The sequence below is a fragment of the Coptis chinensis genome, chromosome 8, assembly GCF_015680905.1.
Source record: "Coptis chinensis isolate HL-2020 chromosome 8, ASM1568090v1, whole genome shotgun sequence".
Lineage (NCBI taxonomy): Eukaryota > Viridiplantae > Streptophyta > Magnoliopsida > Ranunculales > Ranunculaceae > Coptis > Coptis chinensis.
The window spans coordinates 23,559,552-23,611,849 of record NC_141463.1 but is presented as its reverse complement, the minus strand read 5'-3'; the positions used below and the strand labels follow the sequence as shown (position 1 = coordinate 23,611,849).

At 36.8% G+C, this 52,298-nt stretch overlaps 3 protein-coding genes, 1 long non-coding RNA gene and 1 pseudogene across 5 annotated transcripts; all 5 read right to left on the bottom strand.

The window, feature by feature from the left end:
• Positions 1–15,940: 15,940 nt before the first annotated feature.
• Positions 15,941–19,023, bottom strand: LOC147480664 (aspartyl protease family protein At5g10770-like; annotated as a pseudogene). The gene is made up of 2 exons (XR_015204284.1): positions 18,506–19,023; positions 15,941–17,770 (listed from the first exon to the last, which is right to left on the bottom strand). The product of XR_015204284.1 is annotated as an aspartyl protease family protein At5g10770-like (transcript).
• A 1,838-nt stretch (positions 19,024–20,861) lies between these two features.
• LOC147480663 (uncharacterized) lies at positions 20,862–23,656 on the bottom strand. Its single transcript, XR_015204285.1, has 3 exons — positions 23,516–23,656; positions 21,963–22,023; positions 20,862–21,277 (listed from the first exon to the last, which is right to left on the bottom strand). It is a non-coding gene; the product is annotated as an uncharacterized LOC147480663 (long non-coding RNA).
• Positions 23,657–24,954: 1,298 nt separating this feature from the next.
• On the bottom strand, positions 24,955–27,667 carry LOC147480662 (glucose-1-phosphate adenylyltransferase small subunit, chloroplastic/amyloplastic-like). The gene is made up of 7 exons (XM_086576975.1): positions 27,569–27,667; positions 27,216–27,267; positions 26,833–27,129; positions 26,310–26,579; positions 25,777–26,165; positions 25,560–25,667; positions 24,955–25,113 (listed from the first exon to the last, which is right to left on the bottom strand). Exons 3-5 carry the CDS (start codon positions 26,908–26,910, stop codon positions 25,953–25,955), a joined length of 561 nt encoding a protein of 186 aa, XP_086433101.1. The 5' UTR covers positions 26,911–27,129; positions 27,216–27,267; positions 27,569–27,667; the 3' UTR covers positions 24,955–25,113; positions 25,560–25,667; positions 25,777–25,952.
• A 2,135-nt stretch (positions 27,668–29,802) lies between these two features.
• LOC147480661 (uncharacterized) lies at positions 29,803–32,526 on the bottom strand. The gene is made up of 6 exons (XM_086578710.1): positions 32,440–32,526; positions 31,074–31,358; positions 30,675–31,019; positions 30,501–30,602; positions 30,013–30,297; positions 29,803–29,937 (listed from the first exon to the last, which is right to left on the bottom strand). Exons 1-6 carry the CDS (start codon positions 32,524–32,526, stop codon positions 29,803–29,805), a joined length of 1,239 nt encoding a protein of 412 aa, XP_086434836.1.
• A 1,119-nt stretch (positions 32,527–33,645) lies between these two features.
• LOC147480660 (uncharacterized) lies at positions 33,646–34,929 on the bottom strand. Its single transcript, XM_086578709.1, has one exon. It carries the CDS (start codon positions 34,927–34,929, stop codon positions 33,646–33,648), a length of 1,284 nt encoding a protein of 427 aa, XP_086434835.1.
• Positions 34,930–52,298: the final 17,369 nt, after the last annotated feature.

Below are 52,298 nucleotides of genomic sequence, written 5' to 3'. Positions count from 1 at the left end.
CTCAGAAAATGACTTCTTCTTGGGACACGTTGGTAGAGAAAGCAATATCTAAACTAGATACACTGAATCTACTTCGTTCACTCTGACCCATTTCAGTCTCAACAACAACTACACATGAAAAAGATTTCAAGACTTTCGATGGGTTATAATCATGGGACCGTTCTTCAGTTGAAATTCAACTCTCATAATTCACTTTCCAGGAATGGGTTCATAATGTTCCTAGCTCTGGTAAATAACCATTCATTCTTTTTTTAGATAGTTAAAGTAAATTTTGGGTTGAAAGACAGTGGCTCTTGTGATTTTTATAGGAGGTAATAGAAATATGAAACCACCCGGAATTAGATTAAAGCTTATTCTCTTTTCGGGGAAATGATTATCTAGGCTTGAGTTCTCATCCAATGATGCGTAGAAGGCTGCGCAGAGGTATGCTTTTCTTTGTAAATAATTTTTATGTCATTTGTTTAGACATTGTTAACCTTTGTATTCAAGCAAAAGCACTACAACATGGGATGGGTCCAAAAGGTTCTGCATTGATATGTGGATATGCAGACTACCATAGACTGCTAGAATCTTGCTTAGCTGATTTAAAGAAAAAGGAGGTACTTCTTTGTTAATAAGTTTATTGACATTATCTTTTAAGTGGTTTAGTCATTGATAAACAAGAGGTAGAATACTTCAATTTAAGGGACATTCTTTAAGGGTGTTTTTTTTGTCTTAAACTTTCTATCCTTAGCAAAAATCATACATACAAATGCATTTTTCTCTCTTATTAAGTTTGTGAACGAATAGACAAGTTTTGTGGTCTTAAAGATCTATAAGGCCATCTCTGTGGAGACTATTTTCTCCCTAAGCCTTTTAGTCCCATGCGGATGCTCATTTGGAGCTTTGTAGCTATGTTTTATTGTCTTTCAATCACATATGAGATCAATGCATGTCATTCCTACGATTTAGAAATCTATGAATGTATCCCTCTGTTTGTATTACCTTTTTTAAAATCCTCAATTTGTTATTTACTTCTTTACTTCATTGTCTATGTACTCAACAATCTCACATGCCGCTACTAACATGAAAACATGCATGTCATTGAACTTCTTCATATTTGATTTAGGTATTATTTGAATTCTAAATATCTACTTATGACAAACAGGTGCCTCTGATCCAAAGTTCATATTGTAATAATGTGCTTCTATTGAATTAAATATTTGTATGACAACCAGCCTTATGACAGAGTTGTTGATGTAGTTTTGGGTTTGAGGTCATAGCACTACACTCAACATTACGCTTTTAAACCCTCAAGAAAAAAGAAAAAAAAAAAAACTTATAACAAGTTTTATTAGTCTAGAATCACGTCCTGAGGGAATGACGGATGCAATGGCCTTTAGCCTTAGTTTATCATTGGTGTGTTGATTGAAGTTGCTTTTCGCCTTTAATTCACATCACATATGTTTATGTAGGATATAGAATCAAGAAGTATATTCAAAGACCGCGGATCAACAAAGTTCTTCCTCCTCTGTGGACATATATTTGCAGCAATGGAAATTTATGTAAAAATGACTCATGACATACTAATGATATCAAATCGGAAGTATATTAGAGTACAAGACACAAAGACACAAAGTTGTTCACCTGTTAGTATGTTTAAATGCTCCTAAGTTGCCTAAGATGGGAGAGAACATTTTCAATGCATGAATTTGGAACTTTTTAAGTCTCGCAACACGATCTTACCTTACTTTTCTTTGGCTGCATAGCGACCTCATTTACATGAAAGCTTTTAGTACAATTGCTACACTGGCATACATGCTTCCCTTTTTAGTGCATCAACACTGTAATTTGGCAGTCTATAGGTTATTTGTATCTTTCACCATTTGATCGATGACTTTAATTTGCTTTCTTACAAATATGAATGATATTTGTGTAAGGCGTATTGCATTAGATCATGTATGGCTTTCTATAAGGGTCACTGCCTTATTATTCACATTACTCAGACTTTGCAATTATATTCTCCCTCTTTGTTTTCTCCTTAAACAAGCAAGTCGCCAAACCGTGAATTTGGGACTGTATGGATCGTATTTGCAACACCCTATAGGTGACCTCGACTATTACTTTTTCTAGCTAGGGGCATACATTGGAGATTGAGTCATGGGAAGAGCCTGCAAAATTGGAATATGTATGTTCTTCACCTTCTCTCGGTTGCTTTGGCAAAGATATAAATATCATTATGTCGTGAGAGAGGATAGTTTTGGTTCTTTTCATCGCAAAGCAAAGATGGAATATTTGTTTCTTATGCCATCGTGATGCTTGGAACCTTGATGTCTCTCGACGATGTTTTACCTTTCTTTTCAAACTCTCAAGTTGCATAACTGGAACATAGCCTTTTACGTAAGCACATGGGGAGCATCATTTGAAAACTTGCTAAGCCTTGGATTACAATGATCAATCCGCACAATGTCCATTCCGGTGATTTCCCCCTCGGGCAGTCTCAAAGATTAGGTGGTCGATGGGGTGGATTTGAGACATTAGATAAATGTGTAACCGGGCTTTTTGGCCGGGTCACCACCTAGTACTGCTTAAAAGGATGATACGGGAAATCTCGGGTTGGTGAATCGGGGACATGAAAATGAGAAGGTATGTTAATAGCATCTTGTGGGATGCTCATCCTTAGAATTCCTCGTAATTAGAAGAGTTAGGATTGTAAAATTATCTACTCCTTAGTGATTTCGTCTTTGCATAGTTGCATTAAGATGATACTTCTATAACGAGGCTATTTGAGATTTTTACTTTCAAAATGAAAAAGAAAAAAACGATTTTCTATATGTTTTCACTAAACTTTTTTTTATATCCTTATGATTTTTTTGTCTTTAATGTATAGAAGCATATAAAATCATTATAAGTAGAAGTGTGCTTTGGTTATTTGATTGAGGGACGAGGAGATCATAGTGGTAATTCCGTGGGAGGAGGGTGGGAACTAGCATTGAAGGATAACTCCCAATCCCGCAGTAGCATTGCTCCCCGTTACACCTCGACTTTGCGTGCAAAGTTTAACGCCACCTGCAGCATGGGCTTATGCTTTCGAGCATGACGGAAAACCTTATGGCTACCATAACATGATTGTTGGATTGATACTATAAGCGATAAATCGCCCACCTCCTCGGACTCTCACTTGGTAAGTTGCTATACAGTCTTAGATGTGTCAAGTTTCTCTAGAGGATTTTTGTGTTTTATATATGATTCATGAGCTACTATATGGATTTTATACCCTTTTCGTGTTTTTCAGTTCTTCACCCTGTTTAACATATTTTATATTGTGGAGAACATGTATATCAATGACTTAAGGGAAGTTTTAATCTCCATCTATTCAAGCCGGTGTTCCTTTCCTTGTGGAACATGGGAACCTGATTATGTTGTACTATATGCGATTGATATGTCATACAACAACCCCTGATTTTTAAATCCTATAAGGCCATCTTTATGGAGACTATTTTCTCCCTAAGCCTTTCAGTCCCATCCCGGATGCTCATTTGGAGTTTTGTAGCTATGTTTTATTGTCTTTCAATCACATATGAGATCAATGCATGTCATTCCTAATGATTTAGAAATCTATGAATGTATCCCCTCTGTTTGTATTACCTTTTTTAAAATCCTCAATTTGTTATTTACTTCTTTACTTCATTGTCTATGTACTCAACAATCTCACATGCCGCTACTAACATGAAAACATGCATGTCATTGAACTTCTTCATATTTGATTTAGGTATTATTTGAATTCTAAATATCTACTTATGACAACAGTGCCTACGATCCAAAGTTCATATTGTAATAATGTGCTTCTATTGAATTAAATATTTCGTAGATGACAACCAAAACCTTACGACAGAGCCTGGTTGATGTAGTTTGGGTTTGAGGTCATAGCACTACACTCAACATTCGTTTTTAAACCCTCAAGCAAAGAAAAAGAAAAAAAAAAAAGCTTATAACAAGTTTTATTAGTCTAGAATCACGTCGGAGGGATGACCGGATGCAATGGCCTCTCAAGAAAAAACCTACATGTCATTTGCACATTTAGTTGTTCACATTATTTACATGGTAGTCTAACTAGCACATATACTTGCAGGGTGGTGAATAAGAACAACCAAACAAAGGACCAACAAAGAGAAGAGAATGCACCAATAGGTTATGGAGTGACGTTGGTGGCGACACATATGTATGTTTTTTATAGTGTGAAGCTCCCCAATTAGGAAAGAAGAAGGTGGAAATCGAGCAATACATCTCTGAGTGTGTACACTACTGTTCCATTTGGGACTGCAGGTTCATCTAATGGACTTAGCACAAGTGTTATTTTATTAGACCACCAAATGTTCCTGCAACTTCATCACATGACAATTGACAAAGGAAGGACTTCATCTGTTTACTTTTTGAGCATGCTCTTTGTTTTGTATTCGTTGTTGTAAAATGATTGGAGAAAACATGGACGAACAAATATTTTGCTTTAAAATGGTGATTGTTTTTGTTCTATTTTACCATGTTTGGTTATAAAATTGGCAAAAAAAAATATATGCGTAGTGTTTATGCTTTTGATCTTTCTCAATGGCTCCCAATTGGCTTACAAACAATCAAGTTTCTTAAAGACTCATTCTATTTGCACCCAAAGGGCGCATATACATAATATATTATATACATATAAATGTTAAAAACTCGAAATGCTTATCAAAAAGTATCCACGTAATAACTAAACCAGTTTTGTCAATTTGAAATTATTATTAATCTTCCCGTCAAATAAAAGCACAATAAAAATTTTCTAACACATAAAAAATTCAAACTTTAAATTTTTACAGAAATGCCAATGTCAATGGTTATTGAGGGTTTTTTTAAAGGGTTTCATTTGTTCTAATCCGTGTCTTCACGCACAATATCATATATACTTAAGTTTATGTACCTGAAGGTCTATTACTCTGTTATACTATTTAGTTGAGGTTTCCACCCGTTTTTTGCTTTTCTATTTTTCGATTGTTACGTACTTTGATTCGAATGATATTTTATTTGATTTTTTAGATAATACAACTAAGGTCAGCCTAGGTTTACTGATGAAGTCCTGTTAATGTTAATAAGTAGCAAAGATGCAGGATGGTTGGCCATAAGCATATTAGGATATGTGTCAACGTCATAACTGAAGAACATCCCAACTCCTCTGTTGTAATTATAGATGTTAAAATGTAACATGAAAAAATTGATTGGGTATTTGGGCCACTGAAAGAATACCCCGAGTCCTACTGCAAGCAGACATTGGTTTCTGTTTAGCTACTCTTACCATCTCATATAATATGATTTTACACTCAAATTTTGAGTAGATAGTAAACTTAATTGTTTTTAAATTGTAATGAAGTAGTCAGTCATACCTCATGAAACCTTTCCACCAACAAGGGCATAGAACTAAAATAAGCCTACACTTCCCCCTTTTGTGTGTGCCAAGTAGGACTATCTAATGCAGGACTGATGATCCTTCAGAAATTGTATGGGATCCAAAGTACACTAGCTTTGTACAGTAACTGCACATAGATATTGAAAGATGTAATATACTGATTTAGGATGTAACAGTGTGTTCAAACTATATTCAAGATGTCATACTAATTGTAAGATGTATGCCAATGATGGTGTTTTGTTAACACTTTTTTTTATACTTTCTGGTTGTTGCATTGAAATGAATTGGATCTTGGAAAATGTTGCACAGATATACAAGTATACACATTTTTAATCTTAGATAATGTGCTTACACACATCAATGTGTTATTTATTTATTGTTTTGGTTAAGATATATTACATCAAAGTGTTCTCATTTATAAGAGCTGCAACAAAATAAGCAAATCTATAATGTGAGTTTCCAAGTACGTATCTACTATCTACCTAAAACTATTATATTTGTTGTGCTTCTTATTTACTTTTCAATATTAACCAAGTGCTAGCACGTGCATTTTGCTAGTAAATATAAAGTCTTGTTATAGGGTGATCTTGGACATACCCAACAAAGCACTCCCATACCCCATAACTAACATAAATTTTTGTCATACCCCAATAACTACCTAAATCCAATAATATCTCCCATATATTTTTGGGGTATTTCCCATAAGGGTAGAAGGATTAAAAAAAAAAAAGAAAAACACCAAAACAAAATAACTACACTTCTATTTTATACCATTTTTTTTAGTGAAAGTTTCTTTTCACATTCTTCTTCATCCTCACTGTAACTTCTATCCAAAGTGGAAAAAAACCCCTTTCGAGCCTTGCAAAAAGGAATTGGGTTCTTTTTATGAATTGGGCGTAGTCATTTTGGTGAATGGTGAATGGTTGTTTGAAGTAGGCGCTAGTTATATGAATTTGATTGGTATTGATTTTTTCTTAGTGATTGGAAATGAGGGCGCCTGGGTATGTTAAGATTTTTCAAGTAGAAATAGTTCTCATCTAATGCTCTTTGACAATGTATTACCTGATTGGTTTTGATTTGTAGAATGTCAAAGCTGTTTTTGATAATGCGATCAAGGTTGTGCTTCAACCTCCTAAGAGGAAGGAAATTGCGATGAAGAAACGTCATAGAAGGTCCAGTCATTCTGCTTGTAAGTGCTCAATACCTTTAGCTTTTGTAGGTAAACTCAACTGTATTTTCAGTAATTCATTTAATCAAATGAATACACTTTTGTTGTGGTGCATTGGTCCACTGTAGGCTGGTATAAGAGATCTTAGTCCTTCGATATCAATGGGTATGTCAACTAACTTCCTAAGTCACAAATTATACAAGACAAATAATGCATGGAGAGTTGTTCTGTTGATAATAACTGCATAAAACTTTCTCTTGCAAATATCAAATAGGCAAATGTATGCGTGGTTGCAGCAGATGAGTATATCGTGGATATGATGTTCTAACAGGATATGGAACACAAATAGGATTATTTCTACAAAAATAACATGAAAAGAAGTAAGGAGATAGAAGGCTTATCGAGAGCGGTAACACAAAAAGTAACGTCAATCACATCCGTTCAAGGCCAAGTGCTATTCAAGTGTTCAACTAGGCTAGGACCAAACCACGCAATTCTAACCTCAGGTCTTAACAAATCCAATTTGAGGGAGATAGGTCCTCTTAAGTTCCATTTTTTTTTCTTCACATACTTTTGAGCCCGATCTTTAGATACTCTAGGGTTACCTGTCACTCTTTGCTATCGTTTAAGTTTTTCTTTAACAACCTAACTGAAGGAATTACTGCTTAAATAACAAGTCCTTAGCCTTGATAGTTCTTTGGGTCCTTGGATTGAGATGTCAAAATTGGAGACAGGGACTAATAGATATTCAATTTGACATCAATTTGCATACAACTTCATTTATGATTTTACAGCTTTACTTACATTGTATCATATATTTTGAGAGGGTATCTCGCACTCCACAACACATTTAACACGCGTGGAATGCAACCAGAGCAGCTAGAGTATCAATGTTTTACAGCTAGAGCAACTGGTCGATATATTTCTTGTAGTTTGTAAATTGTAAATTTTTTGTATTTTTCTTTGTTGGTAATTATTCCTTTTCTTTATGCAAGAGGATCATGTGTGGAGGTTGTGTTTATTATTAAGATTTCAGACGCAAGCACCAGTTCAGCAAAGCCTTTGGGCATGAAACCACTAATTTTCTAATGCTTTGGATATCCATATGTAATATGTCTTTTGTATTTGTCTGTGCATCCGCAAGGCAAATCTCTTTGTACACAGTTAAACTGAATTTATGGCCGGGGAAATTTTTCGTTCTCTCATGCTGTGAATACAAATAGATAAGTTTTGTTGGTCTATTCTTGCCGCTGGAAGTAAAACTTTCCTTAGATTAAATATACCACCAGTCGGATTCATAATTCAACCTCGTTTCAGTTTTGCACCGTGCTTTGTACATTGAGATTTATAGTCCCACAGACCATACATTGGGCATCTATTCCAACTCACTAATCCAGGCTTCTATTGGTCTCACTACTCGACGACAATGTTTTGCATTGAGACTCACTAATCGTATCTCAATAGTAATGGATGATCGGTTAGTGGATTTACGCACGTAGTGTTTTTGTTGAATTTCTCCTCTCATTTTTCTGCTCGAACAAAACACAATAATATTGAACAAACGTGTTGAAAAATCCCAAGTTGGGTTCAAGCGTATACACATTGAGTATATTGACAACTAATTCAAGGAAAGCTAAAATCAGAAACCATTACATAGTCAAGTATATACCGTTAAGCAATGAAGCACACAGTCTCTTGGTTGGAGAGAAAATTATTGCTAAATTTGTGGAGACTCTAAGCAGAGACTGAAGCTCCATATGAAATTTGTTCAATTCCTTAGCATCTTTAGCATTTGTGGACGAGGATGCGTTCACATAGATGCTCTCTAGTACCACTGCAGTCTCCAATAAATATTCAAAAATTTTGAGTTCAATTTTGCCGCTTCCATAGAAACATTCAAGCTTGATAGATTTGAGATGATATAGCATGTGTTGAGATAAAAACACATCTTTTTCCTCTCGTATTGTACACGAGTGCTCCTAATCATAAGAATAACAATAGAGTTAACCACCGATTTGTTTTGCTACAATTATTAGAATTTAATAAATTATCTCATCTTAAATGATAACAATAATGTAAGTGTTTGTCCAATACCTAGAGATGCACTACTAATAAGATGAGGCTGTTTAAAGTAAAATTTTAAAAAAAAAAATGGTTTAGGTTTCTTATACTCAGTATGCACCCAAAAAAAATAGCACTTTATTTAATATTGCAAACAAACTCACATTTTTGTTTGGTGTTTGTATCTGTTCATTGTAGTAATCCAAAGTATAATAATCTTCTGCTTTCTCCCATTCATCAAAATTTGATTTTTTATTTTTTTCTTCATCTTCATTCCGTTGGTATTCATCCTCATTACTTTGGTATGATTGATTTAAATTAAAAGTGGGTGTTTGCATGTTTATTGATGAGATAAAAGAATAAGAGGTTATTGGAGAAGAAGAAGGAAAAAAAAAAAAAAACCGAGATCTTTTTTTTTTTTTTTTTTTTCTGAATGCATTAGAGTAAATGACTTGTTTTAGTCAATAAATATCTTGGGTACATCTAATAAAAAAGAAGGGTAATTTAGGAAGCTAAATGTGATTTAAATTTTTATTTTTTTTTTTTTTTAAATTGGGGTACGGGAGTGTTTTGTTGGGTATGTCCAAGATCACCCTTATTACATCTTACAATATCCTACCAATATTTGCAATTCAAAAAATAAAATATGAAAATAAATGAATAGAAAGTTATCTGTCATAAAAAAAATCGGAAAAGATCGCTAAAAATTGGTAAACAACGAGAATTATAAGACTTTTACCCTTTTTATTGTTTATTCATTTAGAAATTCGGTAACTAGTCAATTCGGAAACTTTTTACGTTTTTTTTTGAAAAAATCAGAGATTTTTGTGACTGTATTGGTATTGGGGAGGTCGGGATTTCCCCAAATATATAAAGCCCTCTAGTGTTTTCCTTAATAAAAGTTAGTTTTTTATAAATAAAAATCCCAACCAAAATGTTAACTGCAGCCCATGTAAACACAATTGATTGGAATCCAATTCAAGTAATACTCTAAATTAGAACATGAGCACTTTCTTATAATCGCTTAAACTTCTAGTTTCTGTGTGTACGTAAAAAGTATTAGCTTGAAGTGTCTTTCAATTCCATTGGTTTTGAGGTATTAGGGACGAGTGGTCATTTCACTACGAGTTAATCAATGACAACCTCTTTTCTGCACAACATGGCAATGAAGTTTTGTGAATTTCCCGTGCAAAATTGATGTTGTACTGAAATTTCTCGTGCTAAATTTTTTAGAAATGTATTTTGTACCAATAATCTAGCTGAAAAGACGAACTTAGTAATATAAATATACTGATTCTTAATCCATAATGTAGCATTATAGTGAAAACAGAAAATCAGTAAGAAACTTGTAGTGCAACAAGAAACATACTTCAAACTGTGGAAAAGCATGATTCTTGTGCAGCAAAAATGTTGTATAAAAATAAAATCATAGTGAAAGATTCATTTTGCAATGAAAATTCTCAAGAAATCACATACATATGCTACACAAATATATATAATTAATAAAAAAAAATCAAAATCTGCGTAAATAATTATTTCTCAAATTAATTTTCAATTCGGAATGATGCATTTGCCTATTGTAACTATTATAATTTCTCTCAAATACTTCAAATTCAACAATTTAACTAGAAAACGGGTTTTATTAAAAAGATGAGAATGATAAAAAAGTAGTGTGCACAAAAAATAAAACACTTTAAACAGATAAAAGTGTTGAATTAATGCAACCCACGAGATTATTTGTAGGTGGTTATTATCGTTGTGATTATTTATTTATTATTTTTTTCCCAGTAAACTCCAAGTGTTTTCTGATGTTGGATCGGAGTCATTATTCTCTTAAATTGCATGGCATAAATATTGTGTCCACAAATAGAACCTGATCAATGAAAGAGAGAGAGCGCCGGGATAGATGAGTATTACTATATATATATATATATATATATATTATTTTTATTTTATTTTTATTTTTTTTTGGTAAGTCTGTTTTAAATGAGATCAGTAACTCTTTAATGCTGGTGGGGTTCGACTCCCAGGCCTATGGTATCATCACCCGAAAGTTTTACTGACTTTGCTAGTTAGCACCTGCTTAAAAACAGATAGCCCACACATTTACCATGCATATTCAGTAATGAAAAAGTTAAATTACAACATCAAAATTTTACTCCGAGGATTGTGAAAGCAAAGGGGAGCCAAGTGGCGCAAAATTGTTGTTGTTGTTCACCAGATCGACACATTGATACCAAAAATTATGTGCCCACTTAATATTTTCTTCATTTTTAATACATTCCAGATACTTAACAAGGTAGCCCCAACATTTCTCTGGATTTGAAACTACAATCTCCCGGCAGCAACTGAGACTACCATTCAAACTCCTCTTAGCCAAATGTGTGTCTAATTCATCTCCACATTAGTCAGTAACCCAACAATCTTTATCTATAGCAGATGTGATTGTCAACCCCACCATAACAAATAGTAATCCAAGAATTACTTTTGTACACTGGAAGTTTTCCATGATGTATCACTTTGTTTTTGTCTTTTCTTTTGTTGGTTACGCTGATTACTACGATGGTACAATGAGTAGAGATTGTGAACAATATATAGAAGATAAATATATGCAATGAGACACACGAATGGTTTCGTAATTATATGTCAAGTTAAAAATTTGGTAGGATAATAATTAATTTTCTTATATATTGCAATCAATATCCATCCCTAAAATTACTCAAGTTATTCGTGTTAGCTTAATTGGTAGTTTCTAAAAAGAATTAATTGTTGCAGCTTTTGTCTTCAATTCAATGATTTCTAGAAAAATGTTTGGCCGTTAAATTTTTTTATTTTTATTTTTTAATTAATTGATTTTTTTTTAATAATGATAACGAGTTTTACAAATAATTAGGATAGACATGTAACAAGTTGCGCCGCAAGTCCTTTCTGAATAGCAAATCCTATTCTTAAAAAAACAAACTTGTTAGAACCAGCTGTTATAACGTTAATGTCTATAACTTTCTGAAGTCTCTTGAGGAGCTCAACAGACTATTGTTCCAAGACACTTACACTTACACCGGTGTATCGGTTTGTTTAAGATAATTTGTAAGTAAGAAAATTGGGATTATATGATCAGGAAGTTTAATCGGAAACACAAATTAATGTTAAATCAGGAAACACATTTTTTGAATTTTAGACGATAGACTTATGTATTGTTATTTTGCTATCTACAAATTTACTTGCTATGTTAAAAAGTTTGTGCTGCGATAGTTTCCTTAGATTTTATAAGCTTGACATTGGATGGAGTTTTTCGGCATTTTAATTCTCAAACTTTTGCTGCAACTTTCCATTTTACTTGTAGATAATTAAAAATATGTTGATATTCAAAAGTAACTATTCTAAATGGGTTTGAAATTTTCAACTTTGTTGAGTGAAATTTACCCAGAAGGATGACATTTCCCGATAGCAAAGTCGAACTAAATGCCCAATCATGCATGTAGACTTTCAAAAAGTCATCTAAATTTCTATTAAATCATGCATGACACCATTGAGAATTTGAGATGAACTTCCTTGACGACTAGCTACTTCCGTTAAGGTCATTTGCTAGTGCAATTTTATTCCTTCGTCATTTCTTTGGAGCCAACTTGGTTACTAAATTTAAAAACTAAAATCCACCGCGGATAAATTTACGGTTTTGAAAAATAGTGTTATTGTACTTGTTAGTGACACAATTAGTACTTAAATCTCCTAAAACTTGCATAAATTAATGTGAAGGCACACCAAAATATTTTAAATATACATTGTCCAACACTTACATAAAATTCTAGGGTACTAATTACTAAATAACCCCCTCGAGATATGTTCGAGAGTAATATCCATGTTTTCTTCGATCTTCTTTTTCTATGTCGTGAAAAAATAATTTCTCATATATATTAGAAACTTGAGTCTATTCGATGATTTTTTATAACTAACATTATATTTGCAAAATTAGTTTTTGAAGTTAATTACCCCAAAAAAATTATACCAGTGGGTCACGCAAAATTTCACTAGCTAATAAATAAATTCAAACTCTGTGTGTAAATAAATTTTTATAAAAAATTTTAGAATGATAAATTTGCCTCCTGTATGTCTGTAACTATTAAAATTTCTCACGTAACTACTTCAAATTCAATAATTTATGTGGAAAACGGGTTTTATTAAAAAGATGAGAATGATCAGATAGTGTGATCGAGTAACAAATAAAAAAAAAAAAAAAAAACACTTTAAATAGACAAAAATATTGAATTAATGTAGCCAATGAGATTGTTTGTTGGTTGTTATTATTGTAGTGATTATTTTTATTTTTTATTTTGTTAAACAATAAGTTTTTTTTTTTTTGATGTTGGATCGAATCCTTATTCTCTTAACTTGCATGACATAAATATTGTGTCCACATAGAGAATACTAAGTGAGAAAAAGATGGAGAGCCGTAATAGATGAATATGATTAATATTTTACCAAATTTGATTAGTAACAAAAAAGTGAAATTACATCGTCGTCAAAATTTTCCACCTTAATTAGTATTAGAATATATTAGTATTAGTATATGTCCAATATGGAAAGTCCTATGTTTCTATAAGTGTGGACATCAATATCTAGTAGTTGCTATTATCATATTTTAGGTTAGTATAAATATGTAACTCTGGATAGAGAACAAACTCTCTCTCAGACTCTAAACTCCAACCCTAATCAATCTCTAGTCTTCTCTGTTCTTATTCTTGGTTTCTCTAATATATCAATGTTACAACTCTCCTAGCATCACCACTAACATAGAATTTAACATGGTATCAGAGCGAGGTTCAGTGGTATGCTAGGAGAGGAATCCCTCACCAAGAAACAAAATCAAGTTTATTTAAGTTTTTCAGTATAGTATTCAAGTCAAGTTTCAAGAAGAAGAAGGATTTCTCACAAGAAGAAGTTTTTATATCTCAATTCAAGTTTTAATTTTTTCTCTGGCGAGTTTACTATTCACGGTATTGTTCACCGGCACTGTTCACGGGTACTATTCACTGATAATATTCAAGATACTATTCATCGTCATGTTAAAGTAAGTTTTAAAGATTCCGTTAGTGTTTAAAGTTTGTTTGAAGAATGCTAGGAGAGAGATCCGAAGTTTCTCAGTATTGGTTTCTTAGTATTGTTTCGCTTCTGCAATCTACGTCTTCCGCAATCTCTCTGTCTTAGTATTGATAAGAGGGGCACAATCTCTCTGTATCCCGGAGTCTTTGGCCTTGACGAAGGCGCGCACGCGCTCATGCCTCCACACATAAGTTTTCGAGATTTTTGAAGTATCAAGCCTTTGGAAGGTAGTTTGCACTCTCATCCAGGATTGGAGGGGTATTATTGTTTGTATGCCATTATGGATGTTTGGGTTTCTAGCTTCCACGCAATTGGTATTGATGCCGTCTTCTGTCTCAGTTTTTAAAACATGATCAAGTTGTTTATTTGTTTGAAGTATTATAGGGGCACATGACCTCTATCTCACGAGGAATTATTCTTTCCATCTTCCACTGTTCCCGAAGTTCGCAGTCATAAAAAAAGCGCGACCCACCCTTCATTCTCTATAGTGAGTATTGTTTGATGCATGTTCTGTTAGAATTTTTTTTTTGTGAATTGGAGTATGAGGTATAGTTTTTTGAAGTGGGCATTGGTTGGTTGTATAAGTTGGTATTTAGTTTTCTCAGTTTCAAGTTCAAGTCGGAATAGACAAGCCTTTGTATGTTTCAACAGACTTGTATATTCCAACTTGAGAGGGGGAATAGGGAGATATGAAGACATTCAGTAGTATATGAGGGAAGGAGAATATGGAGACATATGAGGAAGAGTACTCATGTCTCCATATTCCAAGAAGCCTGACGAACTCTTCATGACAAGGCATATCCACTATTCAGTCTTCAAGATGACATCTCCACTATTCGGGCCTTCAAGATATCCGGTAGTAGTCAAGCCTCAATCAGACGTATGTGTTTGGTGTAGATCAAGCCTCAACTGCAAGTATGTTTGAGAGTACCCATAATAGTATTTTGTTAACATTAACGGTGACATTGATAGTAGCAGACCAAGAAGCACATCAAGTCGGTGTTATTGTTTTCATTTTATATTATGCGACCATAACAAATAATGGAGTAAGTAGTAGCCAAAGCAAGCGCCACTAAACCCGGTGTTATGATTTCAGGCCAGTTGTGGTACACCTTCAAGATTCGAGTTAGGCCATTGCCTACACCGGCAGTTTCACCTTAACGCGTCTCAACAGTTGTTCGAGTTCTTCAACTAAAGACAGTTCCATGCAAAAGGAGGAGCAGTATTATTATCTTTTGTTTTTTTGTAATCCAAGTTGTAATTTGCATAATTTGCGTAATTACAGCTTGAGGGGGAGTATTAGAATATGTTAGTATTAGTATATGTCCAATATGGAAAGTCCCATGTTTCTATAAGTGTGGACATCCATATCTAGTAGTTGCTATTATCATATTTTATGTTAGTATAAATATGTAACTCTGGATAGAGAACAAACTCTCTCTCAGACTCTAAACTCCAACCCTAATCAATCTCTAGTCTTCTCTGTTCTTATTCTTGGTTTCTCCAATATATCAATGTTACAACTCTCCTAGTATCACCACTAACATAGAATTTAACAATTAGGAGTTACGGTGAAAAGGGGCGTAAAGTTTTTAATTGATATAAAAAACTATGTGCCAAGGGGGCGTAAAGTTTTTAATTGATATAAAAAACTATATGCCTACTTAACAATAATTCTACACTGACACAGAGAATTTGACACAGTGACGTGGCACTACAACATCAATGTTGCACTATGAAAAACCATCATTGCAACATCAATGTTGCATCGAGAAGTATCACTGCAACATCAATGTTGCATCGAGAAGTATCACTGCAATATCAATGTTGCACCATGAAAACCACTGCAACGTCAATGTTGCACCGGGAAATATCACTGCAACATCAATGTGAAAACCACTGCAACGTGAATGTTGCATCGAGAAATATGACTTCAATATCAATGTTGCACCATAAAAACCACTGCAACGTACGTCAATGTTGTACCGGGACATATTACTGCAACATCAATGTGAAAACCACTGCAACGTGAATGTTGCATCAAGAAATATCACTTCAACATCAATGTTGTACCATAAAAACCACTGCAACATCAATGTTGTACCATAAAAAATCAATGGAATGGATGATTTGCTATAAAGAAAAGATGAGAATGACAAAATAAGAATGGAAAGATGATAATGGAAAGAGAAGTGTTTTGAGTGAGAGAAAAAAGATTTTTGGCTATTATTTATGTCTTGAGTGTGTCATTTTTCCCGTGTCAGTTTAGTATTACTCGGCCACTAAATAATATTTTCTTCGTTCACGTTCCAAAAGCTTAAGAAGGTGGCCCCAACATTTCTCTGTCCTTGAAACTATACCATCTCTGGCAGCAACTTAGACTACCACTCAAACTCACGTAGTATCAAATGGCTAATAGATTCACTAGAAGGATTATATACTACAAACTTCTTCAATCTCAGACTCACGCTATCGGTGTAGTCCCTTACCCTGTCAACTAGAAAGTACACAAATCTCAAATAAAGGCTCTAGAGTTACTGAAAGCTCTTTTAATAGGCGTGGTTCTAACTTCTAAGAGAGAGGAACACAAGCCTTATATAAGTCTATAAGATATATTATTCATGCAATGGAAAAGTGAAAAGGCAAGCCTTATTCGGGGCTTGCTCATTTTCCTTACGAAAATAGTAGTCTAGCTTGTTGATTTCTTTGTTCACTTATTTTTCAAGAACCAGGCTTACTTACATATTCCAGGGACAAACCCCAACCTACTCCTTGCTACATCATAGATAACCTCCAACTTCTGCTGCTGCTTGTTTCCAAGGATGCCTACATCTTTGTCGTCCTGATTTCCAGCAAATGCCAAGCAAACCTGTGAAGCACTCGCTCCAATCAGGATTCCAGAAGGATCTAAGTCTAATGTGACTCCTCCCTTGAATAACATTGATATTTTTGGTATATTCACTTCATCGTAATCTGTAAAGTTGTAGCATGTATCCAATATAGAAAGTGGTTTTGCTGATGGATAACTTGACATTAGTTGTTGAAAGGCTGACTGGAGTGAAGTGTAAGCTGTTTTAGGTAAACGAGTGATTACAGTACCAGAGTCTATAATCATTCCTGAGAACGAAAACACCGAAGCTGATATCTCCAGTTTACGGTCACCCACGTTTATCTCTATAATTTCGAGGAAATAAAATGAAGGGCCTCGAGAATCTATTACCATTGGAGTGAATTTGACAGTAGAAGAGACACTCCTGTCCACTCCAAAAGCTAGGTAACCAACTGAGCTTGATGAGGATGGAAGACAATATGAAAAGCGCCCTCCATACTTTTGAGACGTTTGAGACACGAATGACAATTCATTGCGGCCTAGTCCAAGTAAGCCAGCCGTCTTTCCAAAAATTCCTCGATTATTTTGGCCACATCCAAATCGAAAATTATTGAAAACATCCCTAGGTGTCAGTGTTAAAGTTTCCCGTCCAAAGTACCCAACTGAGAATGATTGATCACCATATTGAATTCCGTATATGCAGGTGGAGGAAGAACCGCAAGCAGGGGTGTTCCCAGTCGCAGATTTGAGTTGAGAGCATTCGAAGTATTGCAAGTAATATTAGAATATGAAGTGGATTCTGAAGGATTGAAGATTGATTCTTGTTGTTCATGGCAATATCTTACACATGGCTTACATTGAATCCAAGTAAGGTCGCTTCCAGTATCAAACATGAGAGACAGATACTTCTTGGGTGTTCCAAATCCAACACGTACAATATAATTTCCAGTGCCCAGGGATACTCCACTCTTAGCTGGGAGTACAGTAGCCTTTGAACTTTGTTCTTGGGACATTTTAGATTTATTTGAAAGCTTATAATGAAGTGACTCGACTCGGATTTGATCCTGATGGAGAATTTGCTCTGTGCTCAAAATCTGGTTGGTGGTTGCCCTTTTCTTTTGACCTTCAGGGTGAAAAGAACCCGAGCAAGGGCTGTGTCTGTGGACTATTTTCAGCAGTGGAATACTTCTCCTATCTAGCGAAAATGAGGGTGGCTTTGTTACTCAGGAGTATCCACTTAGTTTCAACCAATGTTGCAACTATATACAAAGAGAAAACAGAATCTTTCTTCGTATCTAGGTGGTAATTGCAAAGTAAACATGGAAATATTAGTAGCTCATCCTATCAACGGACAACCATGTCCTCTCAGAACACCGTATAGCATGCAAGACCTTAATGTCATTGTTAATTGCTTAATTTTCTATATATGTATATATAAGTTAGACATAATATTTAGTTAGTCCAGGGACTAATTAAAAGGATCAGTCAGTTGAACCTGAGACCATATGAACCTAATTATAACCTTTTCAGATAACAAGCCAACATTTGAATTATTAAAAAAATTAAATTGGAGCGCACTCGAATTCAAGACATTGATTAGGCCAGGAAGTAATTAGGCCTCCTCTTTTATGTCTATTGGTTGATCCTTGTATTGAGTTCGTTCGTTTTCACAAATCATGTACGTAACAGTATATATGTAAATGATTCCATTTAAGTATAGTAACCAATTCATTCCAAGAAATTTTCTGCAGGGAAGCTAAGCGTGTGTATTGTCAAAAAGCTAAGGATGATAAAAAATTGAGCCTATACCCTATTCGTGTTCACTACGGAAGTATTGTAGAACTGTAAAATAACTGCTTAACTACATAATTCGTTAAAAGACAGGACGAACACTAAATGATCTTATCATAATTACAAGTTGCATGTTTACCTTTGAAGGAAGTGAAGCTAGAGCAACTTTTTGGTGGTAGTATAGTGCTGACTACAATAACATGTACAGTACTCTGGTGAATGCTCTCAGAGACTTCATCTCTTCCATAAGCAAAGCTCTTTTCTCCAAAGCAGAGAAGGGACACAAAAACAATAAAAGAAGTGTAGACTAGAAATTGGAGCAAGACGGATGGAACAACAACGGCCATGGTGATCTCTGATTCTTCAAATTTTCAGGCATGCACTATGTCATTACTTCGTATAAGCTAGCCATCCACACTTTATGAAATATGAATCCATATCCTTATATAATAAACAATACACACGTTGCAGCCCACAAGGAATTGAATACATTTCATATATAGTTTAGTCCTTATGGAAAATGTTCCTTTCCCACTGAAAGCATTTCACTAGACTTTTATTGGTTCAAGCATTGAGTGGATAACTGATAATGGGAGAAAGATGTTCTTCAGCCTTCCCAATTTCCAGGTTGGTGGTTCAATAGTCACTAGTCATTATGAGAGACAAATAATTTAGTCCAAGTAAAAGCATGACAAAAGGGGAGCACGCGAATTTGCTGATATGTGATACCCCACGAAAAAAAGAGAACATGCAGCTATATTGAAATGGATGGCATAGTGGAGCATATTGGGACTCTAAAGTGGGGAAAAATGTTGATCTTCTTCATAATCTATTGCTCTTTTTCTCTTTACCTGGCGTCTTCTTTTGGGATTCATTTTGGTCTTTTGGAGCAGTGGTGAAGTTTGGTTGTGCAGTATACGTGGACATTTCTTTCTTGCTTCTCTGATCCAGGAGGTGATACCCATTATCTTTTAAGCACTTCAGAGAACGCCACCGACATTGATTTCTACCTTTTCAACGTACTCATCAGTACTATCAAGTTTATGAATGAAGCAGAAATCTGAATTCGAGAGCCAACTGGGGTGATAAAATATATGGACTTAACAGAAAAAACACAAATAAAAGTGATGCCAAGGAAGCCTGACAACCTGTTACACCTAATGCCAAGCAAAACTTGGGTTTGATGCCAAGACCATGGAGACATCAGACAGCTGCAAAAGGGAGAGGTCATGGCACTCTCATAGAAAAATGCAAAAGAGAGCAGGTGCCGACTAGCAAAGTCGGTAAAACCTTTGGGTGATGATACCAGAGGTCTGGGGCTCGAATCCCGCCAGCATCAAAGAGTTACTGATCTCATTTAAAACAGGCTTACCAAACAAAAAAAAAAAAAAAAAATGCAAAAGAGAGGACTGTTTTTATGTTTTCGAAGCTAATTATATTGGTTCGCTAAGTCTTGGTCGCAATCCTGGTTGTGGACTCATGTGCCCCTATTACTCTTCTACCCTTTTCTCTTGCCTTTGGCTGGACTCTAACAGAGTGACAGACTTGGTAAAATATTTGACAAGGATTAAGGATTGAAGACTAATGCTAATTTTGTTTGTCCGTTAAACCCATATATCTAAATGATCGAGATAATCAGACAGACTGTTGTGAATCCATGGCAATCCGTTATTCTCGGGGGATAAAAATAAGTCGCACAGAAGCCTTTTCTTTGTAAATTCTTTATTTTCAACACCCCACTGCTTCATCGCTTACCAGCTAATACAACTTCTTCTCTGCCAAAACTGGCTAAAACTTTAACCGCAAGAATCACAGCGATAGAGTCACTCTCAATCCACAATTTGTTCCATACTTTGTCCACTGCCATTTCCCTTGCCAGTAGCCCAGTACTATGGCAGTACATTCTGTTGGGCGTCGGTCTTTATGAGGACCCCAACTGCTAAGGGCATCTCCATGGGGGTGTAAAATTACACCTCCACCTAGGCTCCACGTAGATGCCATTAGGATTTTACACCTCTAATTGTATAGTATTGTATAGCTTATAAATATCCACACTATATACTCTCCAATGGAAGAGTATAAAAAAAAATAGATTTTAAACTCGGACGTCACTTGGAGTGACGTCCCTCTTTAATTTAAACTGGGACGTTAGGTGGAGTGACGTCCGAGTTAAAAAATTATTTTAGAATTAGAAAGGGACGTTACTCCAATTGACGTCCGAAAATTATTTCACTCAGACATCAGTTCGAGTGTCGCCCGGGTTTTTTATTAACTAATAGCGAGAGGGAGAATTTCCCACCCTCTCTATTAGCTGATACACTATTACCTACGGTATAGCACTCCCATTGGAGAGAGTTTTTTGATATTTGAAGTGTAAAATTTCCACTCTATACGGTTTACACCCCCCATTGGAGATACTAATGAGGTTTAGTGGGGGCAGATTAGTCTTTTCCATGATCTAAAAGCCTTATAGATTATGTCAGAGAAATCTGGACTGGTGTTCTCGTGACTGTTCCAATGTCTCTGGAGATTTCTCCATTAATGTCTTGAGCAAGATAAAGAGGGAGTGTGGCGGAGGAGAAGTAGCAGCTACTGTTCACGTTATGGAGCTTCTTCTTCATGTGTTCTCTTGTATTTGTGACGATATAACCACAAAACAGAGGTCAGTGTTGTCTCCATTAAAGTTTCAAATTCATTGTCTTGTTGTTGATTGTAATCTACTCTTTCTGAGTAAAGACTATTGTTGTGATTGGAATCCCCATTTCTGGGAAGTTTTTATCTTCAGCATGTTGATAGAATCATTCCTGGAATCATTCCTTATCTTCTGGAATCCCCATTTCTGGAATCATTCCTTATCTTCAGCATGTTGATAGAACTTCCTCAAGAATATTTGTGGCTTCAGTTGCTATTACTGCCAAGAGAACATAAAACTGTTAGGTAGACGCACTCTGCTACATAAATCTTCCAGTAACTATTGATAGCGAGAAAAGATTGGAAAATTAGATGTTAATTCGTTATAGCCAGAATCCTTCCTACTAATGCTATACCACGTTCCAAACTCTTCAACTAAAGAACGATAAATACCAGACGTAGTAGGCAGAGCTGCATAAGCATCTCCTTTCTGTTTGTAATATTGGTGCAACAAATTTAGCCATAGCCTATCACTCTCATGCTATTAGTATGTTCTGTATATAAAAAAAAAAACCTTCTTCAGATGCTCCAGATGAATATTTCTGCTGTTTGTACATTTTCATTAACTTTTCACAGGTAAACCTAGACCATTACTAAAGCAACACGTCAAACGAGTAGTTCTTAATGACCATCCTCGAACATCTCAAGCTCATAACAACCACGCTGTGTGTCTACAAGACTATGAGAATCCATATTGCTATGGAACTTTACTTACAGGACCAATCACCTCAAGTTCACATCCAACTCACACTAGCATTTTCAATTGTAAGTTCCATAGTCACAAAACCAAATTACATATCATATAGTTAATGGTGCTAGCTACCTATTAAACAGGGAAAAAACATATAATTACATCTTATGAATTACAAAAACATAAACTAGAATGCCAGCAGCGACATTATTACCTTGATCTGGTGGCGCAGAAGTTGGATCATGAGTAGGATGGTAGGTCGCAGCAGTTAATTCCTGAAAAAACAGAGTAATAAGCTAAGGTCACCATTAAACAAAAGCACAAAACAAGATATATTATCTATAAATTAAGTGCAGCAGTTCAAAACCAACTTGATCAAAGTAACTGTATCAAGGTCATATCCAATCAACAATTTTGAAAGACTTGTCCTAAGGACTCAATCAATTGTCAAGTAAAATTTCAAAGAATAACACTACAAATATAAAGTGGGGAAAAAAAAGGAGAGATCGTCAATTAGAAATTCAGTTGGCAAAACAAAACAAATCTAACTTAGGACAAGAAAGCTGATTAATGAGCATGAAAAGAAACATAATACAAAAAAAGATAGATGACAAGCACATAAGCTAGCACAAAAATACTGCAAAGTAGGACATAGGCATCAGGTCAAACCCTTCACATACTCCCTCAAGAGGTTTAGAAATGTTTGCAGACTTGTCTTCATGGTGAGGATTGAAATTAGGTTCTCTCGGAGCAAAAGGTATAAATGTAATCAAGGTGTGGACAAGGTCTTTTGTTATGTTGAGGTGGAATGCTCAAATCGCTAAAATGGAGGAGGAGCCAGGGCTTAGGCTTGGAAGGGGAAGGGTGAGATGTGGTGCCAGAGGTTGGTTAGTGAGCCAGCTGGCAAGAGCTCACTAAACAGACAACCTCTAACACAAGATTCTCGTCTTGTCAGAATTTGTTTACTAAAACCGCCAAAAGGTATGTCACTTCACCAAGAGGAATCCTTTTGGCGCAATTGCGTTCTGGCGGCATTTAAACAAATTAATGAACTCACATGTTTAACGTGTGAATTTCATTTTATAAGTGTTCTCATTTTTGTAGATAAGACTATAAGAGATAACACGACAATCAAGAATAACTACTACAGATTTACATGACAAGAACACACAATGATATATAGGCAGGTTATGCACACAACACTTTTGTCACTAGAACAATGGAAGGCAAACAAAACCTCTGCTTAAACAGATCACTGTGATATACTTCCTTAACCAAACTGTTACGCTCATTTCCTTAAGAGATACTAATTACAGCTCTCTATAGGGAGTGAGGGACCAGCAGATGGTGGTTTCCACTGTTATTCTTCTATATATAATATATGGTACCATGGTTGTGAATATACCTAAAAGTCCAGAAAATATTGACCTTCTGATTCTTTATTATGACTAGAAATGTGTGTGTGAGGGCGCCTGCCATCCCCTCTCTATCTCTTTAACACACACACAGCCACAACACCCCTCTCTCTCTCTCACACACAAACACACAGGCAGTCCAAATCGGTCAAGGCTTCCCCCTGTAATGTAAGTAGTTGCATGCCATTGTTAAAGACTTCCCTAAGGCGCTTAGGGCACAAACCTAATGCCCCTGACAGCATAGACTGACACAACAACTTCTCCCCAACTTGAACCGAACATATACCTCTCCCTAATATCTTGCTGGAGATAGATGCTAGGATTTATTAGGAGAATGCATCTAAAAAAAAACCTGATCTTTGTGGCCATCAGATTGCATATGCTCAATGATTCCATCAATACTCCAGTTGGAAATAACTTGAACAGGAGATGTCACTTGTAAAAGAACTTCAACAGCTGAGCGGTTGCTTCTTTGAGCTGCAACTTGAATAGGCTTCAGCCATCCCCGGGTCGTCCATTTAAACACATTTAAGTAACGCAGACTAGAAATACCAATTTCATGATCCAGAATATCAAATAAATTAAAATCTATAGATTGGAAGAGATGAGTCCAAGGCACCACCATCCTCCCTCCTTTATCCGGGCTTAGACAGCCATGTAAAAGCAATAAGAACAATATTTACCTTTATCCCAAAGTGCCGCCAAAAAGGCAAGTGACTACAACCGCGGACTCGCGATGTTACGAAAGCACCCCACATTAAGGCTATTACGCCATCGCTCAAATGCTACACAAGCTTCTAAAAAAGTCTAGAAGGTAGGGAAAATAACAAAACTCAACAGTGTAACCTCCTCATCTCCATCACTCTATTGACTCCACCTTTAGTTCGAGAATCCCAACGCTCAATGGAAAAAGTACCAAAAGGCTCCACCATCCTCCCTCCTCCTTTATCCGGGCTTGGGACCCGGCAAAGGTAAAACCAATTATATTGATTTGCACAAAGCGGAGTTAAAATTGGGTTAGTACTTTCTTCAACCTCGCTAAGCAAACAAGCATACATATATCGCGAATCAAATTTAATAAATAGATATAGTACCTAACATATTAAAGTCAATACTTATCCATACCAAAAAAAGACCATAAGTTTGTCAAATCACTATGACATCCATATTAAACAAAAAACAAACGACATTCAAAACATAAAGTAACCAAACCATATTGAAAAATTCCAAGTTCAGAAAGTTTCACTACACCATAACAGGCTATTTGCAACGGCAAAAAACCGTTGCGAATAATTTTCGCAACGCTTTTTAAGCGTTGCAAATAGGGCGTCGGTAAAGTGTTGGAAATATTTGCAACGGTTTTTTGCCGTTGCAAACTAAATTTTCCAACGGTTATTAACCGTTGCAAAGTGACAATTACTAACGGTTAAAAAGCGTTGCAAAGCAAGCGTTGCAAACCAAATTTTCCAACGGTTATTAACCGTTGCAGAGTGACAATTACTAACGGTTAAAAGCGTTGCAAAACAAAGCGTTGCAAACCAAATTTTCCAACGGTTATTAACCGTTGCAGAGTGACAATTAGTAACGGTTAAAAGCGCCATGTAGTTTGATTTGTAACGATTATTGATGATGTTTTAATTTTTTTGCTTTGCAACGGTTTAAAACCGTTACTAATGTGTTGATATTGTAAAAAAATTATTTTATTTTTTTTCTTGCCCTAAATTTGAACCTCCTGGTTTCATATAGAAACAAAGAAAATTACCAATGCTTTTGCAAATAGGACGAAAGGAATTAATCAAAACAGGAGCATTTGTATTATGGTTTGATGACTAAATCTCAAAAGATAGTGAAAGAGATAAAAGAAACTACCTCATCTATACAGCAACCAAATAAAAAATACAATTCTATACTCCCAAGCAAAGTTTTGTACATCCTGACAACTTCAGCTCCCTATCAAAGATCACAACAATAATCCACAATCCTTAAATTGCCAAATGAAGTCATAGTGCAACATGAAGATGAACAAGAGCTGCGAAGAAAAACAAACCTTCTCATATACCAGAGTGGAAAATAAGAAACCTTTTAGGCCTCAGATAACTTTTTTTAGTAAGGAAATACACAATGGAACTATATGTATATATAGGAGGGATAAAGAGTAAGACTCATAGTCACTGTATGGTCCATAATAGACTCATATGAGGAGTCATAGCCAATCATGGAGTTGCACAACATCAGCCAACACATTTCAATACATCAGAATCGACAAAGACACAATCACTTCGGATCAATAGTAAAATCACTAAAGGGAACAACAACTAAGCAACATACTAAAATGCTGATTTTCACTAATACCCAATAGAAAAGCATCAGAAGGTCCTATTGCTCGTGGAAATCACTTACAAAGCAATTTCTGTGATCAAGTCAGTGACCTCAAAGAATAAGGCCACGAGATTCCTTGATCTTCGCCAGTTTTTATCAATCGCACGCTCCAGTTCAACATAAATCTACACGAGGAGAAACAAAAAATGCCCAACACAACTCATTAGTAACCTTCCAAGAGAAATTACTTGTTAAAAGAGAAAATAGCTTTGCAATTTATTAATTCACGCTTACCTTCCCAGCAGATACACTGTTTAGCGTTTTGATTAATTCTACACGAGCTTCAATATCATATCAACTTATTATCTTAACTGCAGCTCCTCCTTAATCCCAGTTGTAATGCAAGTACCCTCACCATACATACATCATAAGAAAACAGCCCAATAACTATATTGTTACAGGATTCATCATTAAAAAAAAATGACCTTAATAAAACAACCTACCCTCATTCCAATCGATGTTGCACCTGGAATAACTTCACTTCCAAAATCATTGGCCCCAGGGAATTTGTCACGAAGTAAGCTCAACATCACGTCTTTGCTGACAACATATATGCCCATACTTGCAATATAAGGCATTTCTTTAGCTCTTTCATCATCAAGGCCCAAAATGGTTGTGTCCACCTGAAATTATGATATGCTATGTAAATGAGAAAAAGTGAGGAAACTACTATGTGTATAAGCACAATCCCATTGATTAAAAAAAGGGATAAGATACCAAGGCACAAAAAGGCGGGAATCTATGTATGAACTCAGCAAAATGAATACCTTCATGGCTTTCAATTGCTCCCCTTTGGGTTTCTCAGCAAACTCAATAATGCGCCCTTCTTCATCAATCTTCATTAGTCCAAAAGCAGTGGCACGTTTTTCATCCATTGGCAATGCCGCCACAGTGATATCAGCATCAGTTTCCCTGTGAGCTTGAATGAACCTCTCATAGTCCATACGATATAAATGATCTCCAGCAAGAACCAAGAATTCCATGACATTGTGTTCCTCAAATAACCATAAGTACTGCCTTACAGCATCAGCTGTACCCTACAATTGTTTAACCAGAAGAAAAAAAAATGCAGGAGTCACGAATTATCCCACTTCACCTATAACAATAATAACCTTTTTGTAGTTTTAAGACATTACCATTTCAGGTTAAACCAGACTCTAAGCATGATGGAAACACAACCATGGCTAATTATTAAACTATGTATCACTTTTATGCAAAATTAGAAAGGAAAACCAATATCACATTTAATACACGTAGGCGTAGACCAATTTAAGTAAAAGGAAAGCATACCTGAAACCAATTAGGATTCTCAGGACTTTGTTGAGCAGCAAGAACTTCAACAAATCCTTCATTCTTATAACCACCCATATTACTAGCATAAGCTCTTGATAAATGACGATTAAGAGACGCGGAATTAAACTGAGTTAGTACATAAATCTTTGATATATTACTGTTTAAGCAGTTACTAACAGGGATATCAATCAATCTATAATTTGCTCCTAATGGAACAGCTGGCTTTGCTCTCTTTTTTGTAAGTGGATATAATCTTGTCCCAGCTCCACCTCCTAATATTATTCCAAGTACACTCTGCCAAAGATTCATCAAAATATCAAATATCAGATCTACAACAAATATAAATAATAATAACTTATTGGATTGAGTCATTTATTTACCCGGCTGACGCCCCTCCTGAGAAATCTTCTTCTCCAGATCCATCAGATTGGCCTAATGTCATAAATTTGAGGAGACATTTTGGTTATAACTCATGTGTTTGTATGTGGAACAAAGTTCTAAATGTTCGAGGACCACATTTGATTTTGTGAACACTGAACCATTGTTGTCACGGGAGAACATTGTTTTGGTAGACACATTGTGATTTGGCAATGGAAATAGTAAAGAAATTAATGAGAGTTTGGGGTAAGGGAAGAAATGGATTTTATTTGTAAATGGTTACTGAAAATTGGAATAAAGTTGAACTGCTAAAAAGAAAGGTATTGAACTGTGAAGTTTAAGCTATACAAATCACCTGAGGAAGCTGCAGGTTTGTCAGTTGTCTTCACAGTCCTATACATCTGCAAAGGCAAAGAAAACAAGGACAATAAAGATAAAGAAGATGAAAAAAGAGACCACAAAGAAAATTTTAAAAAATAAACAAGCACTAGAAAGGAAATGTGCTGTACAATTCATATACTAACTAATGTACCATTGTCAAAGCGTGTGGATCGTCGGATGGATGTTGGGATATGCATGATATTGTAATGTATTTGTACCTTATGCTGGTATCAATGTTATCCACATTCCAAACCAAATTGAATTAAAAAGAAAACAAAACAAAAAAATGAAAGATTTCTGATGGCCTCCTTTTTCTAAATTTCTGGGAATTTCTTGTTTTGCTTCATTAATATTTACAAAACCAAAAAGTAAGAAACCTGTGGAAATTGAGAACAGCGAAGCCTTGAAACGTCAGCTATCCGCTTAACTGGACGACTCCCCATGTCCGATGAAAATTCCTGTAAGTTGTGAAAGAGTTTTGCAGATTTAAAATCTCAAAATGAAATCATCTAAGCATCCTTCTATCACCAATTGACAGAAGAAAGGAGGATGAGGGATTACCGATCACGGAAGACACCGAGGCCTTCCTTTAGGCCGAAATTTTGGAACGATCCACAGACATGATGTCTCTGACAAGAAGATGGAACTAAACTATTTACCAAGATTAAGCCGGATCTATACTTATTAAGTGCCATGAGGAATCTGTTAATATTGTAAGAAATCGCTTCGATTTCCATAAACGATGTCCAGAAAAAGTACCGATCACCTACCTACATTAGAACCACATATAAGTCATGTGGCAACAAAACATGAGAAGATTAGTAACTTATAGATATCTACCATGATAAGCGGTGAGGCTTCACAACCAAAGTATTTTTCAATGTCTTGGTGATCCACGGGCTTCTTCACCCCCGAAGTTTATACATGACTAAGTTAAGTTTAAAACGTATGATGCCAATTCTAATACAGTGGAGAAAACAAGGCGTGGCTTGCCTAACTTGACAACATTGGTGAGTTAATCACAAAGCAATCCAAATGCAGTAACTAGAAATGCTATTCAATAGTAAATCATTCAGTGCAACAAAGTGACTTACCGTGTCTAATGACATGAATTCCAATTGATTGCTCGAGCGTTCGAGCTTTGGAACCATTAGCATCATATTGGCTTAATCCTAGCATAAAAAAATCAAACATAAACATTAGTCCACAAGTATGAAACAAGATATTTATACAGACTAGGCAATGGCAACTTACCAGCAGAGTTGCTAAAAACAGCAACATTATCACCAAAAACAGATTTACAAGAATCCAAGGACGATTCAAGAGGAGGCCAAAGCGCAAGCGAATAAGGCAACGTAAGTGTATTATCTTTATCAAAAACCACACCTTTAAACCCTCTTTTTTCTAACTCTACCCAATCAATCCACCTAATATCTTTCCACGTAAATATGAGGTACAAAGAAGATGATTGTCTTTAGTCATCCGCGCCAATGCCGATGATATCCCTTCGAAGTTAAACGTGCCTATTCTTACCATGACAGCAACACTCATCATTCCAAAGTTCCACCATTCTCCCTCCTCCTTTATCCGGGCTTGGGACCGGCAAATAAGAAAGACTTTCACTTTTTGTAATCAAGGAGTTAAAACGGGTTATCTCTTCAACTCCGCAAAAACATAAAAACTTTCATAATATAACATTCGGACAATAAACATTCTTATAAACCATCATACCATCATAACAAGCTATAGTGCACAAATTAGTTATGTCATTCTTACATCTTACAAAAGGCTCTTACCATTACTTACAAAAACATACTCAAAAACCAAAATAGATGAAGTTTGTATATCCCACACAATAGATTACTCATAATGCAACCTTGATTCAAGCCAAATCAAAGGCCCCTTCAACAAAATCACTAAGGTCCGAAAGCAGCCAAATTGAGGTCCATCATAAATAGGAGCATTGGGAACCAAGACTTCCTCGATGTAGATCTTTTTCTCCCCTCTAAGGCCGGTTCGCCATGGCAAATATTAGGGGTGGTTGTCATAACATATCCCCTAGCAACCGAACACCATCTCTACCTAATAGGGTAACCTTAAGAGGTGGACTCAACATTTCAGCCAGGAGGGTTCAAAGCGGGTTCCAGGAGGGGGAGGGAGGTTCACGGGGAGGGTTCAGCGGGGAGGGTTCTGGGAGGGTTCATAGATTCAAACATATTCATTAAATTTGTTTTGAGACGGACGGCGAACCGAGTTGGAGCCAACATCGGTTCCGGGTGTTGTATCCCCATGTGGCGGTTGACTATTCGACATTCCATTGTTGGTTACAAGCTTAAGCATATCCTGACAAAATGAATGACAAAACTAAGAATTATATATATGATGAAAACAATAAGTTTTTATTTAAGGCAAACTCACCATCAACACACCCTCAACTCTAGCTATGGAGGACTTCATCTCACTCATTTCACCATTAAATTCAGAATTTGATGAAGACCTTGCTTGTGCTAACATCACCTTCGCAATACTTGTACGCTTTAATTGCTTCTTAGAGAGGTTAGAGCTGATTCCACGAGTCCTACTCTTTTTGTCCGCTCCTAAGACTTCGGTCAATTCGTCATTATCAAAATCAAGATGAGTTGCACTGCCCTCTCCACTTGAAGTTGCACTTTTTCTTTTCTTTTGAGCAGCCTCCACCAATTCCTATAGTGTTTTCCATGGAAATTAGTTCAAAACTAACAAGTTAGTACAAACTTAAGGTAAATCAGTCGAGAAAAAATTGTCTATAATAACAAAGTAACGAACTAATAGCCTGCACACTAGTTCGTGCATCATTTACAAAGAGAAATACTATGTCAAAGACTTAACAAAATTATAGTTGGAACTCAAGTGAAATGCAAACTCACATAACGGGCTCGAGCGCTCTCCAAAACAGTTCCATTACGACGTTCATGTCCTGCTTTCCAGCTGTCTACCCGTCCGTGTATCTTGTCAGGATTTTGTTTATTCTACATGTACATTGGTAAACAATTGTTAGCATATCGTGATAAAAATTTAAAAGTTTATGGAAAGACACCTACCATTTTATGCAACGTGTTGGCATACGTATCCCGCCCAAGTGTATGTCGAGAATCATTCAATTTTATATTCTCACCATTCTTCGCATTTCTTGCCATCACCTCAGAAGTGTTCTCATATATTACAAACTGTTCCCAATGATTTGGATCAATGCCAGCTGGGCATGCGGCGATTTGTTCTTCCAAGGTCTCAAACTTATTCAATATATCTTTTCTCAAGACCCATTTTCCATATCTAAACTTAGTAGAAAAGTTTTTTTCTGCATGTGAACGAGCTAGTGCTTGGTCGACATTTGTAACTTCAAATTCACGTTGTAAAACACAAGTTATATAGTAATGTGAATGAAGCTAGAACTCAAAATGTCTAGAATGCATTAAAAAAAAATCAGAGGTAAACCTTACCATTAAGGCATTCCAAACCTTATCCTTGAATTCAGAATGTACAAGCCTCCAATCAGTGTAACTAACTGGGATACGAGCTCGAATGAGACTACCAGCACGAGTATTCCATCTTGAGGCATTATCACCAACGACAACACCATCAATATCAATCAATATAGGTAACTTCCTAACATTTTTGATTCTTGCACGTCGCTGAAGGCTGAGATGGATGTGAAACTGAAGTAGAAGGCTATGATGCATGTGAGGCAGAACCAGAAGGTTGAGATGCACTAGGCTGTGGTTGACCTGATACCATTTCAAATGAAATCCTAACATATATTGCAAAATAGTCTATTAGTAGTCTGGTACTGAAAAATATAATCATGAAAGGTGAGAAAGAAGAATAAATAAAAGCATATACACGATTCAATCCAAACAAAAGTATTTCATTACATTATCATAGTTTGGAAACTACAACAATTACAATCAGGTTAAGCACTTCATCAAAGGCTTCAAATTAGGTTGGTCCTCAAGGGTAGATTGGAAAACAGTTGGTACATCTAGTGAGTCAACTCCACACGTCAATCGCCTCGGTGAATGGATGACTACCGACCAATTAGGATTTTTCAAGTCCTTCGAATAAAACACTTGACTAGCTTCGGAAGCGAGAATGACCGGCTCATCAAAATCTTGATCAACACTTTTCATCTTATTAAGATTAACCAACACCAAATTAGAGTCCGGATGAGCTTGCAGCCATTGGTCTTGTCTTCCACCTTCACCCAATTGCAATAAAAGACTACTTGTTGAAAGTCTCAGATAGTCCAAGCTCTAATATTTGTTCAATAACCCCATACCACTTTGTCGATGCATCTACTTTGGATTTTTGTCTTTCCTACTTGACGTAAACGAAGTGATTGCCTCCATGCAAACACCACTATCTTGTGTGACAACTGTTTAGGTCATGCGACCTAGTAGAAAAGACAAAACCATTGATCGCGATACTTTCTATACGTTTTAGCTTGGTGTAATGGTCCTTCAACTAATCGCCATAAGTCATTCTTGGTGTCGTTTGCAGCCAATAACTGTAAAAGGCGATAGTTAGAAAGCTAATATTACTAACTTCAGATTTCCTATTTAACTAATGGATGAATTAAACAATACCTTGTTATATAACCGGACAATGAAATCTGTTTGTATCGCACCGACTTTGCAACCCCTTTTCCTCTACCACGAGATTGTAAGGGGCGGTATTCACTACAAATCGTTCATGCAATTACGCATGAGTATTTTCATGTAGAGTACTAGAGTAGGTTTAGAAACCAAATGTGTCAAAAAAACACACTGTAGTAATCATCAAGCTTTTCGACGCCTAGTGAAAACAGACCCATCTACGTATTTGAATCCATTGTTTAACACTTAGAGTCACAGTCTTACCATCGAGCAAAGCCCCTTCATCACTATACTTCGCCATCTTCATCCGAGAAGGCTACACGCTTCGATTTATGATTTCCGTCCCCGCGAATTGGGCATATACTCCATAGCATACCTAATCGATTTCGTAAATAATATAACGACTCTGCAATGGACCCTTCAACATATCGTTTATTGCTGGGAATATTTTTACACTCTTTCATCGCCCTATTAGAACAAGAAATTTAAGTATACACTTTCAATTTTTAAAATCCAATTATAGAAAAAGCTAGAGAAGATATTAAGGTAAAAGTAATTTACATACCGTTCAAATGGAAACATCCACCTTTGATGCACGGTTCCACAAAAAGTAGCTTCATCACCAAATGCACCATGAGGTGGATGCTGATATCAAAAACGATGGTGGAAAATATTTTTCAAGCATGCACAATGCTTCGCAACCATGTACTTGGCCTCTTGGATATGTTGCGAACTAAGACTTTAGAGCACAACAAGTTGAAGAATAAGCTTATCGATGAATAGCTCTTTGCAGATCACGATGTTTAGGAAAAGCATGTTGAAGCAATACGGGTAGCAAATAACACATAATGACATGATAGTCATGTGATTTCATTACGAGCAAAACCGGTGGATTTAAAAGCGACAATGTTGCTCGATTTGATGAGAAACCAGAAGGAAGCTTCAAGTCCTTCAAAATTTTGCAGAAGTTTAACTTCTCGTCTTTAGTTAAGACAAATGGAGCCTTCGGTTTTATTGGTTTCCCTGTGACTGGGTCTGATTGCATCCACTGACCACTATGAATTCAAGATCTTCCTCATATATCTTCACAAGCACCCATTGTATCCTTTGACTTGTCTTTCTTGTCTAGGATGTAATTTAGTAGATGTTCCGCAACATTTTTCTCAGTATGCATCACATCAACAACATGTCGGGATTTATGAGTGGGCCAATAGGGCATATCCCAAAAATAGACCTTTTATACCAAGCCTCAGAAGCTTGAACATCTTCATCATCTACACTATCATCCAAATTCACATCGGATGTGCTTCTTTTGCTACTGTTGGGATTTTACCCGGCTTATACTTGATATGACTCACTGGGCTTTGATAACTTTTTTCTCCACTTAACCTTTGTGGAGCAATGTTCAACTCTTCAGTCTTTAAGTCCCAAGTATTTGCCTCGACCAAAACGGGTGACCCAACGGAAGAAAGGGGCGATAGTTTGTGTAAACAATCTTCTTTGCATGCTCAAGATATATCGATTGAGTGTTATCTGAACAAATCGGACATGCTTTGTAACCATGTGTTATGCAACCCGCTAAGTTTCCAAGAGCAGGAAAATCATGAATACCCCACACTAGCATAGCTCTCAAGGTAAAATACTGTTTTTTATGCATGTCATAAGCCAGCACCCCTTCCTTCCACAACTGTTCCAACTCCTCATACAATGGCTGAAGAAAAACGTCGATATCTTGACCCGGTGCCTTCCGCCCAGGTATCAGCAAACACATCATTTGGAACTCTGGCTTCATACATAAAGAAGGGGGGAGATTATAAGGTACCAAGTAAACAGGCCAACAACTGTAGCTAGTGGATTGTATTCCACGGGGATTGAAACCATCAGTTGCAATTCCAAGCCAAACATTACGCCCTTCCTGAGCAAAATCAGGCCAACTCTTTTTACATGTTTTCCACTGGATTGAGTCGATGGGATGTCGCATATGATCCCAAGAAGGTGTAGCTCGGTCGTGCCATGTCATTTCGTTCGCTATCCATGGGATAGTGTACAACCTCTTGAGCCTTGGAATCAAGGGAAAATGTCTCAAAACTTTATTCGGCTCTTTTGTTTCTTTCTTACCCATCTTTCCTTCTTTCACTTTGTATCTGGGTGCTTTACACTGACGACATTCCGTTAACTTAGCATCATCTTTCCAGTATAACATACAATTGTTCTCACATGCATGGATACTTGTGGCTTTCATTCCTAGATCTTTCAGCATTGCTTTCATTACAGGGTACTTTGATGGCAAAGTGATTCCTTCTGGGAACCATATCCTCAAAAGGGACAAAAGTGCAGACACACTAGTTCCCGACCAACCATATTTCTTCTTCAAGTTATGAAGGTCAACAATTGCCGAAAGTGTTGTAACGGGAGCCTCACATGAAGGGTATAGCTTTTGTTCTGCCATTTTCTTGTATTCGTTGTACCTCTTCCCCAAATCAGGTTCAAGAACAGGTGGTGGTTCAAAATCCCCCATATGATTTTCTTCATCCTCATTCAAATCACATGCAACTACTTCATGCACTCCATAAGAAGCATCAACAAAATTCCCCATCCCAAGCCCTTCAGCCTCGGTGTTTTCTTCTTCAATCATCGGCTCCACCACGGATCCATTACATGGGTTCTCACCATGTAAAACCCATACACGATAATTCTTATCCATCCGTACCTAATCAAATGTCTAGAGATTGTATCAAACACAAAGCTTTTTCCATTTCGACATTCTCTACAAGGACAAGGACCGTGGGATTCGAGCGGTTGTTGTTCGCAAATTGAATGAAATCAGCCACCCCTTGTTTGTACACATCTCCAAGTCTGTCCAATTCATTCATCCACTCTTTTTGAATTGGCGAGACATTCTCGCAAAATTAGACATGTGGGGGTTGAACAAGCACATTGTGTAATCTATCGATTTGATACAACATAATACACAATCAAACCTTGAATATAGACACAGAGTACTAAGGCTTTTGTGTAAGTCGTTGAATCCTAAACTTCGACTTCAACTACATCAAAAGTAAGCTCTAAATTCGGTCCGGTAGCGGCGCCTAGGTAAGCAAGCAGCACTAGTATTCTCGAATTCTAGCTAAGTCTATGATATTAAAGGAATAGCTATAAATAGAATTAACAAAGAATATTAACAAAGAAAAATTGATTTAATCTGCGTAACATTGGGCTATACTACCACCTTAGGCACCGGGAACCCTCCGTCGACAACCCTAAGCAACGACATATACTTCATCATTGTTTCACCATGAACATAAGAAAACTTCAAAACAAAGCATCTATCAATACTCAGTCAACGTCAAATTGTGATACTTGCTCGGTTCTTATATAGAGTTGTTATTACGTGGACTGCTTTGTTACTACACAATTGCGTGAGGTCTTTGCATACGTTATTACGTGGACTCGATAAACCAACACCTCAACCTTTTCTAATTTTGTCTAAAATCGTTTCTATCTTAGCTAGTCCAAAAAAAATTTGCATTGAGATTGATTGAGACAAACAATTGACACCTCGATCATACACAATATTTACATTATCCGGCCAACCGTTACAAGTCACCGTTGATTTAGATCCGAGATTCGTGTGTGCACCAAGATTTGTGTGTGCCGATCCCAGAACGAAACAATCCAGCGACAACTAGTAATGGTTTGGAATTTTGATCGATAACCCAATTATTTGTAGCCGGACTCAAAAGGATTGTGTGTTTAACCAAGTTCTTTGGCCTAGGGAACAAAAAGTCCTTAAAAGAATTTTTGTAATCTATGGAGAAACCACTTCATCAAAAAGGAATAATATACATTCCAAAGTCAATTGGGACAAACTTTGATAGTTACATGGAAAAGAAAATAACGAATCTCGAATTAAATTATTATATATTCTCTTTTTTACTAAAAATGAAATGCACTTTATTTATTGTTATTATTATAATATTTTCATTGTTTTCCCGTAAAGTGTGTACTTCATTTCTTGTTCCACACGCAAAGAACATTGTAATTCAAATAAAGAGAATTAATTCACCTATTTTATAAAGTGTAATTTTTGTTGAACAACGCCGACCCTCAATTGTGCAAAAGCCTTATCGGCGTGGTTCAAGTGTGATACTTGCTCGAGTCTTATATAAGTGAAATATCATTATAATATTCATTTAAGTTAAGCAGACCACATTGTAATTCAAATAAAGCAATATAATGCCAACCGACTGATCAAATCCTTTCTTCTTGGCAGATTCTAGAAAAGTGAGCGTAAAAAGCTGTTAAGAGAGATCATCGAGGAGAGAAGCCTAGCAAGTCAAAGGCATATACAGATTTCCTGCTAGTATTCTAAATAACATACTAGAATAAATGCCAACAAATCAAACCTAATCTACATATTCGAAAGCACCACGAGAGAAATTATCATATCAAAACCACAACTACATACTAAAAACTAAGCTTGCATATATGTATGAATCAAGTAGTTCTTGCTAATAGAGAGACTTCAATAAGAAACAGTAGAAGCTAGAAAGGATAAAGGAAAGAGAGAAATTTCAGAAGCTTTAAACTCACGCTTCTTCTAAATCAATAACTTTAATAGCAACATCTCGTTAAGCTCCTTATCAAATCTGCAACGACAGAATGTAACAATGCATATTAAGTCAACGTGTAGGAAACCAACAACTCAGGATTTATGTGAAAATCTTACTTCTCAAATGAATTGAATAAGATATATCCTAGACAGATGTAGCGCTTTTGATATACACTAAACAAAAACTGCTTAAGTGCAAAAGAGCGTCTAGGAGTATAGCAAATCAGTCTCCGTGAACCAAACGGTAAGTATGAGAACCTCACATTATAATAGTTTTTCAATCCATACAAATCTTATTAATACTTTTTCTCCAGCATGTAACAAACTAGAAAGAAACTGAAAAATTATTACCTCAAACTGCAAGAAATGGATTGTGTCAAACGTTGCAAAAGAATTCACAAATTCACAAATTTACTTGCAAAAGAATTCCAGAACTTTCGTGAAAGAGTTCTGATTTCAAGCGTTAGGGGATTAACTTTCATGATCACAAATTCACAACATGCTTTCGATCACGGTCATAAGATAGATAATTGTAAATTGTGATTACAGCTAATGATGAAGAGAAAAGTTTGAGGAGAAAAGAGTGTATGGCTTAATTAGTTTTGGCCTTCTCTCACACTTTGTTTATATAGGAAAAATAGTTGGTTACTGATAAGAAATGCGCCTATTTTAATGTCTCGCCTTAGACACTAACATATAATTAAGGTAGATATATAGCCAAATATAACATTTGCTACTTACTAAATATCATTGACGATTGTGGTATGGATCACCGGTTAGCATTTACTCAACACTAATATCCGATATTATCATGTAAACGTAGTTTGGTTTCTTTAGTCAAGAATAAGTTAATGACCTAATAAATAAGATTTATACATTATATGATTGTAGTCCGTAGTAGTGCGAATATGTATTTTCCCATATTTCCAGGTACCAAAAAGTTTATTAAGAGTTGAAGAGTGTACAAGACTTAGAAACCTTACGTAATAATACAAGAAAAACTCTAATACTATGCTCAACCAACTATATGTGAAGTTATCAAACCTGAAGCGCTACACACTTCTAGAATCTAGCAAAAGCACCCCAAAGGTTTTTCATGCTTGCGATAATTTGGTCAAGATATGAGAAGTGCTTTTACTTTCTAGTTGTTGTTTCTTTCCAACCAAATTGGGCCAGGACACTGTATGAGGGAGCAATTCCACAAAACATACGACCGAGTTTTGTCAATTTGTTACACATTCTTATTGTACTAGTTACATATTACGCTATTACCTGACTATCTGAGCATATTTATAAATATTTTCAGCTCTCTATTATACATGAATGAATGAGTAATACGCTTGAGCAGGTGATGCCAAGCCTAGATAAAGCAAATAGCATCATGTTAAGTGAATGGTTGCTCATAGTTAGTGACAAATCCCAAACCAACTTTATGATCTTACAGTTAATATGTTCATCAGATAGGTGATTGAATTATAATGACCATTATTTATATATTTAAGTTTAAGGAGTCACTAGTCATGCTAATAACAAATTGCGGCTTAACACATGCTAATAATGACTAGTAAAATGGTTAAGCACATACCGCAGATGTCCAGAGCATTTTGTGCACGTGGCTCTGCCATAGATGCTTCAAAATCAATGTAGAAAAGGTAATCAAAAAGTACTGTCATCATAAAGGATTCACTTAACCAACTTATAGGCTTTAAACTGAACATAAAAGGCTTTAAACTTATAGGCTTTATAACTGTTATGCACTACAGAAAACCTTGGTCTAATCTAATTGTAATGATGTAATATGACATGAAAAAAAAGCTATATATTTCTCTGCTCTTTACGGTCTTTGACTTTTCTGTGACACCAAAATCAAGATAATAAAGACAGGAAAATGTGCAGAGAGAAAAGGGACTTGAGCAGAAACCCCCAAAGGCTAAAACCACAGTTCTTGAAAGTGGACAAGTTTTGAAATAATTCATTTGCCAGACTCTAGATCGTGCATCCCGGTTTGAAGAGAAGTTTGAGAGAATATGAAGACAACAGTGGAGAGACTGGGATCGCTAATACCAACGATAAAGGGAGTGGAATTAAAATCTATCTGGAACCACGATATAAAACGGAAGATTCAAATGGCAATCTTGAAGGACAAAATTTGGGTCCAAAAGAGTGTGATTCCACAACTAGAATTCTAATCATACACTCGTGATCGTGCTTAGCCGGACATATTTATTTGGGAGGATTTCTTACAATCTCACAAGTGACCTCTATAAATGGTTGAACTGATATGACACAATATTCAAGAAACCTGAAAGTGCAACTGTGGATAATACCTTAACCCGACTTGCAAACCAAAAATCAAGAACAAAGCTCATATAAGCTCATATACAACCCTCTGTGCACACATAAATTAAATCTCAGAGATCCACTAGGAACAATTAATTATCAAAGAAGAGGAATCACCGGATCAAAGAAGAGGAATTAGATACCAAGTAAAGCTGCAACTTGAGACAAAATATGGGGGCGTGGACACTAACTAAAACAACCACTAGCTAAACATCCATTTCTAAGACACTAACTAAACTAACTAAAACAACCACTAGCACACCATTTATGCCCCCCCTGCCCCTTATAGATGATCACGTCTTACTTAGGGGTTTGCTATTATCTGCATTGTTTTACTCGCTTTTTACCAACAAGAGTCGCTCAATATCTAAGCGGCTTTTGCACAATCATCGATGACCTTACGGGTAGAAAATATTATGGTGAGAGGACACTATGCAAACCACATTCCACATTCTCAATGTACTAGACAAATTTCAAAAGCTTAACAAAACGAACATTCCCAAATGATTATTGATAAACAGCCAACAATATATATATGAATGATGGTAATGGGTAACAACTCAAGTTCATACAAAGCAGAGCTCTGAGACGACCATCAATTTCTGATAAAGGTCACAAAATCAAACATATAACAGCCATGTTACAAGTGAAAGTATATGACAAATCTAATTTCTCACGGACTTGTAACCTTTTGAGTCGATGATTTGAAAAGAGAAGGGTAGTTTTGGTGATCTCGGTTTTGGAAGCGATTCCCCTTGTGATTTAGGTGCGATACAAGTTCATTTTTCTTGATTTTTTTTGAGTATATGAATTCAAGAAAGTTTTATCGATGGATTTTTTTTATTCTTTAGGCAAATCTCCTCAAGAATGGATTTGTTTCCTCAACATACTTGGATTTCGCGGAAGAGGCAATGAAGACCACCGAGTTTAGGTGATGGGTCGTTTTTCGTAATTTTATTCCGTTGAAGCGGAAGCATGCCTTGAATGTGTGTTTTTTAAAAAAAAAAAAAATTGAAATGGAAGAAGATTAATAAGAACATATTATTAAAACATACATTTCAATATCTGAATTATTGAAATGGAAGCGATAAATCAAGTTTTGCAAGTGGGTGAAACAGTGTTCATTTCAGAGCTACCATCTTTTACATTTGAAAACATGGAAAAGTAACAAACAAGCAAATCAAAGAGAACCCAACCCAAAACAAGCAAACACGGTACATTTTTTCTTTTACTAAAAGTAGAAAGAAAAACCCAACCTAAAACAACTCATCATCACAAACTAGTAATTGGAACTTCGAAGAGATGATTTCATGAGAGTTTCTATTAATAGTAAAAAAAAAACGTAATGGCGGTGAGAGAAAATGAAAGCGGTGGTTAAATCAAGAAAGGAATGAAAAAAACTAGAAAGAAAATGAAAGATTATTACCTTGTTTTCTTCTTCTTCTTCTTCTTCTTTCTTTGATTGAATCTGAATCTGAAAATTAGGTTTTGAGGAGTGCGAAAATAATGGGGGTGAGAGAGAGAGAGAGAGAGAGAGAAAAAAAAAGTTATGTTTTATATTTCGATTTTTTTGAAATTTTTAAGTTTGTAACACTTCCAACGCTTTTTAAGCGTTAGCAATTAATTCGGAAATTCACTCCAAATAAAGCAGCGGCTTTACAACATTACCAACGCTTATTTAGCGTTGGCAATTTCTAACTAATAAATAAAGCGTTGCAAATCAAAAAGGTGCGTGTTCTATTATGGTGTAGTGTGTCTAGCCATAAAACATGATACTAAATGCACCTCCAAACAGAATGAAGTTGTATAATTGGAAGCAATTATGTAGAAGAATGAAAGAAAACTTATGCAAACCCATCAAAGAACATATGCAAACCATCATGTTGTAGCTATTTTAAAGAGTTAGAATGACCCGAAAAGATGAATTAGTGATATTTTAAGTGAGAAAGGAATGAAGTATGGATCTTGATGTCTTTCATGAGGCTTAAATGAGGGAAAATAAGACAACCCTAAGTTTCTCACTACACTCAGTCAAAGCTTGGCTCTCAACTACTGGGAATGGTGTACTCATGTGGGATTGTGTACTAGGCAAACACTCTTCACCATGAGGGTTGAAAAAATTATAGTGGTCTCTGAGGCAATAGGCTCAGAAGTGCAAATTCGAGGTTCTTCTTAAATGGTGGGTGAATGGATGGCTTAGTTATACTAAATGGTTGGATTATAGGAGGTGGTAACTCAGGTGGATGGTGGTGTGGAGTTGATGGTTCATCAGTTGGTGGATCCTCACATGCTCTTAAGAAATCATAGAATTCTTCATCTAGCTTATTTGAATCTATAAAGTTGTGGTTCGTGGCTTTTCTTGTAAGAATTTCATCTATGTTTTCTATTGTTATTTCCTCGGTTGCCAAACTAAATTTAGATTCATATTGCTCTAAAGATGTTACTTTCTTTAATTCCTGCACATTACCTTGTTCATGCCTTAGATTAGAATTGTTGATTTCTATTTCCTCACTCTCGTCCTCTAAAATAATATAAGTTTCCTCAATGGCATCATGGTCATCCGAAACAAGTCCTATAGAGTCGCCTTCAAAAATTTCCTCATCCAGCTGGTTGTGTGTGGAGTTAATATAATGGTTAATGGGAGGGTCATGGGAAGGTAATGGTTCATCTTGTGTATCAATCTCTAGCAAGGTTGAAAGTTCTGTGTTAGGTGAGGGGATCATGGAAATCATTTTGGCTAGATTTTGAAGCATAGTTTGGGTTTTTGCATTTTGTTCTCTAAACGTTTTTCCATTGTTGGCTATTTGTTGGGAAATTTGGTCTGGGAAGGGTGGCGAGCTAGATGGGTGGTGATTTCTGGCATGGTGGAAAGGTCCGGGCGAGGTGAGGTTAGCATCAATCTTGTCCGTTCTAGGTTCAAGTATTATTTTATTTTGGGCCATTATTTTATCAAATGTTGTTAGCGGAGGGAAGCTTGGTGGTGTGGTTCGGGTTCAGTACAGGTGTTTGATAGTCATCGTTATCGGGCGTTTGAGTAACTCTGGTTGATTTCATCTTGTCTTTGGGTTAGGTTGACTCCATGTATAGTTTGGATGACTAGAAAACTCTTGATTGTATGGATTACTATGAATGTTTGAAAATTGCAGTTCATAATTATTATTATATCTATAGTAGGCTCCAAACCACTTGGTATGATGGGTAACCGAGAAGCCCAATAGTAAGGACTACCACAAGATGAACATGGTGAAGCGGTTTGTATAATAATCATATGATTGTTGGTCTACATATTGATATGCCATATTGGTTTTACAAATATATTATAGGACAATTAATATGCAAACAAAACTCTAACTATAAATTTCTAGATAGGCATGTACATTGGCGTTTCACGATAAACAAGCCTTATTATACTAGAATTAAAACTCCTCGTGACGTAAGATATGAGGAGTGGAAGAAGGAGTACTTGAATGCCTTCTTGCTACGGCGTTTGAATAACGCCTTGTATACACGATCTTAGTGTTTGTATGATGTTAGAAACATTGAATAACTTGAAGAAATGAAAATTTGGGTGACACAGTGAAAATCGGGCTACTCTGGAAGAGGCGCTGTGCGCTCACTTTTAGCTTTGGGTAGGGCATGGGGTGCGCTCGACCTTTGCTCGAGGAACAGGCACTTAGGCGCGGGTCACGCCTAAAATGGCCTTGGTAGGCGGTCGCGTTCAAGTTCAAAGTCAAACTTTAAAGTGCAGCGGGCATTTCGAACTTTGCCTTGGTTGGGGAGCTTCAACCTTGGATGATGTCCAGTGTTTTTATATTATCGGGTTTCTGGTATTTATCGGGTTCAGACCACTGGGGTTGGTAAAACATCCATTTTTACTATATAGTTTACGATCCAATAAGAATTCTGTTTAGGATTCTCGATAACCGTAGCCAACCAAAGCCAAATCCAGCTTTTTAGAATCGCTTTTTGAGTTAAGCGGTTTTATTGTATTCTAAGAAAAAAGCGCGATTAAACAAAGATGAACTCTTTCTAGGAAAGAAAGAGTCAGGGCTTGTTTAAAAGTCCGATTAAGCCCATCCATATAGATTGATATCCGAATAGTAAGAAGTTTGAGCGTAAATGAAGACTTAGCTAATCGGATCTAAGCAAGGCCCTATTCTAATCCGACTTCGGAATCAGTATTTTCATTTTAAGTAGGGGAAACGCAACTTGAGTCCTGCTGATGGGTCAACACCCCAAGGCTGTTGGGAGATTTCACTAGAAAGTCACACCTCAATCTAGTTACTTTCTATCCCAAATGATTTCAACTTGGAGCTCACACCAAGGAAATCACCCACCCAAGACTTTGGTAGTTATCACAACAACCTCAACAAAGCAAAACCACTACAATATCATCACAATTCATAGCAACAATAATAATGGAAGTAACAATGCAAAGATACACAAAGATTTAGGTGGTTCGGTAAATGTTACCTACATCCACACACAAAAGCGAAGTTTCCTTTATAACAAAGATCGGAGAGTTTACAAGAGATCAAGAATCAATAAGAAAGAGGCCTCACTCAAACCCTAGCTCAATAGAGCTCCCACAATACCCTAGAAATGAATCTCTCAAAGTTGTACTTCAAAACCCTAATCTATTTCCTTTATATAGGTGTACATAGACAAAGGGGAAGTAAAATGGGGCGGGGGCTCGAGTGCGGAGCTTTATATCCATTGGCGAAGGCCTCTTCTTCATTAGATCATGGCGAAGTCCAAGGCATAGGTGAGTTGAGCCAGCTTCTTCTTCTTCAGACCAACATTGTTGTGACGAGCGGCGATGGAAGCATGATGGACGGTCAGCGCTCTTTCTTCAGGGTGCAAAGGTCGAGTGTGGTATCTGGACAACCGAGCAAAGCTCGACGGTTCCAACAACCCAACAATCTCCCCTTGGAACCCGAGATTCTTCATGCACATCACATCTCAATTGTAACAACTCAATCCAAAACCAATATACTAAAGAAACACTCGGCTCATCCATCATGGTCTTCAAGCAAGAAGACCCACCGGTTGAACACTTCAACCGTCTCCACAACACCCCTACCATGACATAGACATGTCTCCGTGATACTCCATGAATAATACAATATCCATTTCACCGCTTCCCAATGATGTTTGCCAAGGTTAGCCATAAACCTCCAAGCAACTCCCATTGCATGGGATATATCGGTCGCGTGCAAAACCATGTACCACCGCGCTAGGGGTTTGTGGGAACCATGCAAGCTCTTGCTCGGCTTGCACACCATATTCTCTATCTATCCTTCCGTAGGAAACCCAACAGTTGTCGAAAGTGTAAATCTCCTCAACATGGTCACAATGGAGGTGAGCAGTTTTCACATTTAACTGCTTAAGATTTAAACCTTCATTACAACAATACTAAACACCGGTGAAAAGTATTTGGGGAGAATATCATTGCCAAATATTTCTTGGAACCATCATGTTCCTTCTTGACTCGATACACCCATTTGCTTCTGTAGAGTCTTGTCCTTGGGTACTTTGGCCAACTCCCAAGTGACACTAAAAACGAGGGACTCCGTCTCATCATGCATAACAAGCTCTCACTTGCTAGCATCACCAACCTCCAATGCCGCATCATAGCAATGAGGTTCACCATCATCAGTAAATAAATAGGTGGAGGGAGGATACTTCATGCTCGGTACAGTTTGCCTGGATAACCTCCTTAGTGCACGAGGTGGAGATGGACTTGGTGGCATAGTCTCTTCACCCGAGTCACTACTATCATCATCTGACTGTGGAACTTCCACAACACCACGACTCATATAAGAGCCTTCCAACTCAACATACTCAGTGTCACTATTCAGAACCGGCTCCACGGGTCAGGCTTCTTTTCTCGTCTCTTGTACAAAACCATCTCACCTAACAAGGCATTTCTACTTTGAATAATTTTCGGTTTTGGTCATCCCAAAACGATAACCAAGATCATCATCGCCATATCCAATGAAGGTACACTTGACATCAAGCTTACTCCTAGCTTGGTCACTAGTGTGCACATAGGACTCACACCCAAACACTCTCAAATGGGAAAGGTTCACATCCTTCCCACTCCACACTTCCTCCGAATTCTGAAATCCAAAGGTACCGATGGTCCCTCGGTTGATCGGGGTAAGCTGGCGTGCTAACACTCTTGCCGTGAATCATTTCAGTAAGTTTGCTAGTGTAATACGCATACACCTAGCCCTATATGTCGATGTTCTAATCATCCGCATCTGCATAACCCCATTCTCCCGAGGTGTCCCTCGCGAAAAGTCTTTTCCATCTTGATGCCACTGTTAGCACAATACTTCTCAAAACCTGAATCAACATACTCTCCATAATTATCGGATCTCAAATTTCTTCACCTTGAAGCATGTCTCATTCTCAACCATTGCCTTCCACGCCTTGAACACTTCCAATACCTCGGACTTCAGGTCTCAAGAAATAGACCCACACCTTCCTAGTATGGTCATCAATGAAAGTCACAAAATATAACTTTCCGCCAAGTGAAGAGACATTAGCTGGCCCCGGACATCTGTATGAATCAACTCAAGCTTCCTAGCTTTCGAGTTCGACCCATCTCCCCGAAAACTCACCCTTTCTCGCTTTTCAAACATGCAATTCTCACGAAGTCAAAGTCCGTCGACTCTAACGGGAGTTTACCGATTGGAGTGAAGGACTTGCATTCCTTTCTCACTCATGTGACCAAGTCTCATGGGTGCCAAACATTTAGATCCTCTTTTGCCATTTGCCCCAAGATTGACCCCACCCGTGTGCGGTCATGTAAGAGAGTACCATCCTTGTCGCCTTTTAGCTTAACTATTAGAGAACCCTTAGAGATTTTCCAAGTATCCTTCGTGAAGATTGTAACAAATCCTTCACTAGCCAATTGACCCATCTGAAATCAAATTCTTCCTCAACCGAACGGTCGAACATCCCTTAATAACCATGTCCTATCTTTCAACATAACACGGACATCACCTTTGCCAACAATGGCACAAGATTGGTCATCACCAAGAAAGACCTTTCCAAGGTCACCTTTGGTGTAGTTCACAAAGAACTCTCGATTTGAGGTCACATGGAATGATGCTACGGGAATCTAAAACCCAAGACTCCTTTATTGTTCTCCATTGAACATATCAAAGCATCATCTTCCACTTCAACTACATTAGCTTCTTGATTCTTCTTGTAGTTGTCATTCCTTGGTGTTTGGCATCGGTTACTATAGTGGCGGGCAAACCACAATTGTAACATATAATGATACTATCATCTCTAGGCTCATCACTAGGGGCATGAGAGTTCATTCTCCCCTTCTATTTCTCGGTCTACCACCACCTTTGTGCATGTGCATCCTTCGCCTCGGTGACTCAAAAGCCCGAACCCGATGTCGAGGCTCCATCCGAACTCCTTCAATTTCCTCCTCCGCTAGTATCATACTAACCACATCGTCAAATTTCAACTTATTCATTCCCGGCGAGCCACCGATAGCCGTGAATCAGAGCCTTCCAACTTGGGGCATTTGTCCTATTATCGCTAACGCCTCACTTCATCACTAAATGTAATCTCAACCGACTCCAATTGGTCTTTCGCTTGGTTGAATTCATTTAAGTGGTCCTGAAGGAATCATTCTCCCGACATTCTCATGGAGAAGAGCTTGGTAATCAAATAGACTTTGTTAAGGGTCAAGGTTGCTCATACATGCACGTTAGTGCCTTCATGAGACGCCGTCTTCTCATTTTAATATTGAAGGCCACCGACTTCGAGAGACTCAATCGGATTGTGGCCAAGGCCTTTCTATCTAGCAAATCCCATTCACTTTGCTCGCAACTCGGCTGGCTTCTCCCATCAAAGGTTCATACAAATCCTTTTGATGAGTATGTCCTCAATTTGCATCTTCCAATAGTCAAGTTTGTTAGTCAAACTTCTCTATCTTGTAGCTTTCCTTTTCGGTCGCCATGACTTCCACTTGAACCCAACACAACGGTGGGAGACTCTCTCAGAGGAATTTCTTCTAACACCTAGCTCCTTGTGCTAAAGGTGGAGTCTTTCCTCACACACCTTGTTCCAATTATTCAAAACCGTGTTCGATACCACTTTTGGGAGATTTCACTAGAAAGTCACACCTCAATCTAGTTACTTTCTATCCAAATGATTTCAACTTGGAGCTCACACCAAGGAAATCACCCACTCCAAGACTTTGGTAGTTATCACAACAACCTCAACAAAGCAAAACCACTACTGTATCATCACAATTCATAGCAACAATAATAATGGAAGTAAATATGCAAAGAGACACAAAGATTTAGGTGGTTCGGTAAATGTTACCTACATCCACACACAAGAGCCGAGTTTCCTTTATAACAAAGATTGGAGAGTTTACAAGAGATCAAGAATCAATAAGAAGAGGCCTCACTCAAACCCTAGCTCAATAGAGCTCCCACAATACCCTAGAAATGAATCTCTCAAAGTTGTCTCAAAACCCTAATCTATTTCCTTTATATAGGTGTACATAGACAAAGGGGAAGTAAAATGGGCTTGGGCCGCAATTTCGGAGCTTTCTGAGCCATTGGTGTGAGCGCCCTCTTCATTAGATCATGAGCGAAAAGGCGGCTTAGGTGTGGCGCCTTCTTCTTCTTCTGACTTACCCGTATTGAGACGAAGCCGAAGGCCTGGTATTGACGGAATGCGGCGGTCGCGCCCTCTTCATCAGGTGCAAAGGTCGAGTGTGGTATACGGACAACCGGAGCAAAGCTCGACGGTTCCAACAACCCAACAAAGGCTTGCTTAAACTAGACTTTATGACTATATAGAATGAGTTCTCGCCTCGCCTATTGAGTTTCTGGACGTGAGTTCAGTTCGAGACTCAACTTCGCTTACGGCCTTCTGAACTCTTCATCGGAGCTAGTGAAAACAAGGAAGACCCGCCGCTAGCAGTTCCAAAGATCTCTAACTCTAGTTTCGATCGGCCAAAGACCTGTCAGCTATGCTTTTGGCCAGTTTCTTCAGTCGATGCAGTTCTCGATAAACGGAAGAAAGTCTTATTCCGCTTTTCTTGTATTAGAAGACAAAAGCGCATGAAACTAGAGTTTCGGAGACTTAATGGGTGAACTATCCTCTGCTTAAACATCTGTTTATTACTGTAGAAATTGCGTATCCTATATGAAATAGTTACGAGATCCCCGGTAGCCAGCCAAAGTCAAATCCGGCTTTCGGTAACTGCTCTTTTAGTTAGCTTAGCTAGTAGGCGTTGTAGCTAAACCCGAATTGAGTCTAGTTCTCGGGCCAAGACCTATCCTCTGCTTAAACTCTTTTTTTTTTTCACTATTGCGTAACCGAGTTTCGGAATGTGAGTTCAGTTATATACTCTATGAAGTTTCGCTTACTGCTTACTTCGGAACAAGTTAAGTCTCATAAGCAAACTGAGGCAAACAACGCATAAGCCGTAAACTCTACTGGACTGGTCTTCTTTCTTTTCTCGGTAAACAACCAGAAGTCAGCCTGCACAAGAGATGCGAATGATAAGTTGACTATATTTCTTCAGGATTTACTATTTTAGTAGGCGTAACGCCTGTTTCGGACCCTTTCTAGACTACCCTGCTAGGTAAAACCCAAGATTGGTTAAAAGTGCGATTAAGCCTATATAGATTGATATCCCGTATCCGAGTTGAGATAAAAATAGTAACGAGGGACTAGAAGAATAAGCCTACTTTCTAACTGAGCGAATCAAATCACTGGATATGCCTATCCCGGGGAAGAGACTAGCTGGCATGAAACGAGACTATTAGTAAGACCTATTCTCTGCTTAAACTCTGTTTTCACTATATAGATCGCCTATATAGTTTCGGAACGTGAGTTCCATTCTCGCCTATTGACAGGTTCTGATCCCTTATTTCTGAACTGGCAACCCGTAGCCTGTTGTTAAGAAAGAAGGGTAACGAAGTGGATAGGCTATTGGCTATGACATGCTATTGATCTCGATAAACAACCAGAAGTGAGCCAAGCGAATCTAAGAACAGGATATGCTTCTCCAACTTCAGAATCGGTAGTAATCTAAACTAGAGTTTATGCCTGTTCAGTAAACACCGCACTAGAGGCTAAGTCTTATCCGACTTCGGGAATCTTTAGTACACCTCATGGATAAACATCCCAGGTTGGTTATACGGGCAATTCTTACTATGAGCACTATCGGACATCGATCAGGCAGAAGTCAGCTCTTGAGGGGAGCGGTAGTCAATCGGCTAGCGATACTTCGGTAAGAAAATCTAGACAAGCTCGCGAATGGAACCAGAAAACTCCCGTCTCACTAGATTTCTATTATTGTATATAATAGAAATAGAAGGTAGCCTCGGGTGAGCTCAAGATCTAAGCAAAGTAAAGATAAGCAAGCGCCTATCTTTATTCAGAATTGGTATGAAAAGTTGCCTAAAAGCCTGTTTAGGAGTCTTTCAGGGGTAAAAGAAAGAGTGCCTCTTACTGAAGAAACTACGCGATTCGATAAGTTTTATAAGCAAACTGATCCTATTACTAAATCTTATAAGCTTTACCTAAAATTACCCGGCCTACACTTCGGCTACTAATAAGGGACAAGACCTTACAACTAGATTGGAGATGATCCTTTCTCTCCTTCTTGCTCCACCAATTAATAACATGTTATTTTGGTCTTTTACATCATTGCTCCTCACAGGCATCCTTGAACGAGGCATACAAATTGATGGTCTTGGTACAAAAGCTTTGTAACATACGAAAGCAATGTTCTTTTCGCTCTACGCTTCATGATTGATTGCGATATTGTTGGCGGAAATTGGATTGAAGTACCTGTTGGGAAGTACAAGAAGGCTGTTAGGACAATGTCATATTATTGTCAACTGGAGTTTGATTGCCTGTATCCTTATGCACCAGAGGTTGGTCATCTTCCCTTTAGAGAATTCATATATTAAGGCATGACCTTTTTTACTAGACCCTTTTCTTTAGCCTTTTTCTCAGGTATTTTGAATTGATCAGTCATGCTCCAGAAGGAGAATTCTCCAAAATAGCTCCTTTTCGGATATTGAGTTTTGACATAAGAGTGCGCTGGCCGCAAAGGGCACTTTGCGGAGCCAACCCATGATCCTGTTATTCAGGTTGAAGTTTCATTTTGTTTTTCTGCAGACGTTGGAATAAGAAGTTAACATATGTACCCTCTTAATAAATTTTCTTGGTAATTTTCAATTAAATTTTACAATTTACTTAATTCTATTTTCTGTGTAGGTGGCCAATCTTGTCACTTTACAAGGAGAGAGCCAGCCTTTTGTTCGCAACATTATGACTCTGAAGTCATACTCTCCAATTGTAGGTGCTGATGTTATGCCATTTGAGAACGAAAGAGAGAAGTTTTACTTGCTTGGAGGGTATTCTTCTACCACTTAATTAATCTTTTCTATATTTTGAAATTTTCTTTTATACTCAAGGGACAAATTGTGGATTCTGTCACTGAAATAATCATTTGCGGCATTCAAAGCCTTGCATTATGATATAAAAAAATCGGGGCTGCTCAATTGATTGGTAATTGGTTTTGAGTTAGATGCCCGTGAGCTTAAGAAATCTTTTTCTCGGCTAGAGTTCTTTAGTCTCAGCATGGTCACAAACCATTGGTCTCTTTGATTGATGTTACTTATTTCGTAGCTGTGTAATCATATCATTTAATTTTGAACAATCTAGTAATGAGGATCACAAAGTTATAGTGATAACTAAGTTCAAGTTCCAAGAAGCAATCATCTTATCTTTTGAGTTTGCCATTTTATTTTCACATGCCTTTACTTAATCTAAGACCAATGCAGGACTTTGTCCATGAAGTTGATCCCGGTATCATAATCGGATATAACATCTGCAAATTTGACTTGTTGTATCTTATTGACGTAAAAAATATATCTTTTCCTTTCATTGAAAGTTTGTATTTGTTATGGATCATCATGCTTTCTCATTATTATTTGCATGTGTTTGTAGACTTCCTCCTCACAGATTCAAGTATGTGTTTGTAGGATATCCCATCCTAATTTGTCTTATTTATATATATGAAATATAAATAAATGTTACTATATTGATGTGATTATGTCATTGGGTATTTCTAGTGTTTACAAATGATTTTTCTTTTACGATTTAAAAGATGAAAAAGAGAAGCTCTGAATTATCCCATGTGTTCATGTTCTTCTTCTTTTAATTGGTGATAGATTGGCGAGGCAATTAAGGTGAATGAGAAGTGTCGGATGCTCTGTCAATGCTTGGTGCCCAATTTGAAGAATGATGATTGGCTCAAGGCAAAAGAGACATTCCGTCTTTGCTAGAAAGGCAAGCTGATGGGAAAGATTCTTATTATGCTCTTTCTCACGGTGGAGTGCGGTTTATGGCAAGTATTACTTAGTTATTATTAAACAGTTGAACAATTTTTACTGATTTATGATCATATTTTAACTTTGCAGGGAAACTGGAACTACTTTGCTGCCGCCCGTTCAAGATTGTTTGGAAAATCGTATAGAAATTTGCAACCCTTAATAAATTTGAATTTGTAACCTTCAAAACACTTTTGAAATTATATATATGGTTCAATGAATATAATATATATTTTCAGGGGTTTGTTTGTGTTTATTTTACTTGTAAAATGGTATGAAAAAGCATTGGTAATTTTATTTGGTTCTATATGAAAAAAAAAGGAGGTGCGAGGTTTAGGGAAGGAAAAAAATTAAAATAATTTTTTTTACCATATCAACACATTAGTAACGGGTATAAACCGTTGCAAAACAAAAATAAATATTAAAGCATCCATCAATAATCGTTACAAATCAAATTATGTATCATTTTTTAACCGTTAGTAATTGTCACTTTGCAACGGTTAATAACCGTTGGAAAATTTGGTTTGCAACGCTTTTTAAGCGTTAGTAATTGTCACTCTGCAACGGTTAATAACCGTTGAAAATTTCTGGTTGCAAGCGCTTTTAAAAGCGTTGCAAATATTTTCAACACTTTACCCATGCCATATTTGCAACGCTTAAAAAGCGTTGCAAAAATTATTAGCAATGGTTTTTTGCCGTTGCAAATAGGTTGTTATGCCTAAG

Bases quoted from the DNA above. Each gene is read 5' to 3' on its own strand.
- LOC147480662 (XM_086576975.1), bottom strand. From the start codon at position 26,910: ATGGGTGGTTATAAGAATGAAGGATTTGTTGAAGTTCTTGCTGCTCAA. The intron at 26,580-26,832 runs GTATGCTTTCCT...AAACAATTGTAG, and splicing joins AGAATCCTAATTGGTTTCAG to GGTACAGCTGATGCTGTAAG. The intron at 26,166-26,309 runs GTATTCATTTTG...TCATAATTTCAG, and splicing joins AGCAATTGAAAGCCATGAAG to GTGGACACAACCATTTTGGG.
- LOC147480661 (XM_086578710.1), bottom strand. From the start codon at position 32,526: ATGGCGAAGTATAGTGATGAAGGGGCTTTGCTCGATGGTAAGACTGTG. The intron at 30,603-30,674 runs GTAGGTGTCTTT...ATGTACATGTAG, and splicing joins CCAACACGTTGCATAAAATG to AATAAACAAAATCCTGACAA. The intron at 29,938-30,012 runs GTGAGTTTGCCT...TCATTTTGTCAG, and splicing joins GAGTTGAGGGTGTGTTGATG to GATATGCTTAAGCTTGTAAC.
- LOC147480660 (XM_086578709.1), bottom strand. From the start codon at position 34,929: ATGGATAAGAATTATCGTGTATGGGTTTTACATGGTGAGAACCCATGT.